The sequence below is a fragment of the Macaca mulatta genome, chromosome 20 (assembly GCF_049350105.2).
Source record: "Macaca mulatta isolate MMU2019108-1 chromosome 20, T2T-MMU8v2.0, whole genome shotgun sequence".
NCBI classification, from domain to species: domain Eukaryota; kingdom Metazoa; phylum Chordata; class Mammalia; order Primates; family Cercopithecidae; genus Macaca; species Macaca mulatta.
The window spans coordinates 72,557,214-72,618,835 of record NC_133425.1 but is presented as its reverse complement, the minus strand read 5'-3'; the positions used below and the strand labels follow the sequence as shown (position 1 = coordinate 72,618,835).

Below are 61,622 nucleotides of genomic sequence, written 5' to 3'. Positions count from 1 at the left end.
CACACATTCAAAAGACAATATGCATTTCCTTTAAAATCAGAAGAAACACAGATTTTTAAAATCAACACCATTATTTAACACTGTTTTATGGGTGGTAATGCGGTGTGAGACTATAAGGAAGGAAATATAAGAACTGGAACAAAAATACTATTGTTTTATAATTAAAATCCTCCCTACTCACCAAGGATCACAAAAAGTTCTATGACCCCATAAATCTTCCCAGAAAATATGACTAATACTGCTCTTTCTCTATTCTTATTAACCCATGTTTAATACATCTGGGCACCTTATAGAATCCTACACAATAGAAGCTGGAAGGGCTAGGCAGGTGAGCTACAAGACAAAAAGAGCAGAATGAGGATGGATTATGGGAATCTAAGTGTGCATGCCCCTCTCCAAAGACATCATTTAGATTATTTTTAAAGTGTTTTGAAAAGCCACTATAGCCAGGCGCATTGGCTTATCCCTGTAATCCCAGCACTTTGGGTGGCCAAGGCAGGCTGATTCCTTGAGCTCAGTTCAAGTCCAGCCTAAGCAACATGGCGAGACCTCCTCTTCACTAAAAATACAAAAAATTAGTAGGGCGTCATGGCACATACCTGTAGTCCCAGCTACTCGGGAGGCTAAGGCAGGCGAATCGGTTGAACCCGGGAGGGGGAGATGGCGGTGAGCGGAGGTCAGGCCACTGCACTCCAGCCTGTGTGACAGAGCGAGACCCTGTCTCAAAATAAATAAATAAATAACAAAATTAAATTAAAATTGAAGGCCACATTTAGTGCTTTTTTTTTTTCTTCCTAGAACAGTAGTTTATGAACACTAACAAAAAACTTCCGCCTCTTTCTACAAGGAGGAAAAAGAAGCCCAGGAAGATGAAGTGATTTACCCACAGATGTAAAGGCAAACACGAGTTAAAAATGAGATGGCCGGGTGCGGTGGCTCACGCCTGCAATCCCAGCACTTTGGGAGGCCGAGACGGGAGGATCACCTGAGGTAGGAGTTCGAGACCAGCCTACCTGACCAACATAGAGAAACCTCGTCTCTACTAAAAATACAAAATTAGCCGGGCGTCGTGGCGCATGCCTGTAATCCCAATTACTCAGGAGGCTGAGGCAGGAGAATCGCTTGAACCCGGGAGGTGGAGGCTGCGGTGAGCCGAGATCACGTTATTGCATTCTAGCCTGGGCAACAAGTGCGAAACTCCATCTCAAAATAATAAAAAAAATAATAATAATAGGAGGCTTGCTTGAGGTGATGGATAGCTCATTTACCCCTTTTGTGATTATTACACAGTGTATGCCTCTATCAAAATATATCATGTACCCCATAACTATATATACTAACAAGGTACCCATAAAAATTTAAAATTTTAAAAAAGAGAAAAATAAGAGGCTTCATTCTCCCTATTGAATATAAGGGAAGATACTCCTACCCTACCCCTTCCCAGTTTTCCCCAACCCTTTCCCCTTTGCCTTTTCTGAGAGCATCTACTTTAAAAACCTTGTTATTTCTCTTTGAAATGCATATAAATCTTTTTAAAAAGCTAATAAACCTCCTACTACCTTTATGACCTATGATTGTCTTTCTAAAGGACCTGAGAACCATCTCTTTGAAATTGAATCAAGGAAGGTAGCATCCCTGTCTCATAGTTTCTGTGAGAAAGTAAAGGTCCAGCTGCAGCATGCAGGTGCCTTGCTCCAGAACTGTGTCCCGTCATTGAATTTTCCTTTGGAGAAAGCCAATTAACTAACACAGAGAGTAACCCCAATTTAGGATGAACTATGAGTGACAAATCGTGCTATTAAGTCTTTATTTGAGAACTAGTTATTGTTCATCACTGAATGAGTTGTATCTGGCTATATTAAAGGGTGAGATTTATTTCTCCGCCTTTGCAATCTCTTTTGTGATTGCCTGTGACATCACCTTCTGGTTTAATGCTTATGCAGTAATGGAACTGTCTTCTTTCTCTTCTACTTTTTATGGAGTTTTCTGGGTTGGCAGATTTTGTTTTAGTTATATGTCCCCAATAAGGTCACACAGTGAACCAGAGCTGAGTCACAAAAGGAACTGTCTGACTCCTGGCGTGGTATTCTTTCCATTGGCTCACTGCCTTTCAGGAGCACACGATTTTAGGTCTGCAATCGTTTACTGTGTACTTTTCTCCCTCCAGTGAGTTTTTAAGCTCCTTGAAGACAGAACCTATGACTGATACATTTTCTGCTTTCTCAGTAGCTAACAAAGTGCCAGGGATATGGCAGATATTCAATAAATGCCAGTTCTTCCACTGAACTTGGAAGAATTAAGGCAAGTCAATTGTGATCTTAACTCTCTGACAGAAATGAACCAAAAAATTTAAAAAAAAATTAAAAAAAAGAAAAAGAACTTCGATGAAATGGAAAAGAGTGCAGTGTGGTGTGGTATGGAGAAGAGGAAGAATTCCGGATGCGGGGTAAGAAGATCTGTCCTTGAATACTAGTTGTTCCCTGGTTTCAGTGAAGTCATCATCAGTTTCCTTAACTGTAAAGTAACAAAAAATATATAATGTTTATTATGTAAGATCCCTACGATCATGACCAAATGAGGATGTGAAAATTCTTTGTAATAATGACAGCTACCACCAACGCAGTACTTATGATGTACCAAGTATGGTTTTTTTTTTTTTTTTTCTGAGACGGAGTCTCGCTCTGTCGGCCAAGCACTTTCCATATATTATCTATTTATTTAACCCTCACAATAACTTTCTACTTTACAGATAAGGAAACTAGCCATACAGAATTTAAGTAACTTCCGCCGGGCGCAGTGTTTCACGCCTGTAATCCCAGCACTTTGGGAGGCCAAGGAGGGTGGATCACTTGAGGTCAGGAGTTTGAGACCAGCCTGGCTAACATGGTGAAACCCCGTCACTACTAAAAATACAAAAATTAGCTGGGCGTGGCGGTGGGCGCCTGTAATCCCAGCTACTCGGGAGACTGAGGCAGGAGAATCATTTGAACTTGGGAGGCGGAGGTTCCAGGGAGCAGTGATCCCGCCATTGCACTCCAGCCTGGGTGACAAGAATAAAACTCCATCTCAAAAAAAAAAAAAAAAAAAAAAACGGGGGGAATTTAAGTAACTTAACTGTATAACCTGAAGTTACACAGCTAGTATGCAGCAGAGCTGGGATTCTTACAAAGACAGTCTGGCCCTGGGTTCTGTTCTGCTAACTCGTGTGCTCTATAAGGCAGTAATATTATTATCCTCTGGGAGATTCCACTGCAGTCACTTTAGCCACTGTCTCTTTCATGCCTTGTCTAGCTTGCTACTCAGGCTGTGCTATGTTTGCCTCTCCTCGGGCCCCTCCTCTGACTCCTCTCCTGTTTTTCAGTGGGTTTCTTTCTGGCTTACTTTTTTCAAGAACGTCCTGGCCGGGCGCAGTGACTCACGCCTGTAATCCCAGCACTTTGGGAGGCCGAGGCGGGGGGATCACGAGGTCAGGAGATTAAGACCATCCTGGCTAACACGGTAAAACCCCGTCTCTACTAAAAATTTAAGGCCGGGCGCGGTGGCTCAAGCCTGTAATCCCAGCACTTTGGGAGGCCGAGACGGGCGGATCACAAGGTCAGGAGATCGAGACCATCCTGGCTGACACGGTGAAACCCCGTCTCTACTAAAAAATACAAAAAACTAGCCGGGCGAGGTGGCGGGTGCCTGTAATCCCAGCTACTCGGGAGGCTGAGGCAGGAGAATGGCGTGAACCCAGGAGGCGGAGCTTGCAGTGAGCTGAGATCCGGCCACTGCACTCCAGCCTGGGCGGCAGAGCGAGACTCCGTCTCAAAAAAAAAAAAAAAAAAATTAGCCAGGCATGGTGGCGGGCGCCTGTAGTCGCAGGTACTCGGGAAGCTAAGGGAGGAGAATGGTGTGAACCCGGGAAGGCGGAGCTTGCAGTGAACCGAGATCGCTCCACTGCACTCCAGCCTGGGCAACAAAGAAAGACTCCGTCTCAAAAAAAAAAAAAAAAAAAAAGAATGTCCTTCAGCCTTTTGACAACACTGAGCTCCCCCTGGCTCATTCACATTTGAACCTGAGACTACAAGCTAAGAAGCTTGAGAATTATGGGATGAATGCAAGTCCTATGGAGAGAGGACGTGGGTGGGGAGAGAAACGCTGTTACAGGAAGTAAGTGAAGACATCCCAGGCAGCTGTCAATCATTTCAATGAAAGGAGAAGTAGCCCTGCCAGGAAGTTCAGTTGAGTCAGGAGAACACAGGGCAAATTAAAAGCCAGAGTCTTGCTCTGTCGCCTAGGCTGGAGCGCAGTGGCACCATCTTGGCTCACTGCAACCTCCACCTTCCGGGTTCAAGCAATTCTCTGCCACAGCCTCCTGAGTAGCTGGGATTCCAGACACTCGCCACCACCAAACCAAGGGGTTTCACCATCTTGGCCAGGCTAGTCTTGAACTCCTGACCTCGTGATCCACCCGCCTCAGCCTCCCAAAGTTCTGGGATTACAGGCCTGAGCCACCGCCCCCAGCTGGTCATTGAGTTTTAGAGACATTAAGCAATTTGCCTGAAGTCATCCAGCCCGTGAACAGGGAAACCAGGACTCGAATCCTAGGTACCCAGTGGTAAGTCGGCAGAATATCCAGGCTGACCCCATTTGTGTGACACAGAGAGGATGACGAAGAGGATACTGAGGTTCCTTAGAGATTCCTGCAGACTGGCCTTAGCAAGCAGGTGGGGTCAGTGGGGCAGGGGATCACAACCTAGGCCTGGAGTCAGTTGTGCCCGGATGCGAGTGATGACTCGGGGACTAAAGCTCCCTGGGCCTCATCTGTGGACTTGGGATAATAATGGCAACAACTGCGATACCCAACGTTTATTGAGGGCTTACTGTACAGATTCACTATCTCAATTTTCCTCATCACTAAATTGGGAATAACAACAAGAATAGTAGTGAGAAAAATTAATGATAGATACCATTTATTGAGCATTTACTGTATAAAAATCTCTGTTCTGAGAGATATACACACCTTGGTGTTCCTCATCTGTAGCCTGAGAATAATAATAATAATAAATCATATGAACCACTTACTGATCACTTAATGGACAGAAGCCCTGATTTAAGTGAGTCACACGTCTCAGTTCCCATTCTCTAGGGACTGGGAATAGTGAATCATCACAACAGTATGTGAGAGTTGACATTCACTGAATACTGTGTACCAGGTCCTCTTCTACACACATTAGATAATGCCCAACTTGACTGGTCCCTGGCAACTCTCCAGTGTCGTCTCCCACCCCACTCTACCTCATTCCACTCCACCACGCAGGCCTCCTCCAGACGGCTCCTCAAACACAGCGAAGTGCAGCCTCACCTCCAGGCCTTGGCATGAGGTATGTCTTCTGCCAGGCGCACCTTTCCCCAAACACCCACAGGGCTCACTCCCTCCTTTGCTACCTCACTTCTCCGCTCAGATACCACTTTCTAGGTGAGGCTTCGCTAACCGCGCTGTTTAAAATCCAGGGCTTACAACAGTGCCTGGTACCCAGCAGGCAATCGGCAAATGCCTGCTTAGTCACTACATGCTCGGTCAATGGCAGCAGCCTGGTGCCGGGTGCCTTTGGAGTTGAGTTCCCAAGGCTGGCCTCCGGAGTGGCGGACACATTTAACAGATCTGAGGTGGCCTAGGGGATGTGACCCCAGACGAGGACCAGCAGGGCAAAGGCCCGGAAGGGACACGTGTTTGGAGTGTTTGAGAAGGGTGGAGAGGCAGCCTTGGCTAGAATCCAATGTGTGAGAGGAGCTCAGATGGGCGGACACGTCCCAGAGCTAGCGCGAGTCTGCGGGTCTTGCAGAGACTCTGGGTTTCCTGAGACCACCGGAGACACACAGACCCTGAGGACCAGAATGGGTTAACACGTGCCCTCTAGCCCCTGTTGACAACACAGATTTGGGAACTCGAGATGAGGCTGTGGGGCGGGGGGTCCTGACACCCACTTTACTCTCTCTGAGCTCAGGAGCATTTACCGAGCCTCTGGCGCCTGGGGCTTGACTGGAGGGCGGGGTCAGGCAGAGGCCCCGCCTCGAGACCCCAGGACGCCCCTCCCCTCTCCACCGTGAAGCACAGACTCCGGGGAGAACGCAGGCACGGTCGGAAATTATCGCCTTTATTTCTTGGCCGGTCTCGAGGGAGGGCGGGGACCGGGCGGGTCCTGCTGGCCTAGGGGGCGTCAGGGGCAGCCACCGGCGGCTCCGGATCCGCCTCGTCGCGGGGGCGGGGGAGCTCAGGTCCGGCCTGCCGGGGGCGGGGTGAGGCTGCAGACCAGGTTCCCGCGCTCCTCGCATCCGCCCGCGTCTGCCCTAGGCCTCCACCCAGGCTTCCTCTACCTCCGGGGCCGCCCTGCTCCGCACAGACCCCACTCTCAGGGGCCACTCCCAGGACCCCTGCCCGCCCCGCCTCCCTTCCCCGGGCTCCCTACCTCTCCCTCGCCGGCCCCGACCTCGGGGGCGCTCTGGACCTGCTCCCCGAATATCTCTAGCTCCGCCTTCAGCCTGCGGAGAAGGGGCCGAGGAGAGAGGAGGAAGAGAGGGAGAGTCTAGGGAACAAGGAGGAAGCCACGGAGACGCGGAGACCCGACGACGCCGAGGGAGGCACAGGCGGGGGAAGGGGCAGTGGGGGGCGGAGCGGGGGACCTGGGCTGGTTCCCCTCCGCCGTGTCCCTGCCCTCCTCGCCCACACCTCCCTTCCCCTCTCACCCGTCATTCACCGCCCTGGCGCCCTCGACCTCAGGCGGCGAGCTCAGCCGCCGCTCCACGTCCCGCAGCTTGGCGCGCACCAGCCTCCCTGCGGGTGGGCGGGCGTCAGGGGCAGGGCCGAGGCCCGGCCACATGCCCCTCCCCCGGCCCACCTGGCGCGGGAGGCTCACTCTCCGAGAGCAGCTGCTCCTTGCTCCTCTCCAGGGCACGGATCTCCCGGGCCAGTCGCTGCTCCAGCATCTGCCAGGACAAAGAGGAGGGCTGCCCGTCTGGATGTCCTCTTGGCTACACGGCCCGCCCCTCCCCTTTTGTGCTTCTCGGGAAGTCTTCACCTACATTAGGTCATTCATTCATTCAACTATTTATTAACTCAATGTGCAGTTTCTGCTGTGGCTGGAGACCCACCCACCTCCCCCCAAACGCTCTGCATGTCTCCAGGCACCTCTCAAACTTGAACTCTTCCCACTCTCCTCATCCTCCACTCCCCAGTCTGCGGCTCCTGAAAGGTTTCAGGCACCGTCCAGTCCCAGGGCCTTCCTTCTGTACCCAGATACCTGCTCCGCTTCTTCCCTCATTTCCTTAACCTCTGTGTTGAGATGTCACTTGCTTAGAGGCCTTCCCACTGACGTTCCACGATCTAGCCACTAACTTTCTTGGTGCCTCCACTGTCCCCAACCAGCTTGAGACAGCCTCTTTGATCTGCTAAAGACTTGGCCTCTTTGATCTGCTACCCTCTCTCACTGCTTCAAATGCAGCCCAGTGCAGCCATTGACATTAGCTGAATGAAGGAACGACCTGACCATGGCTTTCTCTGGGCTGCCATTTGCCACTGCAAGATAAACATACTCTGGGTGAGCAGGGGGAAAGCAGATCACAATGGTACGCACCCGTCTGGGCAGGTGATGCTGGGTGTGGCAGTAAGGCATGGTGAGACTTAAGTTCATTTTAGATAAAAGCTGAGGGACTGAATAGGTGGACAAGAGGAAGCAAAGAATCAAGGATTATCCCCCGGCATTGGGCCTGGGCAGGGGTGGACTCTGGGCCAGTCAGTGGGACACTAAAGCCAAGGGAGGAGTGGCTTTGGTTGTAGGCAATGATAATGGCTCACGTGGAATTCCCAGAGGTCCTTGTGCTGGCCCGTCAGATCCTCCAGCTGTCCTTTGACATCCAACCTGGAGGCCGACACCCAGGAATGAGAGAACACATGCTAGGCCTGACCCCTGATGGGGGCTCCTCATGTGCGAGCCTTCAGATCCTGCCCATGCTCCCTCTGCTGGGAGCCACTTCATGGGTTTTATCCTCTAAGCTTTGGTTCCTGCAGCACCTCTTCCAACAAACTCTCCCTGAGGCAAGCCCTGCTCCCACTTTCTACACTGTGGTCTGCCAGGCCCCAGGCTTGGGAGTTACCCCAGATTCCTCTGTTTGGGACTCTGAAACCTGAGAGTTATGGACAAAAATGTGTTCCATGTACTGTTGCAACGTGTGCTTCCTGGGAAGGGAAAGACAACCCTGAGTGGTGTTCTCTGAATGACCCACCATTCACTCCAGCAGGAGTGGGAGTTGGGATGTCTGTTCACGGCATTCACCTTTCTCATTTCCCCTGTTGAACGAGAACCTTCATGGGCCTCTGTTGAGAACATCACCCTGTCCATCCTGTCCCCCATGGAATGAACTCTGCCTCCCCAAGAAAGCTTTGTGAGGCGTGTGGTAATCTGGCACCATAGATTCTGTAACATCCTGGCTCGAAGCCTGATCTGTTACTTCACTGTGACCCTGGGCAAGTTACTTAACCTCTCTGGGTCTCAGTTTCCTCATATGTAAAATGGTGGTGTGGAGGGTGACATTAGCCTTTAACTCCTATAATTGTCATTATGAGGATTAGGTACATAAATGGGCATAAATGCTCATCAGACAGTGTGAGTAGTGTGGTTAAGTATACACACATTAGCTAACATCAGGTTTCCCCATGCAATTAAAATCACGGTGCACCAGGATGTAAGACCTCTGGTAACATGAATGTGCTAAGTAAAGGTTCAGAGGATGCTGGGCGTGGTAGCTGACGCCTGAAATCCTAGCACTTTGGGAGGCTGAGGCGGGCAGGATCACCTGAGGTCAAGAGTTCGAGACCAGCCTGACCAATGTGGAGAAACCCCATCTCTACTAAAAATACAAAATTAGCCAGACGTGGTAGCACATGCCTATAATTCCAGCTACTTGGGAGGATGAAGACATGGATAGATACACGGTTGGAGAGACAATTGATTGGATGTGTGAGTTGCTGGCTGGAGAAACGATAGCTGATTAGAGAAATGATGAGTAGAGGAATAGCGGCTGGATAGAGAAAGAAAGGATTGCCAGAAGAAAGGATAGATGTCTGGATGGATGGTTGGCTAAGTGAATATATGACGGGAAGGATAGAGAGAGGATGAATGCATGATTGGATGGATGGAAGATTGTTAGGTGGAAGGTTGTAGATAAAATAGCCATCTGGCTGGATGACATGGTTGGATAGTTGGATAGATGGATGTATGAGTGAGTAGGTGAATGGCTAGATATGTAAGTAGATGAATGGGTGGGCAAATGGATGGCTGGGGCTTAGAATAAGCAGACAAATAAGCAAGTGAATGGATATCAAAGGACCTGGATAGCCGATAGCAAAAGACTGAGGCTAACACCAATGGATGGAATATATTTGATAAAGAAATTAGTCATGAATAATTAAATGAGTAAATTGATCTTAACATGACCATTTAATATCAGAGATAACCAAGGAAGTCTTTTGTCTGACTGTTCTATTTATAGAAAGGTAAAATGAGGCTTCCATGTCCGAGACTGATTTCCATAGCTCTTGCTCCCTCCTTTTTCAGCTGGGGAATGAGGTGGGGAAGAGCTGAGGCAGGGCCACTTACCTCCGAGCCTCACTTTCCTTCTCTTGGCAGTGCATCTGGAGGATCCTGAGTGCCTCTGTGGGGAAGGAACCAAGGGGACCCTTTGGGAGCTCTTGGGGAGTCAGGGTTGGCCAGAGGTAATGGGCCCCCACATCATGTCAGGCATTGGAGGGCACCGTGAGGACTTGGGTGTTTACTCCAAGTAAGGTAGCGATCCAGGGAGAGATCTGTGCAGAGAGGGAAGCACCCTGACTTAGGTTTCAGTGGGATTCCTCTGGCTGTTCTGAGGAGTATGGACTTTTGTGGGATGGAAGAGTAGAATAAGGAAGACACAGCAACTGGTAAATACCTTGCTTTTTGCTCAAGACCTCCTCTAGGTGCACTTTCTCTCCATTCACTGGAAAACACAATGACACTTTCAGCCTCCAGGCACCCCATCGCCATCCCCATTGCAACTTCATATAAGGGAAAAGCCACACAGCAGGTGTAGTACAGCCCTAGGAGAGCTGAGAGCTGATGTATCTTCTTGCCACCCTTGCAACCATCTCCCACAAGGACCATCCTGATCCAGCTTCTCCCCCTCTATGCCCACATTCCTTGTAAATGTTGAAGGACTGAAGACCCTGAAGAATGTACAAGGTTTACACTGAGGAGAGAGATGGCTATAAAGAAATACACGCACAATGTCAGGTGGATATAAAGGCTCCTAAGAAACAAATCAGCCAGGGGCGTGAGAATGACCAAGAGAGGGCGGGATTCTATTCTGAGATGAGACTATCAAGATAGGCCTGTCAGGGTGAAATTTGAGCTGAGAGCTGAAAGATGACATGAGACAGTGAGAGGCAATACAGATGATGTGAGCTAAGAGCATTGTAGGCCGGGGAACAGCCTGTGCAAAGGCCCCGAGGTATGCACAGGAGCATCCGCAGTGTTGATGGGTCCCTCTTTTGGCCCCACTTACAGGAGTCTAATTCCCTATGCAGGGCCTCCCAGAGAGTGTGGGTCTCTCTCAGTTCCTCACTGGATTTCTTCTTTGCTGGGCCAAGAAGGGAAGAAGACACTGTGTGAGTGTAGTCTCTAGCCTTGCTGTTCTCTCACAAACGTGACATTGCATATTCATCTTCAAACAACCCTACAGGGGCCTAGATTTTATAGATGAGGAGGTGGATTCATTATAAATCCAGGCTCTTCCTGCTGGCCCCAGCTGGCCAGGCTAGGTTCCCAAGTTTACCTTGCTGAAGCTCGTTAATCCGGTTAATCAGGTCCTCTATCTGTGGCTCCAGACTTCCCTCTGAAGAAAGAAAGGAAGAAAGACTGAGCCAGAGAAGACTGGTGTCTGGCTGTCCAAGGCAGACGGAGAAGCACTGTGTCTGCTGCTATCAATTAACAGGCATATATTGAGTACCTGCTGTGTGCTGAGCTCTGCCAGAGCCCCTTGAAGGGCTTGCATTCTGGGCTGGGGAGATGGACATTGAGCAAAGATAAATAAATCAATTCAGGTGGCAGTAGCTGCTGTGAAGAGAAATAAAGTGAGGCAAAGCGTTGAAGAGCAAAAGGGTAAAAGGCGTGTCTGGAGATATGGAAAGGGCCCAGATGAGGAGAGGGAAGCAGGTCCTGCAGTTCTGTGGGGGTAGAGTGTGGAGGGGGGACCCATTCCAGGCGGAGTGCAACAAGGCAGAGGGAACAAGTGCAAATTCCCCGTAGTGTGGCAGGAGCGGGTGAGGCACGTGTCGAAAGTAACAGTGAGGGGCTGGTGTGGCTCAGGTCTAGTGAGCAAGTGGAGAGTAGCAGAAGGTGAGGTGGGGGAAGTGGGAAGTGGTATCACTCAGGGCCTATTGGGCCATCGTGGAAGCCTTTAGATGTAACTCTGAGTGTGGTGTGAGCCAATGGAGACGTCCCATCTGCCCCGCCCTATCAAAAGCCAGACAGGAAGGGTTGTCAGTCTGCACTCTGGTACTGGCCTCATCTGAGAAATGGGGAAACCCTGCTTTTACGCTGCTGGTGGCAGCTTGCAAGTTTCCCAGTGACAGGGTGATCACTGTCCCTTTAGAGAGTCAGCTCTAACTTCTCATAGTCCCTGTTTCAGTGCTCTGTATGCAGGAGACTTCCTTCTCATGCCTCTTTGGCATCAAGGTTGGCAACAAAGAATGGGGGCAAAAAGCTGCCCAACCCTTGCCAGGTCTCACTGCCGACCCCTCAGACACTCTGGGGTTAATAAACTCAGACCCTGGATTTTCCAAGGTCACTGACTCCAGCTTCTGTGATTTCCAGGAGAGTGGGTGCTCTCCACGGTGCTGATTATGACTGACAGAAATCTCTGGGGGTCTTTGTTTTACTGGAAATGATCAGTTTGGGTCACTGCATTTCTGGCCCTGCAATTTCTCTCCCTAATTTTACCTAGGCAGCAGTCCCAGTGCACTTCTTCTGCAGGCAGCCACAGAGTGGGAGAAGGGGAGGCTGCTGCTTTTGTTTGGAATAGACTGACGTGATAGTATTTTAAGATGAGAATGGACTGGGGGTCTAACCTCTGGCCAGCACTGCCTCAGCTCTGATGTAGATACTGGGTGCACACTGGCTCCCAGATCTCCTGCAAAAAGCAAAGCAAGGTGCAAAACCAACTGCATTGCCATTTGTATGTAAAAGGGAAGACAAAAAAAAAAAAAAAAAACACATCCATGAATGCATTTTTTAAAAACCTCTGGAAAGATACTTAAGAATTGAAAAACAATAGCTGCTTGCCCGTGAGTCAGGGAAATGGATGTCTAGTGTGTGGGGAGAGGGAGGAGGGATGGCAGGGGAACTGGTTTTTCCTTTCCTTTAAACTTCTTGAATTTTAAACTGTGAGGCTGTATTCTTGGTTCAAAGAATTAAATTGTATAAGAGGGAGAAAGTGCAATGGGATAATTTCCTGAGGTTGTGAGTTGAGGTGGCTGAATTTGAACCATGTCTTTCTGACTTGAAACCCCAGGCTGAGGCTCAGAAACAAAGAGACACATGACCTTTCTGCAGCTTTATCACCATTGCCAGCAAGTCTTCAGTCTTCAAAGACTTGGCTTGCCCTGTAGAAACGAAAATCAAAATTACAGGACATAGCGAGAGTGAGAGGGGACAGAGAAGGGAAGTAGGAAGTCCCAGCGGGGTCTGCAGACACCCCTGGGCTGGGGCTAAGGATGGGATGAGAGACAGATTTCCATCCGAAGCAGGGCCCCCGTCTCTTGCCCTTGAGGTTTATGGTGTGTGCTAGATAAATCAGGACCCCGAAGGGTCACCTTCTCCCTGAGGGGTTAAAAGACACCACCACAAACATCCCCTTAATGAAACTCAGGGGTGAAAGAAGGGAATGCATGTTTGCTGATGCTGCTGTTCAAGATCATTATGAAGTTCTAACCAGAGCAATAGGGCAGGAAGATTTCATATGAATTTCTTTAAAATAATTATAGCTCATAATTTATACATTCTTAATGAACTTATAGATCTAGGTAATAGTTACTAATGGCTACTAACATCAGAAAAAGACAACTGGATATTATGAGCCTCTCTTTTTCTTTCTTTACCCTGCAGCTCCAGTTCAATGGATTTTTATTTTTATTTTTGATATAGAGAGTTTATTTCAGCTAAGTTGAGGACTGCAGCTCAGAGTGCACTTACAAGCTGTCTTGGGGAGTGCTCCCTATGAGCCTCTAGATGGAAGAACACAACATGGCTGATGAAGGATTTTTGCCCCAAAAACCCCCACCAAAACCAAAAAAGCCTGATGGAATCCCATCAGGTTTCCACATCTAAATACGAATTCAGAGGAAGTACAAAGGGCAGGAAAACACATTAAATGACACCACTGGGGATGTGCTCAATATCATGTGGACTGTGGGAAACTCCACAGGAAAACCTGTTTCTTCAACAAATAAGTTGCAAAGAAGAAAATGAGGGAGAGGGAAAAATCCTACAGATTAAAAAAGACTTGAGGCATATATCAATCAATTAAATGAACAGACCTTATTTGAACCCTGATTCACCACACTTTTCACCATACATACTTCTATGTATATTTTAACATGAGCCTGTGTTACTTCTAAAATTCAAACAAGAAAAACCACAGGAAAATGTTAACATTAAAAAAAAATCCTTAAGTCTTGAAATCAATGGTAAAGGTCAAATCTCAGTGACCTACACCTCTCTAAGGAAAATTGAACAGAGAAGATGAAAGGCAGCTCGCAAACATGATAGCCAAAAAGTTAATGAAGAAACGCTTACCCACAATAGTATACAGTGAAAATTCCTTCTCCCTCAGTTCTCTAATTCTCCTCAGAGGCCACTAGCATTACAAGTTATGTGTAGGTACTTGGAGATAATTCAATGTATATACAAACATACCTCCCACATTTTCATTTTGCTTTTCATTTTGTTGTTGTTGTTTTTGAGATGGAGTCTGGCTCTGTTGCCCAGGCTGGAGTGCAGTGGCACGATCTCAGCTCACTGCAACCTCTGCCTCCCAAGTTCAAGTGATTCTCCTGCCTCAGCCTCCCGAGTAGTTGGGACTAAAGGCGCATGCCACCACGCCTGGCTAATTTTTTGTATTTTAGTAGAGACGGGGTTTTACTGTTTTGCCCAGGCTGGTCTCGAACTCCTGAGCTCAGGCAACCCACCCGCCTCGGCCTCCTAAAGTGCTAGGATTACAGGCGTGAGCCACCACGGCCAACTACATCCCACGTTTTCTTTTCTTTTCTTTTTTTTTGTTTTTGTTTTGTTATTTGAGACGGAGTCTTGCTCTGTCGCCCAGGCTGGAGTGCAGTGGGGTGATCTCAGCTTACTGCAAGCTCCGCCTCCCGGGTTCACACCATTCTCCTGCCTCAGCCTCCAGAGTAGCTAGGACTACAGGTGCCCGCCACCACACCAGGCTAATTTTTTTTTTTTTTTGTATTTTTAGTAGAGACGGGGTTTCACCATGTTAGCCAGGATGGTCTTGATCTCCTGACCTCGTGATCAGCACGCCTCAGCCTCCCAAAGTGCTGGGATTACAGATGTTTACAGACATGAGCCACTGCGCCTGGCCCACATCCCACATTTTCTACATAAGTGGTAGCATGGTGTACATGATGCACCCCATCTTGTATTTATCATTTGACAATGTACACCAGTGATCTTTTTATTCTTTTTAGTGGCTGCATGGCATTCCACTGTGTGGATATACCATAATTTCAAAACAATATCCTACTGATGGATATTTAAGCTGTTTACCTTATTTTGCTGTTACAAAGAATGCCACAATGATCATCTGCATTTGTGTTGTCAAGCTGCCATAACAAAGTACCACAAACTGGGTCTTCCCTCTGTGTCTGTGTCTTCACCTGCCACTCTCATATCTTTATGTGTCTATATTTCCCTCTACTTATAAGGACACCAGCCATTGAATATGGCCCTCCCTAATCCAGTGTGACCTCCTCTTCACTAACTATATCTGCAAAGACCCTACTTCCAAATAAGTCACATTTCTGAATTTCTGGTGGATATGAATTTTGAAGGGACACAATTTAACCTAGTACATCATCCCTGTACATTATTCTTTGTGCTTGCATTAGAGTGTATCTACTGGGTACACATAGAGTACTACTTAGATGCTACTTGGTGGATCAAAGGTATGTATATTATGGAATTTGGCTGATAGGAAATTGCCTTTCACCTGTCTCAGGCCCAAAAATCATACTCTTACCAGGCAAGTATGTTTTTAATCTTCTTCATTTTTGTTTTGTTTTGTTTTGTTTTTTGCTAACCGGCAAAAACTGTTTCATTTCAAACTTTCTGATAAATAAATACCAAAACTTTATTCACTTCCTCTTGATCAGAAATTCCACTCCTCGGAATGCCTCTTAAAGACATAATTAAGGATGGTGGGCGAGATGTTGTTTCACTGTTTATAATTTTAAACTCAGAAGTAACGGCTGGGCGCGGTGGTTCACGCCTGTAATCCCAGCACTTCGGGAGGCCAAGGCAGGTGGATCACCTGAGGTCAGGAGTTTGAGACCAGCCTGGCCAGTGTGGCAAAACCTCAACTCTACTAAAAATACAAAAATTAGCCGGACGTGTTGGTGTGTGCCTGTAACCCCAACTACTCAGGAGGCTGAGGCAGAAGAATTGCTTGAACCCAGAGGACAGAGGTTGCAGTGAGCCGAGATGGTACCATTGCACTTCAGCCTGGGCAACAAGAACAAAACTCTGTCTCAAAAAAAAAAAAAAAAAAAAGGAAATAACTTGAAGATACCTTAGGGGATTAATTACAGCATGTTTGTAGGATGAAATTCTTTGCAGCCATTAAAATCCATGTTGTAAATCAGGGTTTTTTAACCTGAGCTTATTAGATACTTTTTGAAGTATTTGGTGGTATGTTCACCTTCTTTATGTCTTTTTGTTTGGCCTGAAATCCTTTATAAATTATTATGTATTATTTTAATTTGCATTTTCATGTTTAAATTACATAATAAACACATGTAGAATAACTTACATAATAAACAAATGTGGAAGAAAAAAATTAAAAAGAAAAGTCTCCCCTCACCAGCAGCCCCTTCTCCAAGTCACTCCCCTTCCCAGAAGTAACCACTGCCAGCAGTTTGGTGACAACATTTGGTCTTTTAGTAAAATACATTTCATGTATTGCTCTAAATTTTACTTTCTGACTCAAGTAAAATTCTAAGAAAATTCAAACAAAGAAATATGTGACGTTAAAAATGAAATTTCCTCTTTTCTCCTTAATCCTAAATCTCACTGCTTCCCCTGATACAATCACTTGGAACAAGTTGGCATCCTGAGATATTTTTTAATTTCAAAAATATTCTTAATATTTTGGAAATAAGACAAAGAAGTAAAGCTACTTTAATAACAAGGGAAGGTGTTTGTGATTGTTTTATTTTTAGTACCTTATTATGAGAACTTTCAAATGCACATGAGAGTAGAGAAGATATTATGATTAACTCTCATATGCTCATTGTCCAGATCTGACAATTATTAATATTCACCCTATTTATTTCACCTCTGCTTCTCCTGTGTTGAATTATTTTTAAGCAATGCCCAGGCTTCTTGACATTTTATTCCCAGATACTTCATCAGGAGTCTGAGCTACTTAAGGACATTATCTTAGATGACCCCAATCCTATAATCACAACTGACCAGATTAATACTCATCAGGTAACATCTCCCAATACCCAGGCTATGCATTAATTTCCTGATTGTCTCCACATCTTTTTTATGGCTGGCATTTGCAACCATTTCTGCAAAAGCTCCATCTGTGTTTTTCCTCTCTCTGCTTTCTAGTGCTAGTCATGAAATAAGGCCAAGAGTGGGTAACAAGTAAATCTTTTAAATAATCCAACTAACACTTTGACACACACACACACAAAGTCCATTACAAAAGAAAACGGCCAGCACAGTAAGAGCACCCTTGTAAACATTTTATTTTGAAATAATTTCAGATGTACACAAAAGTTGTAAAAATAGGCCACAGTGCCCCCATTTTGCCCTTATACCAGATTCCCCATTTGTGAGTGATTTTGAATAATAAGTTGCAGACAACTTGACTCATTACACCTTACTATTCCAGTGTCTATTTCCTATATACAAAGGGAATCTACCAGGTAACCACAGTACAACAATCAAAACCTGGATGTTAATACTGATCCAATATGAATATAGGATCCTCAGTTGCCATTCAAAATTTTCCCTCTTCTCCCTTATATTTTAAAATTATATATGACTACTTACATTTTTCTAAAAGAAAAATAAAACAATAAATCACAAAAATGCCTCTACCTCTGCAGTACTCCCAAAATCCAAATCCCTTGTCCAGAGTTATCACTCAGGCCTTTACCATTCAGACACTTTTTCTGTGCAACATACACAGGGCTATACCTTCCTCCATTTTTGTTTCAATCCCAACTGGCTTGTCTCTAATAAAAATAGGGTCTATTTTGGAGCTCCTTGTGTGTCAATAATAATCCTATCAACTTAAAATTTAATTTTTATACATTTAAATTAGAATTTATCTTTTTCTGCCTCTTAAAAAGAAAAATCCACCACAGAGACATTCCACAGCATGCACACATAAACCTAGACTTAGCCATTTATGTGACTGTTCCTTGTGTTGTGCCTGCATCAACACTCCAATGACCATTCCTGGTTCATACACTTATGTATTCTCCTATGATTACATAGCATGGGGACTGCAGAAGTGGAACAGCATTTTAGATGCTAAAAATACTCTGCCAAACTGCCTCTAGCAAAGCCTTTACTTTGAGTCAGCTCTCTTCCCTGAGGTAGGAAAAGGCCTGTTTCTCTACAAGGTCATCAATACCAGATACTATTCTTCCCTTTATAAAGCCAATTTGATGGGCTAGAAATGGCAACTTGATACGTCTTTCAATTTTTCCTTTGCTAGTGAAGTCAGTCATAACTTTAATTTTGAGGAATTTGAAAGGTTGATACTAAAATAGTTTTTTAAAATTGTAGTGGCAGCTGTATTACACAGTTAATACATGAGATCTATTTGCATCTGTCTTACTTCCTTCTGTCCTTTGTTGAATGCTGGCACTTAGTATGTGGCTCTAATCTAAAACACCTCTCTGTGTGGAAGTTATTTCATTAGTCACACATTAAAAAATTACTGAACACCTACTTTACACCAAGCAGGCATTGTTTTAGGTGCAGGGGAGTGAGAGGTAAACAGTCTCTGTTCTCATGGAGCTCACATCCTAGGTCAGGTAATTAACAATAATCATTACTTTGATGTCTATATGGGTAGGTCTGGCAGGATGCAGTCTAGTGTGTTTATTCATACAGTGGTTTAAAGAGTGTGCAGAAAGGGGTGTTAGAGATAGATAAAAGTGGGACAGAAAGGTGACAACAGTTGAAGCATAGTGATGGGTACATGGGCTTTGTTTATGCTATTTTCTCTACGTTGGTACACTTTGAATACTTCCGTAACAACACAAAAAATACTAGTGGCATACAAATGCATTACTGCCTTGGGAATTTTTTTTTCCTTTTTTTTTTTCTCTGTTGTCTGTGCTGGAGTACAGTGGCACAATGTCAGCTCACTGTAACCTCCGCCTCCTGGGTTCAAGCAATTCTCCTGCCTCAGCCTCCCAAGTAGCTGGGGCTACAGGCACCTGCCAACCACACCTGGCCAATTTTTGTTTTTAGTAGAGACGAGGTTTCACCATGTTGGCCAGGCTGGTCTCGAACTCCTGACCTCAGGTAACCCACTCACCTCGGCCTTCCAAAGTGCTGGGATTACAGGCGTGAGCCACCAAGCCGGGCCAAGGAAGATTTTTTTCTTCTTTTTTTCTGAGACTGAGTCTCGCTCTATCACACAGGCTGGAGTGCAGTGACGTGATCTCGGCTCACTGCAACCTCCGCCTCCCAGGTTCAAGAGATTCTCCTGCCTCAACTTCCTGAGTAGCTGGGATTACAGGTCCACGCCACCACATTCGGCTAATTTACATATATATATATATAGTTTTTAGTAGAGAGGGTTTCACCATATTGGTCAGGCTGGTCTCGAACTCCTGACCTCGTCATCTGCCCGCCTCTGCCTCCCAAAGTGCTGGGATTACAGGTGTGAGCCTCCGTGCCCGGTCTGGGATTTTTTTTCTTTTGGATGGAATACAATTTCCAATAGCGTCTAGGCCGACACCCCTCCACCCTCCTTTGCCTGTCATTCAAGTCGATACCCTGGAGAAAAGAGGCTGTGGGGGAGGCCATGTTCGATTAAGAGGTTTAAGAGTCCATCAAAGTGTGGTAGGTGTTAGGTGTGAAATGGCGACATTGGGAATTACTGTTAATAAGGGGTGGCTGCAGCAAGGTGATTTTTATGAGAACATCCCCACCGCCCCACTTTTGTTTGAAGACTTGCGTACTGAACTATGTGTTGTTTACTTTCAACAACGTATTCACTAGAGTTGACAAAAGTTAATCTCGATGGTAAGAATATGCCTGTTAATTTATCTCCACTCTGCTGAACGGTTAAAAAATTGTTTTTCTTCAATAATAAAAGGCTTAACATTTTATTTAAAAAATATTGGAATATCACTATTTCATTATTGTAATGGGATGAATCCTCCCTCCTTTCTGCCCTGGTTGGAGAGAAAGGAGTACAGCCCACTTGCCCTCACTACCTTCAGCCTCCTCAGCGGCTTCTGGCGCCTCCACATTCAGAGGTTTCAGCTTCCCCGCCATTTTCCAACGCGGGGCCTGCGCGCGAGCCTTGCTTGATGACTGGTTGAAAAAGAAACCACGTGAGGGCGAAAGGCTTTTCACCACGCATGCGTGCAGTCCGCGGTTACGCCATCGGTTGACTTAGCAGTCAGCTCTGGGCAAGCGCGGAACACACTGCGCCCCGATTGCATGCTACAACCTTGAGGCTGTAACTCCACAAACAAGGGCAGAGCTAGGGTAATGGCCAGTTGGGGAGTGAGGGTAGTGTGCACACATACAAAACCCTAGGAAGGTCTCTCCTGCTTTAGGCTGCTTGTCTTGTGCAGGTTGTCAAAGTCTGGGACAGACGTGCATGTGCTATGTGGTGGTACACAATAGTTCGAGTCTGTTTTCGTTTACAAATCTTCATCAGAGTTTACGAGAGAGGGTTACTTATCTCTGTTTCACAGATGAGTAAAATGAGGCTTAGAAGCTAAGTGCATCTTCTATGTAAAAATGCTGGATTTCAGCCACTGTGTGCAGTCAGGTGCTTTGTGTCCTGGGTTCCACAGGTGGACACTAGAGGCCACCTTCTCATTAATGTTAGCAGCAGCCGGCATTGAGGGGGTCATTTCTGGCAGGGTAAAGATGAAGAAAACTACAAGAAGGGCAAAGGAATATCCTTGTGGGTCTTACTTTTAGGACTTTTATGTAGTTTTTTTCTTTAATACCCTCAGGCCAGTTCCAAGCATAGCGTGGCCCTGAAGTGCCAATTCCAGCACCCCTGTGGGCCACCCTAGAGACCTTGGCCAGATCTGGACACTCACGGCTGAGATTCAACTGAGGAGGCAGACCCCTGAAGCAAGTTTGGAGGGGACAATCCCTCACAGAGGCTAGAGCATCATTCAAGTGGAGGAGATGAGACAGAGGGAAGGGAGAGGGAGGCCTAAGGATTTCCCCAGAGGTGGAGGTGCATGACCAGGCGAGGAAAGCAGCCTGCTCGCCTGGCTGTTGCCACCATCTCTTTCATAGATGGGCCTTCAGATCTTGCCCCATTGCCTAGGGAGACAATGACTAGCCACGGACACACCCCCACCCACATTTCCAGGGTGGACAGAAGGTAAAAAACAAAGGTGGTTGCTCCCAGCACTGCCTGGTCTGGGAGCTCCATCTATCAGAGTCCAGTGAACAAGCCATTGTGGGCAGCTTGGTCCGTAGAGGGGGCTGGTGGTGTGGAGTACTTGGGTGGGTAGCGAATGAAGAGCCGGTCCTCCTCTTTCTTCACCCAGCGCAGGAGTTTGGTCACTACCAAGATTGCACCTGCCTTGGTCACCAGAGGGCTGAGGCAGGTATAGAGCTCGAATTTGGAAGTCACCTGGGGGTTTGGGAGGAGACAGAGTCAGATGGGCCAGAGCTGGCTATGGACAACCCTGTCTACCCCAATGCAGCTGCATGTCTGCCTCCTGCAACCTGGAACTTGTACCTGGCAGCACCTCCTACCGGGTGCTGCCTAGATACTGGGCTAAGGTAGGTAAGCTGATATTGTGCAACTAATGAGCCAAGGGTCAGCGGGACCTAGTGGCTTCAACTGGGTGATGCTGGTTGTGTTTGTGGGTACTCTCTAGACCTGTCTGCTCATCTGGGGACTGGGGAACACAGTAACAATGTTTAATATTCTGTCAGTAACCTATTGTGTACAAGGTCCTGCTCTAAGCTCATACAACTATGTTTTCCTCATCAACAGCCAGGAATTAATATAAAGAGGAACTCAAGTTATGCCTCATACTAAATGGAGAGGCCTGATCCCACAAGGTCACTAGTGCCTTTCCTGTGCCACCTCCAAGAGCTCTCCCCTTCACTCCCTCTGCTCCGGCCATTCTGCACTTTCCTTGCTATTCCTCAAACATAGCCAGGCTCAGTCCCACCTCACAGCACATCAGTCCCTTCCCTCTGCCAGGTGTACTCTTCCTCCTGATATCCATGTAGCTCAATACCTCCTTACTGCACTCAGATGCCATCTGCTCAGGGAGGCCACTCTGATCACTTGGTTTAAAATTCTGGTCCTAACATATCTTATTTTTTTGTTGTTGTTTGTTTTTTGTTTTTGACACAGAGTCTCACTATTGCCCAGGCTGGAGTGCAGTGGCATGGTCTCAGCTCACTGCAACCTCCGCCTGCCAGGTTCAAGCGATTCTCCTGCCTCAGCCTCCCGAGTAGCTGGGATTACAAGCGCATGCCACCAAGCTCGGCTAATTTTTTGTATTTTTAGTAGAGATGGGGTTTCACCCTGTTGGCCAGGCTGGTCTCAGACTCCTAACCTTGTGACCCGCAGCCCCCTCTCCACCCCTATTTGGCCTGCCAAAGTGCTGGGATTATAGGCGTGAGCCACTGCATCCGGCCCATATCTTGGGTTTTAAATTCCAATCTCTACTAAAAGGTACAAAGGCTCCATGGAGAAATGGCTGAGTTGAGGACTGGAATAGAGAAAGTCAAGTAAGATGTGCTCACATAGTGAAGGGGACGTGTCAGAGACGCAGGGATCAGCCTGGCTGAATCAGGGTACCCACTGGCTAAATCAGAGGCAATTTGAACACCAAAGTAAATGCTAGAGAAAGATTTTAACTCACTGAATTAAAGAAAAATCCATGAGATAATATTGATAGAAAATTAAAAATTCAATAAATAGAAGAAAAAGTTATTCCTTTTTTTTTTTTTTTTTTTTTTTTGAAGTGCAGTGGCACGATGTCGGCTCACTGCAACCTCCGCCTCCCAGGTTCAAGTGATTCTCCTGCCTCAGCCTCATGAATAGCTGAGATTACAGGCACACACCACCACACCCAGCTAACTTTTGTATTTTTAGTAGAAACGGGGTTTCACCATGTTGGCCAGGCTGGTCTCGAACTCCTGACCTCAAGTGATCTGCCCGCCTCAGCCTCCCAAAGTGCTGGGATTACAGGTGTGAGCCATCACATCCGGCCCCATGTTATTCTTTATAGTAAAATCCCAACCAATGAATGTAGAAAGAATGATGGAGTTAGGAAAACCACTGTCTGGCCAGGTGTGGTTTTCACCACACCCTTTATAACTCTTCATGAATATAAATATAAAAACTCTTTATATTGTTTTTGCGACTTCTTTAAAATGAAAGTTAAAAAAATTTAAAAACAAAATCCTTAGCCTAGGACAATGCCTGATCCACAGCAGTCATGCAATAAATTAATAAATATGCATTACATGGCAGGGCCTGGGGGAAGGTGCCATTTCTGATGAGGTCCCCTTCTCTGGCCTCCCTCAGTAGTTGACCTTCAGCAAACCCCTAGGAAGTGAGGGCTGGAGCCCAGAGGAGACCCAAGGGAAGGGTACCCCAGGTGGAGGGCACAGCAAGGGACCAAGCCTACAGTGTCTGAGGACTGCTGGGGACTCATGGAGTCATAATGAGCTGGTGATGAATGGGGTACCTCCAGACACATGGACTGGGCTACTAGGGAATTGGCAGGCACAGCAATGGTGGTTAATGGAGCCTCTGGAAAGTCAAAGACACTGTCCTGGTTGCTAATCGGGGAAAAGCACACAGAAGGGTGAGGCTAATGTCGGATTAGAGTCACGGTCATTAGTTGTCAGGGGCTTCAAAGATGTGTGTGTAAAGGCAGGGACAGTGTCGCAGGCAAGGCACAGCCCAGCCAGAGGCCTGCTGTGTTTGGTGAAGGCACTATGGCTGGAGGGGATACAATATAGGGAAAGGAGGCTTGAAGTGGGGAATCAATTCACTCAGAGCCCTGCCCAACTTACCCAGGCCAGCAGTGTCTCCTTCTCAGCCACGTGGTAAATGAGGCGCAGGGGTCGGGAGGTGTTGTGGAGACGAGCATGCAGGCGGTGGTACAGGTCTGACAGCCGCTGCCGCTCCTCCTCTCTGCTGTAGGGGGCCTCTAGCTCAGGGCTGCCATGATGGAGGGAAAGATTAGTCCAGGGCCTTCTTGGCTGGCCCATTTCCTCCCTCAGTCTAGAGATTTCAATTAAGTTAGGGAGCTGAGCCTCTCCCATGAGACCTGAGGATTCTCAGGGGTTGGAGGCTGACCTTTCCTCATCAAACTAGGGGATTCCCTGAGTACTAGGGCCCTGCTCTCCACCAGAAGAGGGGGATTCCTTTAGGTCCATGACTGATGCTCCATCATCAGAGACTTGTTCTGTTCCCTCTTTCTTAAGCATGGCCGGTTATCTCTCCTGAGTCACATCCCTGAGATGCTGAACTTCCTGGTTTGACAGGCCTTCCCACCCAGCCAGTTGCCTTAGGGTCAGGGCCTACCTGGTAAACTGGGGCAGTTGGCGGTGGTGGTCAGGGATGTCCAGTGGCTTATACAGGAAGTGCCGGAGGCCCGGCGCCCCCACAGCCTGCACGCTGTAGGCAGGAGCACTGGCTGATGAGGCATTAGAGAAGCCGGCAGCCTCCCCAAGAACACGCATGGCACCAAGGGCATGCATCCCGTCTTCTACCAGGCGCCGGCAGGCGGCCATGGCATGGAAGGCTTCACGTTGGGTGCCAAGCAGCAGCAGGCAAACAGGCATAGCATCCAGGCGGGCCACGTAGGCGTAGAAAAAACCATCAGGGTTGAAGCGGGGCAGGCACACTGGTGCCCAAGCCTCACCCGCCGCAAAGGCTGGTGCACCCACCCAGTCGAGCAGCAACTGCAGGTCAGCTGGGTCCAGCCGGCACTCGGCCAGCACATTCCGCTCCTGGGCTGCTGTTATCAGTCGACCGCCTACTGCCAGCACTGACAGCGCCAGGCCAGGCGCTGTGCAACGTCGGAGGAGCGCACCCAGTGCGTCTCGCAGCGGGCGGGCAAGGGGCACACAGCGCACGGCACCCAGGAGCAGGGCTCCTGGGTCCTGCTCCACACTGTCCAGAAGTCGGTCCAGTGTGCGCTCCGAGCCAGCCAGCAGGCGGCGGAGGTCATAGTTCTGCTTGTGTGCGAAGATGCGGGCGACACTTGCACGTGTCAGCGTGCTCACGATCTGTGCGTGCACAGCTAGCAGCTCCCCCCGCAGTTGGGCTGCTGACTGAGAAGTCCGTGACATGGCCACGAGCAACAGTGGGCCCTGTTGTAGGAACACCAGCTTGTGGTCCTCTGGGGAAGGGAGGGGTAAGAAGAGGGGGTAGAGCTGGATCAGGAATGACCAGAGGGAGACAGTGGGGCTCTTCCGCTCTCTCCTACCATACACACACCGGGCCCCAGTCCACACGATCACTCTGTGGGCACCTGGACTGGGGTAAGGATAAGCTGGAGGAATCTGGACATTTGCAGAGACATGATGGGATGGCCAAAGGAACAGGTAGGTTAGATACACAGCATGGAGCAGGGGCAGGTGGGAAGAGATGGTACAAGGGCTGACACAGAGCCGGAAAGACACAGCTTAGCCACACAGCCCCCCCAGTCATGCTCTCAGGCAACACAGAAGTATCCAGCTAGTCACTCAGATCCCAGCAAGTCAATCATTCAGAAACCAGCAGGCCAGACAGAGATGAACCCCCCACCTCCCACCACTGACAGTTAGAGCCCTGGCTGACCATCCACACACATGGACCCAACCCTGGCTGGCTGGATAGTGCCTGAGGCAGGCAGACGGACCTACCCATGCCAGCCATATTCCCGGTCACTGTCCCCCATTCTGCCTCCCACCTGTTTGCTCACCAGCGTAGATGGCGCGGATGGTATCTCCTGCACTCTGCACAAAGGACACCAGGGCGGTCATTACACCCATGGTAGCCGACAGCGCCTCCACACTACCGTACCGCGAGTAGATGGGCTTGCCAGCCTCACTCAGCACAAACACATGCTTCCGCTGGCTGCGCCACTCCTCATCACTGGGGTCCCCGCCCTGGCCTCCAGAGCTACTCTCAGGGCTACGCGTGGGACTATTCTCAGGGGCTGCAGGACTCCAGAGCCGAGAGGTACTTGACGGGGCCTCTGACTGGGGCGGTGGTGATGGGCTGGGTGGCTGGTCCTTGTCCTTGGATCCTGAAAGGGAGCCCCTGGTGGGTCATCTGCATGTGAACCCCTAACCCCACATCCCCAAGGACCCACCAAATATCTACTAGCCCCTCCAGGAGCCCTGCATGCTGACACAGACCTCCAAGTGTCTCCTATGCCCCTCAATGACAAATGACTGCCCTGGGACCCCGCAATGATCTTCCTAAAACCCTAATAAACCAACACATTCTCATTGTCATTCCACTGGACCTGCTATGTTCCTACAGACCAATTACTTCCTTTTCAATAACTGTCATTCCCAAGTCTTCAAAGCACCCCATTGACTCTGGATGATGATTATTCGTCTCCAATAATCCCCCATTAACTCCTCCGACCCCTGTTTTTTCACCTGATATCTGCTCACCCAATGGCCACCCTTAACATATATTAATATCTTAAGTATCTGAATGCCCCTTCCCCCATCACTACCCTATCAGTGATGCCCACTGATAGGTGATGACCCCTACTAACTCTCCTGGTTGCCCATTTATATTCTTGGTAATGTCCAGTATTTCTGCCAGTGACTGTCATTAATATCCACTAACATCCAGATCTTTAGGACTCCCCTAATCCATTATTCACTCCCACTGTGGTTCACAAACACCCCAATGACCCCACTTTAACAATCATTAACACCTGGTTTTTCAGTGATCCTCCATGACTGCCCTGATCCACAATTTATTCTACTCCATGTCCACTCCTCCCGCCCCCAACAATGACCATCATTAACCTCCACTAACACCCAGCACTTCAGAGACCTTCGCTCACTCCCCTGACCACCTTCAATCTCATTGATATCCACTCCCCTCCATACAGTAACCATTATAATATCCACTAACACACAAGACTTTAATGACTTCCACTGCCCCTGCCCATGACCATCATTAACATTCACGAAAACCCACAACTTCAATGGCCTCTACTGACACATCCATTTATTCCCATTCATCCCCCAATGACAGTCATTATTATCCATGTGCAGCTATGTCTCAATAATTTTCCCATGAAATCCCAATAATTGCATATTCTCTCATTGACATTCCCATGACTGACACTCCCATGTCCCCAAATATCATTACTCCCTCCTAATAACTGCTCTTACCTGCTATTAATTCCCAAGTCCTCAACCTCCCCACCCACATTTATTCTCACATCACTGATCCTTCCCAATGATTCCATTTGCATCCACTAGTTCCAAAGTGATCAATGGTACAGACTTCTCAGTGACTTCCATTAAATCCCAAATGAACAACTTTACACATCCACTAATATTTGGTTCCTTAAAGACTTCCCAACAGCCTACCAATGACTTCAATGATGTAAATACTCTGAGTGCCCATGGAACTTCACTGATTCCCCTTCCCACTTCTATTATTTAATAAATAACACCCTACTCCTCAAAAACACTAACTTCTAAACAGTACTCCTTGGAGTCTATTGACTTTCTTCTGCGCATTCTTTGACCTAAACACTCTAAATCCTCAGTGACCCTCTTTGGTTCTAACAGCCCCCTTTCTGATTCTTCAATGACCTAAACTCACACCAAACTCCCAGTGAACACCCGTTGACATCCAATGACTTCCTCAGTGAAGTAAACTACACCATGTGTCCACAATGACCTCCTCCTCACCCGGCTATGGTTTAAGCCACTTCTCTTGAGTCCCAAACGACTCCCTACTCATCACCCACTGACCCTCCCCCCGTCCAACAATGACAACCCCTAAGGATCCATTTTAAGACCCCACTAAGTGGAGTCATACCTGTTTCCTCCAGGCCCTCGCCTTCGGGATCCAGTGGGACCGCGTGAACCCCTCCACCTTCTCTAGTTTCCTCACTGGGGAACTGCGTGTCCTCCAAGTCCTCCGCGCCCCCGGGGACCGGGGCAGCAGTGTCTCCTCCGGCCTCCATCTGCACATCCCTGAAGGGGAGGGGAATCGAGGGTGACGGGCGGTGAAAGAAACTTCTGAAAAGACTTTATAGAGTCAGGCCCCTTTGGACACACTCCTACTGCTTGTTTCCCCACGGATTTCAATAGGACGAGACATTCAAAAACATGCCCAAATACGTGCCCCCTCCAACACTTTCCGAAAAGAGGAGACTCTAATGGGCCTCAGGAAATAGAGATATACAAACACCTGTTTTAACCCCGAATCTCAACTGGCCGGGTACCATTACTTCCCCGTAGCGGCGGTGGCATCACACTTCCGGGTGCGGCCGGGGAGGTGCCACACTTCCGGGTGCGACGCCCCCAGAAGACGCTTCCGGTTGCGGAGCTTTATTGGCTCCCCGCGGCGTCCCTCTCCCGTCGCCTACAGGTGTCCCCTCATAATTGAGATGGTGCGGGCTACTTCCGGATCTACGTCAGGTCTGTTCGGGAGCTGAATGAGACCTCTCTGCCCTCCCTTCAACGCATCCGGCTACGGCTGCTAATCCGGGAGAGCTAGGCCCACTTCGCTTACCGGTGGTTGTTGGCGTGAGGGGGGCGCGGCTCGCTCTAGCCAATCCCGGAGTACAGAGGGCGAGACCCCCTTCTTTCTGGGCCAATCGAGATAAGCCGCCTCATTTCCCCGCTGTCTACGCCCCCCGCCAAACCCTAACCAATACTGTACGTTCTGTTGCGTTTGCACCCGCCCATCCATTGATTGACGTTTCCCTCGACCCAATCGAAGGTTCGAGCCTATTCCTCGTTTCACAAGAGGACTTTTGCAGCCTAAGTCCGCATGGATACCTGTGCCGGACCCACAAACCGGCTCTCCCAGAACTAAGGCAACTCCACTTTCTCTTATCCCTTAACCCTGCCAAGAAAGTCAAGGGAGGGGAGAGACGCGAATGCTTGACGGGCAGTCGCCGCTTCCAATCAGCGTGCTGCGCCGAGTCTGGTCAGTCTATAGGACTCGGATCCTAAAGAGGCAGGTCTCGCAGAAGGAGGAAGTATTCGTTGGTCACTCCGTGTTCACGCAAAGGGCTCGGCGGCCTTTGGAGAAAAGGAAGCGCGAGCCACGTACATCCTCGTGGCGCCTGGCTAGGGGGTATGCGAAGGCAAAGCTCAGGCTGATTTGGATTTGTCCAGACGCGCAAAAAGCCCGGCTGACCTCACTTGCGTGGGCAGCGTCAGCGGGCAGGAATGTGCAAAGGAAAGCCCAGGCCCACCGGAGGTGCGCGTGTGGGCGCGGCCAAGAGGCCGCTGAGTCCTGACTGGCCGAAGGCGAGGCCGCGTCGATCTCCGCACGCCACCCTTGGCTAGCGCGACGGCCCCTGCACCTGGGGCCCGTCCCCTGTAAGGTCTACACTTCCCTGGAAAGTAGAGCGCAGCGGCTGGATAGGATCTTACTCGGGTGTTGCCAGCAGCCGCAGCCTGCAAGCTGCGAGGTGTTAGGGCGGCCAGGGGAAGGAAGGTGGTCCTAGCTGACAATGTTAGCCTGAGGGCGAACGCGGGTGTAGACGCGCCTAGTCTAGACTGCCCATCTCCTTTGCTCTTGGGGTCTCTTGACTGTCTCTTCCTGCGACTCACCGAGCCTGTCTCGGGGTGTCTGCCTGCGCCCCTGTCTCTTCCTGTATTTGTGTCTCTGAATGTGTAAATGAACACCTTTACACATCCACCTGTGCTCTCCTTCCCCATCTCTCTACCTCCGCCTCTTTCTCTGGGTCTTGGTCTCTCGGTAGTTCTTTAGCTTTCTGACGGCATTTCACTTACTTCCCACCCTCTCTCCCATGGCAGAACAGCGGCGCCCCAAGGGTCCTCGAGGTCCTATCGGATCCCGCAGCTCCGTCCCCTGCGGGTTCCCACGTCTACCAGCAGCTGGGGGAAGAACTCCGTCAGCCCAGGGCAGGGGCGGGCACTCACTTGGACCAGGACCTGCCCGACGCCCCCCGGTCCGCCGGGCGAACGGGTCGTCACTTCCTGTGATCAGTTTGGGAAAAGGCCCTGGGGGCCCTGCCACCGGCGAGTGTGGGAACCCAGGGTTCGAATTCCCGCCCCGACGCTGCTTCCGGACCGAAAGCCCCCTGAACGCCTTACCCCATGTGCCCTGGGCCTCGGTTTCTCCACCAGTGAAACAATGATGGGAATCGCTTGACGTGAAGTGAGTGGAGGTGCTGGCACACTTCGAGTGATTGCTAAGTGGAAGCCTTTGGTACTAGTTAGGAGAATTATTTTAATTACAGTATAGTTAGGGTAATGAATTCCAAATACCAATGTAGCATCATGTGCCTTATATACAATAGATAATCGATAAGTAATGAAATATTAAATTTACATAAAGCAATAAATTTATGTGCCTACAAAATATATTTACCTAATACATTTACAAGTACATAATATATAATAAACATGTAAAAAAGTACAATAAAATAATAGCATCTCATAAGCAAACCTATTTATTTCTTAATCTCGCTATGTTACCCAGCCTAGAGTGCAGTGGCGAGATGTTGACTTATTGCAGCCTCCGCCTCCCGGGTTCAAGCAATTCTCCTGCCTCAGCCTCCGGAGTAGCTGGGATTACAGGTGCCCGCTACCACGTCCGGCTAATTTTTGTATTTTTAGTAGAGACGGGGTTTCGCCATGTTGGCCAGGCTGGTCTTGAACTCCCGACCTCAGGTGATCCACCTGCCTCAGCTTCCCAAAGTGCTGGGATTACAGGCGTGAGCCACCATGCCAAGCCTAGTGCTACACACTTTAAACAACCAGATCTCGCAATAACTCCCTCACTCACTATCACCAAGAGGATGGTGCTAAACCATTCATGAAGGATTCACCCCCAAGATCTGATCACCTCCCACCAGACCCCACCTTCAATATTGGGGATTACCATTCGACCTGAGATTTGGGTGGGAACATAGATCCAAAACTTATCAGGGGAGTAGAGGAATAGTCACGCCCTCATCTAGCTTTGTGAATCTGCATTTTTACCTCAGAGGAAGCAATCAGATATGCATTTGTTTCAGGTGAGCAGAGGGAGGACTTGGGGTTCTGTCCTGTGTCTCGCACCTGTGAAGATAAACTATCAATTTACGTTGTCAGGGTAAAATTCAACAGAACCATTTTAGGGTAAAGATCTTGGGGTCCACAAGGAATCCCGAGAGGGCAAATTATGAGGGAAGTATGTAGCTTTCTTTTCTTTGTAGGTATCTTATTTAGGGATAAAATGGGACGCAGGTTTGCCTGATGCAGTTCCCAGCTTAACTTTTCCTTTTGGCTTAGTAATTTTGGGGTCCTGAGATTTATTTTCCTTTTACACCTGCCTTGTATTTCAACAAAACCATATCACAATTAGGCTCCTTTTAAAAATTCTCGCTGATGTGCTCTGTAAACTTTAATGATTGTTTTCCAGGGAAAATGGCAGAACTAAGAACAACTCTCACACAATCTCTTATCTGAAACCCTTAGTGCCAGATGTGTTTTAAATTCACACTTTTTCCTGATTTTAGAAATGAAATTAAGTGCATGTGCCATATATTATATAGAGCCCTGCAAGGGACTGGGAAACGCCTGATAACTAAACTCATTTTTTCTGAGTGAAACTTTTTATTACTCCCACTAAGAGAAACACTAAGCCGTCTTATGTTACTTTAGTTCAGGTTTTACCTCCAAGTGCGTTTTTAAAAATTATTTTTCTGGAGCTTTTTGGATTTCAAAACTGCAGATGTAAGATTATGGAGCTTTATTAGCATTCAATATTTGATGATTTGCCACTCAAAACGATTTCTACAATCAAAGATGAGAGATGGGAACACGTGAAGGAACACAGAGCCATCTCTGGTGTGTCTGCCATTTTTTTTTTTTTAAATCAGAAAAGCAAAAACCAAAAAAATCTCAACAAACCTCTCCAGCAGATTTTAAGTTCTGGCTCATGGCTTGAACTGCAGAGTGTTTACAAATTGTAGACACATACACAGACACAGAGTTTTTTTTTTTTTTTTTAACAGATCAAAGATGTCTTTGTGACATTATATATGTTTATACTTCCTGACTTTATGGACACTGTAAGTCCCAGATAATCCCAAGCTACAGGTGAGTCTAAGCAGGGGATAGAATTGCCTGATCATCTTGGACATACAGTCCATCACTTAGGGCTGTTGACTTGGCGAATGTCTTTTCTCCATACCAGTCTACAAGAATCACAAAAAGCAGTTTTCTTTTATCTTGCAGGGCCAGGACTATACATTCACAGTATTTCCTGAGGCCTATAGTTCACCTGCTATCTGCCATAATATAGTCCTCAAAGATATTGGTCATTTTTTTTGAATTTTGAATATTTATTACCTTTGTAGTTTTAATCTTTATTTATTTTTATGTTTTTTGAGACGGAGTCTCACTCTGTCACCCAGGCTAGAGTGCCGTGGCATGATCTTGGCTCCCTACAACCTCCGCCTCCCAGGTTCAAGCAATTCTCCTGCCTCAGCCTCCCGAGTAGCTGGGATTACAGGCATGTGCTGCCACACCTGGCTAATTTTTGTAGTTTTAGTAGAGACAGGGTTTCACCACGTTGGCCAGGCTGGTCTCAAACTCATGACCTTGTGATTCGCCCTCCTCGGCCTCCCAAAGCGCTGGGATTACAGCCGTGAGCCAGCGCGCCCAGCCCTAATCTTTTATTATTCACAATTTCAAATACACAAAAGTAGAAGGAATAGTATTATAAACCCCTATTACTCATTACCCAGGTTCAACAATTATCAATATATTGCCAATATTGTTGATAATATCTTGACATTCTACAAAACATCACAGGACCTACTACACTGATATTATGTTGAATGGATCCGGTGAGCTTGTACATGAGATGTCTTAGAAAGCCATATGCAAATGAGAGGGTAGGAAACAAATGGCATGTCCCCTCAGTGAAGTTTCTGGGAGTTCAATGACCTTGGCAATGTCAAGTTATTCCTCCAAGAAGAAAGACAAATTACACCTCTCACTATCTACCACACAAAAAAAGAAGAACAATGCTTGTGTCTTAGTCATCTTGGGCTGCTATGAACATAGACGAGGTGCTTAAACAACAACAAAAAAATTATTTCTCACAGTCTGGAGGCTGGGAAATCCAAGATCAAGATGCCGGCAAGATCAGTTTCATTCTGAGGCCTCTTCTTGACTTGGAGTCAACTGCCATTTCCCTGTGTGTTCACATGACTGTTTCTTGTTTTTTTTTTTTTGAGACAGAGTCTGGTACTGTAGTCCTGGCTGGAGTGCAGTAACGCGATCTCCGCTCACTGTAACCTCCACCTCCCAGGTGCAAGCAATTCTCCTGCCTCAGCCTCCCGAGTAGCTGGGATTACAGGTGCCTGCCACCAAGCCCAGCTAATTTTTTGTATTTTTAGTAGAGACGGGGTTTCACCACGTTGGCCAGGCTGATCTCGAACTCCTGACCTTGTGATCTGCCCGCCTCGGCCTCCCAAAGTGCTGGGATTACAGGCATGAGCCACTGCACCCGGCCTGACACTGGACGCTGTATTATCAAACAGAAATGGTATGTAAGAGATCAAGCTCAGGCTCAACTTGAGGGTCTGAGTTCCTGTCCTCAAGTCCTAGGCACTATTTTGTGTTTTCCTTTATGTCCCTTGCTGTCTCATTTTGTCCTTTGTCCATATCACTGTTTCCTGCTCCCTTTCTAGTATCTCTCTCTCTGCCATCAAGGCTCCTTCTTCTTTTGTTTTCTTAAGATGGGCTGGAATTCTGGTGAAATTCCAGTAAGTGATGCTCCGTAATTCCACATATAGATGCATCTTTGCCTCCTTTGATGAACTAAGTAGATTGACTTCCAATGTGCAGACTTTTAGAGAAACCAAACAGTGAAATAACCAGTACATGATAACAGATGTTTTTTTCGTGAACTCCCATGACTCTCTTTGGTGTCTGATCCTTGCTAATGAACCTACTTAAATTCCAGTCTTCCTAGTCTTTATCATCCTTCCAGTCGCCCACAGCCTGCTGAGTAAGCCTTTCCTCAAGCTCAGCAGCTGCTCAAGGTCACCAGCTACATCCTTCCCAGTTTCCTCCATGCCATCAAATTCTGATTATGAATGCTTGTAATGGCCTGTTTCTTGATCTGTGTGTTGATATATAAAATAAAATAATACAGCATCTTCTCAGCTTAATTTTTATAAATTCATAGGCATAAGAAAACCAGGAAAATGAAGTATTTTGTCAAGAAAAAGTAAAATCAACCTACAGCAACCACAAGATGAACCAGATGTTAAAAACACCAGCCAAGAACTGTAAAATAATAATTAAAATAATTCTTAATGAAGCAAGGCAATATGCTTAGCATAGAAATGAAAATTCTAAAAACAAATATACTGAAAGCTCTGGAATTGAAAACTATATTATATGAAATTTAAATATTTACTGGATGGTGGCCAGGCAAGGTGGCTTATGTCTATGATCCCAGCACTTTGGGAGGCCAAGGCAGGCAGATCACCTGAGGCAGGAGTTTGAGACCAGCCTGGTCAACATGCCTAAACCCCATCTCTACTAAAAATACAAAAAGTAACCGGACAGGGTGGGGCCTGTAGTCCCAGCACTTTGTGAGGCTGAGGTCGGGGGATCATCTGAGGTCAGGAGTTCGAGATTATGCCACTGCACTCCAGCCTGGGGGACAGAGTGACCCTCTGTCAAAAATAAATAAATAAATAAATAAATAAATAAATAAATAAGTGACCCTCTGTCAAAAATAATAAATAAAATAAAATACATACATACATAAAAATAAAATTTACTGGACGGATTAACTGGTGAAATGAGATGATGAAAAAGTTAAAAACCTATTCTCCAAAAAAATGGTAAATCAAGTTCCTTTTGCTGCGGGGAAATTGCCTCAGAAACTTAGACCTTCAGAAAACTAAAAGCATCGGGAATACTTGGGGAAGCATTGAAAATACTACATATCTTGGTAAATGCAAGACACACTTTCATTTTTTAAATTCTTTTTTCTCTTAATTTCTACACAAACCATATAAGTGTTTAAATAAAAACAACAACATTGTGCTGTGATGTTTATAATGTATGAATATATACTACGTATAACATCTATTAAATAAAAGTTTACAGTTTTAACTGTAATATAAAAGTTCAAAAGGTTAAAAGTTGTGAAACAACTCTAAGAAGAGGGAGCTCTGCAGAAAAAGGGCTTATATCTACAGAGTGGTCTCCTTGAATATTTGCTGGATATAAAGCTGAATGAGCATATGGGATCAACCATTAACTGGGCAAAGAACAACTAGGGAACTGTAAGATGAACATCTCACACAGTTAACGTGCTCATGCATTTGGTTGAATAGTCAGAATGGAATGTCCTTGTTAATTACCTAGTGCATTGGTGTGAGACTGCATAACTGTCACGCCATAATATAAGTGCTACACTATCCCAAAGTCATAAGAGATGAAGCTGATCTCCAAGTTAGACTGGTTTGCCTGACAACACAAAGCCTTAAAATAAGAAAACCAATTCAAGAAGTATACAACATATTTTTGATGTCAAACATCCAATTAAAATTATTAGTCATGGAAGCATGAAAGTGTGAAAAACAATTAGTCTTTAGAAATGAATACAATTAGCAATTATAAATATGGCCAGTATACCCAAGGATATCCATGAAAACATGAATAAAAATAGAGAAATGGAAGATATTAAATCACCAAATGGAACAAGCTATAAATGGAAAATGCAATATTTAAGAGAAAAGTTCAATGAAGAGGATTAACAGCATATTATACACTGAAAAAGAAAAGACTAGTGATTAATAATACAGAGAAAACTAAAAGGAAAGATAAGTTGTGCCTCAGTGCATTTTTTGACAATACCAAGTGGCAAATATATATGCAATTGAAGTCCCAGGGTAGATGAATTACCCGGTACAGAAACAAATGTTTTTTAAAATAGCAGATAACATTTTCCAATTTGATAAAAATTAATTCGCATATTCAAGCAGCTTAACAAAATTCATGCAGACAAAGAATCTCACCAGGGTATATTCTCAACAAATTGCTGAAAAACAGTGAAAAGCAAAATATTTTAAGTAGTCAGAAAAACTAAGACACATTAGAACCAGAAGAACAAAATAAGAATTAAAGCAGACTTCTTATGAAAAATTATTCAGGCAAGAAACAATGGGTACATTATTTTAAGTGCTGTAAAAAAAAAAATTGAATCTGTTAACCTGCATTTTATAGATATGATAAAAATTTGAAAGTTTTCAAAGGATATGTGAAAGTATTCCTAATTAATTTTCTATTAAAATTCTTCATCTATTTTTCTATGAACAGGTTAGTATTATTCTTATTGGTTTGTTTGAGCTTCAGGTAGTAGGAATTTTAAGGATTTCTTTTTATACCCCGTAATATTTGCTTTCAAAATGAAGGTAAAATAAACACTTCCAAGCAAAAACTGTGAGAATTTTTCACAAGCAGATCTACACAATAAGAAAATAAAAATTTTTGAAAATAAAAGTTAAATAATAGTTGGAAAACTGATGTATGTAAATGAATGAAATATACCAGAAATTGTTAATATGTGGATAAATAGTAAAGTATATTTTCTCATTTAAGAATATAATTGACTATCTAAATGCAAAACCAATGTATTATGGGATTTATAATATTTATAGAAATAAAATGTGTGGCAGCAGTAACACAAATGATTGATGTTAAAAATGATAGCACATTATTCTAAGGCTCTCACATTTTACATGAAGACTTATTATTTGAAGATATATTGTGAGGAATTAAAGAAGCATTTTGTTAACATGGGGGAAAAAAACATACAGAAATGCCAAAGAAATTTAACTAATAGGCCAAGAGTTGAGATAAAGTGGAATACTAAGTGTATGCCATCCAAAAGAAAGATGAAAAAGAGGAACGAAAGAACAAAGAACAGATGGGATAAATTGAGAACAAATGGCAAGAGGCAAGACACTAATTCAATTATGTTAAAAATTGCATTAAATACAAATAAATAGTTTAATTAAAACAGAGATTGTCCAACTGTATATAACGTCAGGGCCTAACTATAGGCTCACTATAAGACCTCAACATAATTATGTGGTCTATAAAAATATAAATGGGCTGGGCATGGTGGCTCATGCCTGCAATCCCAGCACTTTGGGAGGCTGAGGTGGGCAGATCACCTGAGGTCAGGACTTTGAGACCAGCCTGGCCAACATCGTGAAACCCTGTCTCCACTAAAAATATAAAATTAGCTGGGCGTGATGGCATGCGCCTGCAATCCCAGCCACCTGGGAGTCTGAGGCAGAAGAATCAGCTGAACCTGGCAGGCAGAGGATATATACAAAGGCCAAACTTCAAAATACACAAATGTCAAATTGACAGAACTGAAAGGAGAAATAGACAAACGCCTAATTATAGCTGGAGATTTCAGCACTCCATGCTCAGTAACTGACAGAATACTAAGGTAGAAAATAAATAAGGGTATAGCTAATGTGAACAACTATCAGCCAAATCGACTTAACTGACATTTGTAAGAATACTCCTCCCAATTATAGTAAAGTATGCATCCTTTTAAAGCGTACATGGGACACTCACAAGGTAGAGCATACGCTGGAAGATAAAACAAGCTTTAATACATTTTTAATAAGTAAAATTATAAAGAAGGTGTTCTTCGATTACAATAGAATTAAAATATAAATTATTAACAAAAATATCTGTGAAATCTCTAAATATTGCAAATTAAAACAACACACTTCATATTGACACGTGGATCAAATAATAAATCTCATGGAATATTGGGAAATACTTTGAACTGAATGAAAATAAAGACACAACAAATAATTTGGAAGATACAAAGCAGTGCTTATAAGAAAATGTGTAACTACATGCTTATGTACATAGGGAGAAATGCCTATCATCAGTGGTCTACATGTGAACCTTATGAAGCTGGAAAATAAGGAGGAAATTAAACCCAAAGTAACTAAGAAGTAAGGGAATAATAAAGATAAGAGTGAAATTTGGTGAGACAGATAACACACAACCAAAAGAGAAAATCAATGCACCAATATATATATTTTTTGAAAAGGTTCATAAAATTACTGAAACTTTTGCTTAAATGATAAAACAGGAGACAAATTACCAATAGTAAGGTTGAAAGAAGGTAACATGATTAGAGATCCCGTAGACATACATGGGTAGTAAGAAACTACTATAAGCACTTTAATGGCAAAAACTTTGAGAATATAGAGGAAAAATTACTGAAAGACGCCAATCCAAATATTTATTCACAAGGAACTAAAAAAACCTGAGGGCTCAATATCATTAAATAAATTAGATTTATAATTAAAAGTTTTCCCATACAAATTCCAGGCCTAGATGACATCAGTGGTGGATTCAAATATTTAAGTTGTAAGTATTACAAATGTTGTATAATTTTGTTCAGAAAAGCAAAAAAAGGGAAAAACTTTTCAACTTTATAATTGGATAATTACCCTAACAATAAAACTATAACAAACATTATAAAAATGAAAAAGCCAACCAAATTTCTTCAAGAATATGGATTCAAAAATCTGTAGACTATTGAATTCAATATATTGACATATCAAAAGTGATAATTTGATTACTATTCATTAAAGACATTCTTATCAACTAGAAATATAATAAAATGTACTTAAGATGATGAGAATATGGAAGAAAAACCTGCAGTTAACTTTATCCTTTATGGGAAAAGACTGACTACTTTCTCCCTAAGATTAGGAGAAAGTCAAGAATGTCTGTTCTTGTCACTTTTGCTCAAGATTACATTGTATATTTCAATCTAGTGTTAATAGAAAAAAAGAAATAAATAAAAACCCCTAAATATTAGTAATGAAAATATCTTTTTTTCTGAAACAATATGGCATTGTATATAGATTTTAAGTTATATACATGTGACTGTAACAAGGTTAAAGCATACAAAAATCAATTACATATGGAAATACACACAGCCATAATACAGAGAGATACACACATACATACACAGAAAATTAATGAAGGAATGGAATGCAGAATCTTAAAAGATAAATACCATATGCAATAGCATAAAAACTTGAAATACTTAGGAATAATTATAATGATATATAATTAATATGCTTACATAATTATTATGCTTATGATATATATGCATATATAATTATAATAATACATATGCTTTAATTATCCACTGCAAAATCAATTTTTTTTTTTTCTGGAGGAACTTAGAAGATTTAGTAAATTGAGATATTCACTCTGTCCATCAATTGGAAACATCTCATTGTCAAAACACAAATTCCCCCTAAAATTATCTACTGAATTTTACATAATTCTAATATAAAACCTGGAATGGTTTTTAAAGAAAAATTACAAAATTATTTTGATATGAAAATGCCAGTATTTTAGAATAGCCAAGATGTTTCTGAAGAACAAAGACAGATAGACTTAAACTACATTATTTTAATACTTACTGTAAAGCTAAAATAACAAAGATCACATATTGATGTAAATATAAACATATAGATCAATGTATCAAATCACACAGTCCTGATTTCTCCACACCTATATGATTCAACAAAGACACCAATCTAATTAATTGAAGAGATGCTAATCTTCCCAACAAATAGAACTGGAACAGTGGACAGTCACATAGAGAAAATGAACATCAATCCTTAGATAACACCATACAAAAATTTAATTTACAGTATATTACACAGCTTAACAGAAAAGCTAATGGTATTTCTTAGGGAAAACATGGAAGAAAAATTCTACACTCTTGTGGTATATATAATGATTTATTAGTTTTGTCACAAAAGCATGAATCATCAACCAAAACAAGGAGAAACTGCAGTTGAAAAATATTCAAGGCCGGGCGCGGTGGCTCAAGCCTGTAATCCCAGCACTTTGGGAGGCTGAGACGGGTGGATCACGAGGTCAGGAGATCGAGACCATCCTGGCTAACACGGTGAAACCCCGTCTCTACTAAGAAATACAAAAAAAAAAACTAGCCGGGCGAAGTGGCGGGCGCCTGTAGTCCCAGCTACTCTGGAGGCTGAGGCCGGAGAATGGCGTGAACCCGGGAGGCGGAGCTTGCAGTGAGCTGAGATCCGGCCACTGCACTCCAGCCTGGGCTACAGAGCGAGACTCCGTCTCAAAAAAAAAAAAAGAAAAATATTCAAATCTGCTCAAGACAGTGTTAGCAAATGAAAATGCAAGCAACAGACTGAAAAAATACCTGCGGGCATCAAATAACTTGTACCCATAATACAAAAATTTTAAAAGGACACATTAAACTCAATAATATGAAAACAAACAACCCAATAAAAACAATCTAAACCAACACTTGATCAAATAAGACACAAATGGCCAATAAGTACATGAAAAAATGCTTACCATCATAATCAGTCCTAAAAAGGCACATTGTATCTAGAGTGAGAAATGACTACATGCTAGCTAGAATTTCCAATATTTAAGAAAAACTTACAATACAAATTGCTCGGGGAAATTTGCAGAAACAAAATCTTCCCCATTGCTGGTAGGAATGCAAGATGGTGCAACTTTGAAAAATGCTTTGGTAGATTCTTATGAGGTATAAATACACACTCTTATGGCATGACCCACCCATTTTATTCTCAGTATTTACCATGAAAACATGTCCACCAAATTATTTCTGCATACATGCTAACAGCAACTTTCTTTATAGTAAATAGAAACTGGAGAAAAGCTCCAAATATCCAACAAGAAGATAATGAACAATGAATTGTGGCATATTCATACTACTCAGCAATAAAAACAAATGAACTATTGATACGTATAACAAGAGCATGAATCTCTAAAGTATTTTGCTAAGCAAAACAGCCAGATACAAAAAAGTACACACTTTATGATTCCATTTGTAAGAAATGCTAGAAAAAAAATCAAATCTATTTTGATAGAAAGCAATGCAGGGGCTAGGGAGGACTCAGCAAAGAGTCACCAGGGAGTTTTTCTATTTTTAATTTTTTAATTTTTTTAAATTTTTTTTCTCAGATGGAGTCTGGCTGTTTCGCCAGATTGGAGTGCAGCGGCGAGCTCTTGGCTCACTGCAACCTCCGACTCCCTGGTTCAAGTGATTCTCCTGCTGCAGCCTCCCGAGTAGCTGGGATTACAGGCGCGTGCCACCATGCCCAGCTAACTTTTGTATTTTTAGTAGAGACGGGGTTTCACCATGTTGTGCAGGATGGCCTCTATCTCTTGATCTCATCACCTGCCTGCCTCGGCCTCCCAAAGTGCTGGGATTATAGGCGTGAGCCACCGCATCGGCTGGGGAAATCTTTTTATAACCGAAAGTGTCTATCTTGGTTTTGGGAGTAGTTACGGTTGTGAACTCATTTGTCAGAACCACCATCCATGCTTTTCAATGGGGGCATTTTATAGTATGTAAGTTACATTTCAACAGAATTCATTACAATGAATAGGCTTGCCTCACATCCTTGCAGGTCCCAGGTTCCCCATGGACATTACCCATAACCTCAGCAGCAGGTTAACAAATGGAATAAGATTCTTGGGAAAAGTCCTCAGCCTCACATATTTCTATAAGGCCCTTCATGTCACTGTGTGACAATTACCCCATGTGGACGCACTCAATTTGCATAATCATGATCACAGGTACATTCAACGTCCTACAACTTTTTATCTCCTTGGGACTGCATCACACTGACCAGTTGACAGAGTGAGTCAAAAGGAAGTTTTCAGTTTAGAATTACCTAGTGAATATGCAAGTCCTCTCGGTGTCATCACAGTTCTCAGGGTCAAATACATTCCCCTTTATTTTCAATCCCCATGGGCAATTCTCCCACATCTCTATTTGCACTGGGGAATCTTAGGAAAAATAAACTCTGGGCTGGGCACAGTGGCTTACACTTGTAATTCCAGCACTCTGGGAGGCCGAGGTGGGCGGATAACTTGAGGTCAGGAGTTTGAGACCAGCCTGGGCAACATGGTGAAACTCCGTCTCCACAAAAAAAAAATACAAAAATTAGCCAGGTTTGGTGGTGCACGCCTTTAGTCCCCAAGTACTCAGGAGGCTGAGGCAGGAGAATCGCTTGAACCTGGGAGGCGGAGGTTGCAGTGAGCCGAGATGGCGCCATTGCACTTCAGCCTGGGTGACAGAACGAGACCCTGTCTTCCAAAAAAAGGAAAGGAAAAATAGACTGAATGCTTTTCTGGACACTGAGGGGTAAAGCCTTGCATTTCTTCACAACAAGGGGTTCTCTGAATTGTGACACTTTCCCCCTCAGCATGCTGTGCTAAATTCCATGGTCATCATCATGTCAGCAAGAATGTGCTTTTTCATGAAATCAGCATCACCAGAGAAACAAACCAACTCTTCCAGCATCCTCAATCTCACCAAAATACAGGGCATTAAAAAACAGCTCTGACCGAAGAAGGGCATGAGTTTCCAGAGTCCAGTGAATCCTGGTGAATTACTAGGTTGGTGCAAAAGTAATTGCTATTTTTGCCATTAAAGCATTGTAAAACCGCAATTACTTTTGCACCAACCTAATACTAAGGCTCTGGGATCACAAAAGCGTTCTTCTTTCCTCATTACAGATGATTATGGCAACCTAAGGGTATTTGAGTTCATTTATATGGCTTTTAAGAAGAGTAATTGTGCTAACATCAAAAAGTGAGCAACCCCAGTAAGAAAATTACTCATCTGGATGAGTTGCCAAGTCTCTATATCCTTTGCCCTTTCAGCCTCTGCATGGATCCTTTCATCCTGGGCCCCACTCACAAGCCCAGGAAACAGTCCCTTTCCATGCACATTTTCCTGCATGAGGTCCCCAGTACTCTATACACTCAGACCTGGCCAACCATGTCTAGTTCTATACTTGCCTCAGAGTGTCTTCAGCCTGTGTAACTGACTATTCATAAGTCACAACGGGAATTTCTCTGTGCCCATCTGGATACATTGTGATGACCCTCAGGCATGGGTTCTTCTCCTTTTAGACTCCACGAATGCTGGGAAATTGAACTTGAATACATACAGCAGGAATTGGAAACTTGAATACATATAACAGCGTGAGAAGAGGAACTCAGCTATGAGCAGAAAGCAGGTAACTTGTAGTGTCGTTGTGCAGTTGTGACTGGCTCCCTCAGATGTACCTGCAGTCCAAGAACATTTGCTGTGTTTCCTTCCCCATTATCTGCCCCTTCTTACTGTTCCTTGCTGCTTCTCTCTTTTCTTTGCCCCCTCACCTTATTCTGTGCTTTGTTCTTTGATGTGTCATTGCTATCTGCTCCTGCTTCTTTTTTTTTCTTTTTTTGAGACAGGGTCTTACCCTGTTGCCCAGGCTGGAGTGCAGTGGCACGGTCTCAGCTCACTGCAACCTCTGCCTTCCAGGCTCAAGCAATTCTCCTGCCTCAACCTCCTGAGTAGCTGGGATTACAGGCACCTGCCACCACACCTGGCTAATTTTTATAATTTTTTTGTAGAGATGAGGTTTCACCATGTTGGTCAGGCTGGTCTCGAACTCCTGACCCCAAGTGATCCACACACCTCGGCCTCCCAAAGTTCTGGGATTACAGGCATGAGCCACCACACCCAGCCTCTGCTCCTACTTTTGTTTCCTTGCCCATCATGCTGTTCTCTCTTCTATCTCCTTGGTCTGTGCTACTTCATACTGTTCTTTGCTTCTTCTGTCTCTACCTTACCATGTTTCTTGTCTTTGATTCTCTGCTCTTAGTATCTTTTTCAAACTGGGCTAAAAACAGAAACTGAGAGAAGAGGAATGATGATCTTGGCTGCATATATTGCACTCTTCAAATAGGCTTCACAGTGAAAGGGTTGGATCCTTTCCTAGATACATAGTTTTGAATGGGGCATACCTTGACTTGAATTCAAGTGCAAAAACTGGACAAAATCAGCATCTGCCTCCATGTGAGACTAATCAATAACAACAGAAGTACAAATAAATAGCCTTCTGTATTTCACTCTAATTTTACTCCACAGGGAATGGCTCCATTCCTAAGCCTACCACCCCCATAAGCCAATCAGCTTCTCTAAATTTTAAAAATCCTCATGTCTGCTGGTGGATACTGGGTTTCTTTTTAGGGAGATGAAGTTATTAAATTAGACAGGTATGGTAGTTGCACATTTTGTGAGTCTACTAAGCACCATTTAATGTTATACTTTACAAGGATGCATCTTATGATATCTGAGTTATATTTTAATTTTAAATAGCATTTGTAAGAGCTTGAGCCAGTGCTGTGATAAAGAACAATTCAGGTTGAAATAAATATCAACAATTGAATAAGTTACATTGTATTATTGGTGTGATTAAAGCCTTTCTAGCATACATTAAGGACTATTGAAGTATCAGAAGAAGCAGCTTGTTCACTGCTCTTTGCATTGTATCTGTGGACTTTAGAGTAAGTGAATTAATGATTCAGACAATCTTTGCAAGACAATTAAAAAGGAAGAGCGTCCCCAAGAGAAAGATGATGCCAGAAACATTATATTCAACTACTTTATCACTGGGTTGTCCTAGAAAATAGTAAATTAGTTAATTGTTTAAATATTATAAATTGTCCTCGAATTTTTGTTATTTAGCTTCTATTTCATAATCATAAACTTCACTCTGCAATCCAGCCAGGCATGGAAGGGAACAAGAAAAACATGGAACCCAAAGGGAACTGCAGCGAGAGCACAAAGATGATAGGATATGGGGAGCAAATGGGGTGGAGGGTGCTCTCCTGAGCTACAGAAGGAATGGTCTGGTGGTTAAGATAAAACACAAGTCAAACTTATTAGACCTGTCCAGTCAGCAATGGTGACCTTCTTGCCGGTCTTGCCATTCCTGGACCCAAAGCACTCCATGGCCTCCACAATCTTCATGCCTTCTTTCACCTTGCCAAAGACAACATGCTTGCGTCCAACCACTCAGTCTTGGCAGTGCACATGAAAAACTGGGAACCGTTTGTGTTGGGTCCAGCATTTCCTATGGATAAGATGCCAGGGCCTTTATGCTTCAGGATGAAGTTCTCATCATCAAATTTCTCCCTGTAGATGGACTGGCCAACAGTGCCATTATGATATGTGAAGTTACCACTCTGATATACAAACCCTGGAATAATTCTGTGAAAGCAGGAACCCTTACAACCAAATTCTTTCTCTCTAGTGCTCAGAACATGAAAGTTTTCTGCTGTCTTTGGAACCTTGTCTTCAAACAGCTCAAAGGAGTCATAGCCCAGCCACTCACCACTGATGGTAATGTTGAAAAACACAGTGGGGTTGACCATGACTGTTAATACGGGGCTCCCAGTGCCAGTGGCATCTGCAAAGTGGATTTTTTTTTTTAATAAACTATAGATATGGTTGTTTAACCTGAGGGGTTTTAAACCTCAGATTCCTAGAGCTAGCATCAAGCTACCAATGGGATTCATTTTATAGACTGGAAAACAGGTTAGAAGAGAGATGTAACAGACATGAGGTGACCCAGATAATCAGTTATTAAGCTAATGATCTGCAAGAGCCAGTCCTGGGCTTGTGTCTCCCTGGAGATCCAGGCGTTTTTGTTTGTTTGTTGTTTGAGATGGAGTTTCTCTTTTGTTGCCTAGGCTGGAGTGCAACGGTACGATCTCAGCTCTGCAACCACCACCTCCCGGGTTCAACCAATTCTCCTGCCTCAGCCTCCCAAGTAGCTGGGATTACAGGCATGCGCCACCACACCTGCCTAATTTTGTATTTTTAGTAGAGACAGGGTTTCACCATGTTGGCCAGGCTGATCTCGAACTCCTGACCTAAAGTGATCCACCCGTCTTGGCCTCCCAAACTGCTGGGATTACAGGTGTGAGCATCGTCCCTGGCCTCAGGCCTTTGTTTTTATTCCCATATCAAAGGAGATTTTAGGGGTACCCTGCAGAAAGTGTAAACTGAAGAAGACATTTGGGAGCCAGCGATATCCTTATACAGGGCTCAGGGGTGGGACAACACTTTCTTTGCTCATATAAAGATGGTTGTCCTTTTCAAAAATGTCTAGTATTGGCAGGAAAATTTATGTTTTTATTTTATTAGAGACACATCCTTCAATGATTTAGGAGACCTTAGAATCTAGAGTCTTTCCGAGACCAACTCATCTGCCTGGTGAATACCAAGAATTAGGCATCATGTGACATCAGCAGATTCTCCATCAAGACTTTTTCTTCTCAGCCCACCTCACCTCAATGCCACCCATCCAAATCTGTAACACACTCAAGAGTCTTGTGGTTTATTTCACCCTTCTCTTCATTAAAACCCATTAGAAGAAAATAAGTTACTTTGAAAACTATTTTATAAAAGGTTTACATGTGATATTTCATGTTTTCTACTAGAATTTTCTGCATTACAGTAGAGATTACTTGACAACCCCAAATCATGAATCTCCATTGGCTAAAGTGGTGTATTAAATAATTTAGTACAATAGACAGTTATCTGCCTCTGAAATTAAGTCAGTGGAGGCAGTGCTATACTTTTAGTAGTAGTAATAAGTGATACTGAAGCTGTGTCTCAAAGAGTTAAAAAAAAAAAAAAAAAAAAACAACAACAACAAAAACCCACTGACTAAATTCTTGGGCTTACAGAATAGCAGATAAGAAAAGCTGAAAAGCTGAAACTGAAACTGTGTCCCAGAAAGTAAGAAACCAGTAAGTAATAGAAATTCTTGTGTTACCAGGATCGCTGATAAGAAAAGAAACAACTTTCTGCAAGACTGAAACTCCCTTCACTTGTGAGATCAAGAAAAAACTGGCTGAAATTGGTTGGAAACAAGTTGACTGACTGGAGTCTGCAGAACGAGCTTGCTGATGTCACAGCCTGAATTTTCACTGCAGTTTCATACTGACTTCTTCTGAATTTGCACATGCAACCGACGAGGTAGTATGATGAGATAAGTGCACATGCCCGAGGACTTTGCTGACCTCCTTTTTCTTCCACCGATTGCCTACTAATTTCAGAATCGACGCCTGAACTTTTTCTATTAAAAATACTGCCTTGAAGCTTGCACAGGGAGATAGATTTGATCTTGATTTCTGTATCCTTGTGAGTCAACCTGCGACATTAAGTTTTTCTCTTCAAAAACACGGTGTCATAGTATTGACTTCTAGTACATTGGACAGTGTATTAGTCCATTTTCACCATCTGATAAGGACATACCCGAGACTGGGTAATTTATAAAGAAAAAGAGGATTAATGGACTCACAGTTCCACGTGGCTAGGGAGGCCTCACAATCATGGTGGAAGGAAAGAAGCAGGTCTTCCACAGTAGCAGGCAAGCGAGAAAAATGAGGACCAAGTGAAAGGGGTTTCCCCTTATAAAACCATCAGATCTCGTGAGACTCATTCACTACCGCGAGAAAAGAATGGGGGAAACCACTCCCACGATTCCGTGATCGTCCATCGGGTCCCTCCCACAACACATGGGAATTATGGGAGCTACAATGCAAGATGGGATTTGGGCAGGGACACAGCCAAACTGTATCAGGAAGTATTCCGCTTTTGTCAGTAATGACATTCAGCATGAACAATGTGTCAGGCATCGTACTAAGCACCTCATATTGGTAAATTTAATTGTCTTAGTCTTTTGTGCTCCTATAACAAAATATCACAGACTGGGCAATTTATAGTGAAGAGAAGTTTCTTTTCTCATAGTTCTGGAGGCTGGGAAGTGCAAGATCAAGGGGCTGGCATCTGGTGAAGGCTGTCTTGCTGGATCATCCCATGGTAGAAGGTGGAAGGGCTAGAGAGAAGGAGAGACAGAAGCTGAACCTTCTCTTTTATAATGAACCCACTCTCTCCATAATGGCATTAATCCATCCATGAGGACAAAGCCTACGTGATGTAACCACTTTTTAAAGGTCCAAATTTTTAATACCATTACAATGGTAATTAAATTTCAACATAAGTTTTGGAGGGACAAACATTCAAACGATAGCATTAGTTTTTACAATAACCCTATAAAGTGATATATATTGAACATTTCCTTTTTTTTTTTTTTTTTTTTTTTGAGACAAAGTCTTGCTCTGTAGCCCAGGCTGGAGTGCAATGGCGTGATCTCGGTTCGCCACAACCTCTGCCTCCCGGGTTCAAGCGATTCTCCTGCCTCAGCCTCCAGAGTAGCTGCGATTACAGGTGCATGCCACCGCACCCAGTTAATTCTTCGTATTTTTTTTTTTTTTTTGCAGAGACGGGGTTTCCCCATGTTGGCCAGGCTGGTCTTGAACTCCTGACCTTGGGTAATCCACCCACTTCAGCCTCCCAAAGTGTTAGGATTACAGGCGTGAACCACCGTGCCCGGCACATATTGAACATTTTCTGCTAAGAAGTACATGAATGCCCAGAGAGTTCAAGTAGCTTTCTCAAGGTCATATAATTCGAAAAATGTGCAGGACTATTTCTGTTTATATATTCATACTACATGGAATTAACAATATGGTGCTTGATGTTAGCAATGTTGGGGCTTTATGAATTTTGATGAAAAGTAATTGTTCTCTTGACCCTGTGACACATGTGTTAACATCTTCTCATTATTAAACCACTGGAAAGAGTGGATGTGGGAAACAGTTTTAGCTGTGTTATGCTGAGTAAGTGTGACCATAAGTTAATTCTTAAGGTAGTGGTATGTCAATAGCTTAGCTGACGTTCCCAGAATCTTTTAAACCAGGACTGTCCTGCTGGCTCCAGGTTACATGACGCTCTGTAGTGCCATGGGGTGGCTAAACATATGTCCTAAGGGCTTCAAGGGATCCAAGGCTATCTTCCATCCGCTCCACAGGCACAACATCCCCCAAATTCTTCCAATCTGATGTCTTTTTCTGCTGGCATAACTTGATGTTCAAGAGCTTCCCGCAGCAGCTCAGCATCCCTGGGAGGAGTGAGCTTTGTCAGTGCTGAGATGTGTGTGTCAGGGTCCTGTGCCCAGAGAACAGCCTCCCCACTCACTGGCCCATTTCCTAAAACTCACTATGGTGGTTAAAATTCTTAGTTGAAAGTAGGAGAGACCAACTCGGGCCGGCTCGTTGAAAAGGTGCCTATGAAATCAGTTACAATTACTTCACGGCAGGCAGGATGGAAAGCGACTGAACTCCAGGAGGAATGGAAGCAGAAATTGGAAAGCAAGATCCCAAGAACCCTTTCTCCATCCTCTGCCTATACTTCTCTGTGAACATCTTCGTTACGTATAATCTCTGAATCTTTGTGTATATCTCTCTCCGTATCTTTGTTACTTGTTTCTCAGCTTCTAGCTTTTCCTGTTTCTATATAAACACCCTGGCCACACAAAGCTCTCAAATTCCCATCTTTATTGTTCAGCCACACAGAGAAATCTGACCCATTGGCCCCAATTTCAAGTTCTTCAGTAAATACCTGATGCACTTAGTTCTGGGACTCACCTCCTACCCAACGTCTATGAGCAGGGTGGGATCACACCATAGAAACACGGCCCATGGGAACCTGCTCCTCCTGTGTGTGGGAGAGCTGTTTTAGGAAAGGGGCACCAAATTGAGGGCCTAGGTGAACAAAGCTACATCACCCAGAGAGAAGGTTCTCTTTCTCGTGTGGCTTGGAGCAGACTTTGCTGAGGACAGTAAGGGTAGGGGGTGGTGTTTGAGGCCCCAGTTGGGTAGCACTGCCAGGCTCCCGTAGATGATCTCCATACGATCATTCTCTCTGGGTCGGGGAGCACTATAGCTGGAGGGGTCATGTGAGCTGTGATTTCCTTTCATGTCTTTCTCCTCTTCCTCTTTCAGGAAAGCGTTTTCTCTTCCTCTTTCAGGAAAGGCTCCTCCCTCACTCATATGGCCCTTTTGGCGAATGAATCTCCTGGACTCACACTTCCCTGGACATGTGCATAGAAGGCCTGAACCCCCAGTGCAATCAAAGTACCCCAGCTAGACCATAGTGTTTGGTCCAGGAAAGGGCATGTGGCCCAAGGCAGACCAACGAAAATCCTCCTTGGGACTTTTTATACCTGAGCAGCAAAAGGCTACCTCTTTTCAGTGGGGTTGCTGGGCGGTTAGATGCAAGCCTGAGGCTCTAAAAGTCCCATGACCTGCCAAAGAGAGGGAGCCTTTTGTAGGAATGATGTCAGAAGAGAGTCAAGGAGAGCTGTGAGATGGAGACACAGACCAGGAGCCCTAAAGACAGAGTCTTTGCGTCAAGCCAGCTCTGAAGCCAGAAGCAATTCTGTATTCTCCAATTACGAGAGTTCATAAATCCTTTCTCTTTTGCTTCAGCTACATTGAGCTAGTTTTTTTGTCACTTATGACTTAATATGCTGGCACATATGCCTCAACTCACAACAGGCTCTGAGGGTTCCCACGAGCTCCATTTAATCATTTCCTTAATGATGGATTTTTTTTTTTTTTTTGGTAAAATCTTCAAAGGAAGATATCTAACTAATCAGCAACAGAGCTCCAGAATATCACAATTCATCACAGCCTTGATAGCTGTTTCTATGATTAGTAACATTTGGTGTTGCATCATGAAATAATTCATAGATTTAGGAATATTATCTTGTTATTATGTTTTCCTTTAGGTGAAAATTTTAGGGAAAGACTATGAAATAATTTTTACAAGGGCAAATTGCCTAACTTAAAAAGAAAGTCCATTAAAATTTTTTCAAGGCTAATATTAGGCATTCCTGCAGAGCTAGAGAAAATATATTTAGCTACAATGACTTCATTGCACAGTGTATTATACTAGTTTTCAGTCAATAGTTTGCTCTGTAATTGCACTGTATTCCGTATATATTTAAATTCCCTGTTACGCGTCTAACATTGGCGCTTGTATATGAATTTAACTACTAGAGCAGTATCAAAGCAGTTGCTAACTTTGCAATATTATGCAAATACCTTAATTTTTCATTGTCTCAGGCTTTAGACATTTTTGTTTTGCTTTTCTAGTCAGAATGGGGCAGCTCTTGCTTACGTAGATAAGGCTGCATCAGCATTTTTAATATAACCTGTTAATTTCAAGGGAATTTATAAGCTGCCTGTAATCCACAGCCTCAGAATTGAAAAACATCTGTGTCTTTTGAGATAGAAATGTTCTTTTTCCTTTTTTTTTCTCTTCTTACTTTTATTTTCCTCCTAAAAACATGGAATGCTATGTTTTCAGGTACCATGTGTGACTTTAACAACACACAGTCTGCTTTAGTTGCATTTAATGATCACTATTTCCAGTTGCTCAGCTGTGACGAAGTTTTATTTTCTTATTTTTAGCAGTGACTGAGAGCCCCTCATAAGACGTGCACCTGAATGTCAGACTGAATCACCTGAATCCCATGAACTCTGTACTGCAGCGGGCACTAGCACTCTTCATTTCTCTAAGCCCGTGAGCACGTAAAGCCTCAGGTAACATTTGACAAGTGAACTCCGTGTAAGTTTGGACCCCGGCTCCCTGTTGTTATTGCCTTTTCTCCCCACATGCCCACCTCAGCATGGTGGGGGGGTGGTGACCTTGCTTGGTTGTCTGGGAATTGATAAATGGAACCCAAAACTGAGGAGAAAGAGGCATCATAGATTAAAAATAAAAATAAAAAAACCCCCGAAAACCCAAAACTAAAAAAACTGAGGTTATATGCCCAGAAAGTCTGCAAATTGTTTCTTCTGCCTCAGTCATCATCCCATTCTCAGTCCCTGCCAAGCCTATATAAATGGAAGATGAGAAAGAAAACTCAGGGTGCCCTGTGGCTTCTCCCACTGTGATTCCCACCTATGCATTGACAGTTTAGAGAGTCTCCAAGAGCTTTATAAAGACTGAGAGGCTTGCAGAGGGTAGGATGCTTCCAAAATATAAATAGGAAATTTCGTGTGCTAGAAAGACGTGTACTTTTCCAGGGAACTAGCTTGAAGAGTGGGAAAGAGGACTTGAGACAGGAAGCGGAAAGGAAGGAAGATGGACTGCGGTGGTACCCCATCATTTTGAGGGTATGCATGAATCAAGAGAAGTTGCTGAAGAGGAGGAGGTCTTAATTCTTCTTTCAGGCTTCATCAAATAAATATCAGTTGTTCTTATAAAGCCTCATAAACAACATTAATTCCAGGTAGTTTCTAGGTCTATATATGAAAAATAATACAAAAAATGATCTGAAAATAATTAAGGAGAATATGATACTCTGCTTGATAATTTTTTCAACAGGACACATGCACACACTCACACATGCTTTATATACCAACATTATACAGTGACAGGTGTTTTTACATAATTTAACTCTGTTCACACAATTTTGTGTTTAAGAATAACACCCCACTTCTGAGTCTTGGAAAATTAAATTTCAACATATCACTGACCACTGACTTTGCAAACCCAGTGGGTACAAGACAAAGATGACTTTTTTTTTTTTTTTTTTGATAGAGTCTTGCACTGTCACCCAGGCTGCAGTGCAGTGGCGTGATCTTGGCTCACTGCAACGTCCGCCTCCCGGGTTCACGCCATTCTCCTGCCTCAGCCTTCCGAGTAAATGGGACTACAGGCACCTGCCACCACGCCCGGCTAATTTTTTTGTATTTTTAGTAGAGACAGGGTTTCACCGTGTTAGCCAGGATGGTCTTGATCTCCTGACCTCGTGATCTGCCTGCCTTGGTCTCCTAAAGTGCTGGGATTAGAGGCGTGAGCCACTGCGCCTGGCCTAAAAGATGACTTTTTAAAGGGGAAATAAGAAGCTAATTAGAGCTTTCATGTGGATCAAAGATCAACTCATGTTGACCTTCAGGTGGGCCACAAGAATATTTATAGTTAAAAATCCAGGCTCCTTTTAAAGAGGAGCATTAGATATACTGAAATTAATAAAAAAGCCAACCCTAATATTTTTTAAGTATATACCACAGCAGGAAATGAGTTAGCTGAGCTATATGTACTGCTTTTGTTAACCCATACAATAGTCCTACAAGGCAAATATAATCATGCTCATTTTATAGTTGCTGAAGCTGACTGACAGAGGGGTTAAGCAACCTATTTCACATTACACAGCTAGGTCACAGAGGAGCCAGGATTGGGATCTAGACAGTCATCTTCTCCTACTATCCATAGATGTCTATCAAGGGTAGAAGTTACTTGACTTGGAAATTTTTCATAGCATGCGCTATGTACTAGTGGCCTCCACTATAGGAAAATCTTGGTTTTCCTTCCATGGAACCACAGGACTTTCATGTGCCTTCTTTTTAACATCCCTTCTGTGAGACATTTTTAAATTAAACTGAGAGATACTTAGAATTGGATTCTTATGGCTTTTGGAAATATTTTGCTGAATGATTTCCAATAGCAGATCTAACTCTGGGACTACAGAGCTTTTCCATGTTTCATGGAAAGGAGTAGGGGCACCTCTTTGTCACTGAAGATTAGAAATGGAAGTCAGGGCCGGGCGTGGTGGCTCAAGCCTGTAATCCCAGCACTTTGGGAGGCCGAGACGGGCGGATCACGAGGTCAGGAGATCGAGACCATCCTGGCTAACACGGTGAAACCCCGTCTCTACTAAAAAATACAAAAAACTAGCCGGGCGTGGTGGCGGGCGCCTGTAGTCCCAGCTACTCAGGAGGCTGAGGCAGGAGAATGGCGTGAACCCGGGAGGCGGAGCTTGCAGTGAGCTGAGATCCGGCCACTGCACTCCAGCCTGGGCGACAGAGCCAGACTCTGTCTCAACAAAAAAAAAAAAAAAAAAAAAAGAAATGGAAGTCAGAACTCCACTCACAGAGCTGTATTGGTCCACCCAGAGCTGTATTGGTCAGGGTTGTCTAGCCAAACAGAACCAGTAGAGAAGCAGGACCAGCAGAACTAACAGAACCAATATTCTATTCTAACCAAGAGAACAGGGTATATCCTATCATACATATGTATATATACAGATATGTATATAGAGAGATATCATATATAGAGACACTTTATATAGAGATATTTTTACATATACAGATATTTTATATATAGACACAGAGAGAGAGAGAAAGTGGGAAAGAAAGAGAGAGAGAGAGAGAGAGACAGAGAGAGATTTACTTTAAGCAATTGGCTCACACAATTTTGGGGACTGGCAGGTTGGAATTTGCAGGGCAGCCCTGCCTAGGAGAGCTGAGGTTGTAGTCTCCATTCTGAAGGCAGAAGTACTTTTTCCTTGGGGAACCTCAACAGATTGGGTGAGGCCCATTCACGTTCTGAAGGATGATCTGCTTTACTCAGCCTACTGGTTTAAATGTTAGTCACATTTAAAAAGTACCTTCACAGCAACATCTGGACTGGTGTTTGATCAAACATTGGGCACCGTAACCTAGCCCAATTTACACATAAAATTAATCATCACAATGGCCCCTCAGAAAGAGGAGGTTGTTTCTTGTCACCTTGTTACTCAAGGTTAAGGATGGAATTCCGACTCTGCCCATAGTCTCAAGGTTACCCACCAGATGGGGAGGCAGGGAAGTGGTGGAGGTCAAAGCTTGCCCACAATCTTAGCAGACATCACTTCAGTGGGAAAGGATGATATGTCCCCTTGTTACTACAAGAGAAATGCAATGTAGGGCTCTGTCCACAGTTCCCATGCTGATCACAACAGCTGGAAGGAAAAAAAGGTGGTGTGATTTTATTCATGGTGATAAGCTGAGTAGGGTACTTGTGAAAGTGTTCTCATTGACAACTTGACACTTTCCTGTTCCTTTTACTAGAGGAAGCAGGCTTTTCCGGGACCTTTTTGTCTGTGTGCGTTGTGGTTGTGGGTTTCTCCAATGCCCAGTCCAGGTTACATAGGAGTAGGGTGGTGGGGGAAGAAAATGGAAATAACCTCCATGCCATTTCTTGAGTTCCAAGGTCTGTAGTCACGGCAATTTATTTTTTCTACTTCTCCAAGTGTTTATATTTGTTTTGTTTTTTTTTCAAGGGTTTTGGCTGTAATTAGTGGTACAATTATACTGAAATGCATTTACTCTGTCTTGTTTGAAAACATAAATTAGCACTAGGTGCTTTGAAGATATCTTTTATTAAGTTGAGGAAGTTCCCTTTTGTTATTAGTTTTATGACTTTTTAAAAGAAATCGTAAATGGATGTCCATCTTCAAATACTTTTATCTTTGCTTATAAATTTGTTCTTATTCTGAATACATCTATACTTCCTAGTGGGTAAGATATAATCTTCACTCTTGGCTGGTAAGAATTATTTTTCTTATGTGAAGCCCCTCCCATAACTCTGATGGGATAAAATTTACACTTCTTTGGTACCTCGCTTCCAGTGATGATTTGCTTGAGTCAATCTCATTGGCCTTAACAAGACTTTTTTAGAATCACGAGTGGACCTGTATTGATCCGTAACTTGTGTTCACTTTTTTAAGATAGTAATGGAATGCCCTTCATAGAGCCCTCACACTCCCCATTACTGACCAAATGTCATCTATATTACTGACACAATACAATGCATATCATCATAGACCCCATTGGTAGTATTAGAGAATCCAAATCGTGGACTACATGAAAACCAACATCAATGAGATTACTAATTCCACATCAATAATACTTCAAAATCCACATCACTAAGGCCATAGCTCCTCTACTCCACAATTCATTCCATAAACTCCTCACTGAGCCTATAGATGTCATGTTGTTACATCTTTAGATGCCTTTTAATGGAATCACAGACTTCTGTGTCTAAGCTTATGGATCCCTTTCTTTTGACTGATACATGCATGCCCTTCTACAGATGTAGCAGACCACCTTCCATAGTGACTGTGCCATTCATGTGTTCAACCTCATAGACTCTGTCCTTTACACCTCCATGGGTGTAGGGACATTGTAACCTAAAGCCTAAATTCAGATCTATGTGTGCAATTATATATGGAAACAAGGGATAGTTATAACAAGGCAGAAATGTTGTGGTGTCAAATACATGAATTAAGCACACCCAGATCACCTAAAATGGTACACATAGTCTGATTCCTATCATTTGTTTTCCATGTTCACCTTCCTAACAAGGTATAGAAACTAAATGTTGTAGAAACCCCTAAATTCCCCTCTGCCTGCAAAACCGTAAACTGAGCTCAGAGTATGTGAAAGAGAAGAGTTTGAAACATACTTAGAAGAAAATATGAAAATTGCCAATTACATGATATTTTGACATATATATGCCAAGCATCACGAAGGCCAAGACATCTTTATCTTCTGTCATTAACAATATGAATTGGTATCCCAAAAGGAAATACGTAATATGAGTCACATTTTTAGTAAACACCCCAAAAAACCTAAAGGCAAGTCCCCTAAAGGACACTCTCTTAGTCACATTTTGAGGTGAATTGTTGCACTGAGTTAGTGGTTTCTAAATAAGAAAATCTATCCCAAAATGAGGATAAATATGTAATTGTCATCATTTAAGTTAGTGGTTATAGTCATATAAATTTGTATATTATAACAGGCTTACAAAGGAGTTGCAATTTAAATATAATGCATTATATTACATATTTAAGTAAATTTCACTTTTCAAAGAGAAAAAGTTGATATATTTCTAAAATATACTTTGTATATTACTGAAAAGAAAAAGAACCAGAGTACTAATCAGCTGAATGTTAATAAAGGAAAGAAATGATAATACATAAATAAATGTGGGAGTGAGACAGGACATCCAGGTTGGCAGTGTGAGGAGGCTGACAAATAATCTTCCCCAAATCCATGATAAAGCTGGGCAACGTTGACAAAATAAATCACTTAAAGTCTGTGGAAACTGATCAAATGCACACAGCAGAGAAGTACTTATCCAGACAATCTAATGCATCTTCGTTAGAGTAGTGAGTTTTGAGGCATTTTACTTTTGGCTTGCTACAATTTTCTCCCAGCTCTGTGGCATAGAATTTCTACAGGAGTGTGCTGGGCAGGCTGCGGACACTATGCTTTGCTGCTCTGCTGGAGAGGCTGATTTCCCACAGAGTGTAGAGAAATCTATGCCGGGGCAATTTTTTAAAGCCATAGTGATCTCGGTGGGAGGCTAACATTGCAGCTAGCCTGAGGTTGCAATGCTAATTGGATTAATAAGCAAAATGACAGAGCAAGCACACACTGCAGAGGAAACAGACTTTACAGAATTCATCCAGAACAATCACTAAACAAACAAAAAGACAAACCAAACAAACAAAAATAGCAACAAGGCCAGACACGGTGGCTCACACCTATAATCTCAGCACTTTGGGAGACACAAGTGGATCACCTGAGGTCAGGAGTTTGAGACCAGCCTGGCCAACATGGTGAAACCCTGTCTTTTCCAAAAATACAATGAGCCGGGCATGGTGGCGGGCGCCTGTAATCCCAGCTAGTCAGGAGGCTGAGGCAGGAGAATCACTTGAACCTGGGAGGGTGAGGTTGCAGTGAGCGGAGATTGTGCCATTGAACTCCAGCCTGGCCCAACAAGAGCGAAACTCCATCTCAAGAAAAAAAAAAAAAAAGAATAAAGAAGGAAAGACAGAGAGGAAGGAAGGAAAGAAAGAAAGCAAAGCAACAAAACCACCTGGGTTGGGGTAACAGGGTCCAAAGTTACTAGAGCATATAATATAAAATAGCAAACTTGTCACAATACATACAAAGAAATAGGAAAGTGTGACTCATACGGAAGGTAAAAAAAATCTATCAATAGAGACTCTTTCAGGGCAGGGAGTTAAGGCATTGTTACTAGCAAGAATGGACTTCAAAATAGCTATTATAAATATCTTCGAAGAACTAATAGAAATAATGTTTAAAGAATTAAAGAAAGCACCATGACAATGACACATAAGGTGGATAATATCAATAAGGAGGTTGAAAGTATAAGCATGAATCAAATGTAAATTCTGCAGATGAAAAATACAATAACTAAAATGATCAGTTTACTAGAGGGACCTGACAGTAGATTTGAGCTGGTGGAAGAAAGAACCAAGAAACCTGAAGATAGATCAATAGAGATGAGCCAACTGGAGAATGGAAAGAAAAAGTAACGTAGATAAATAAAGATAACTTCAGAGACCAATTAGAAACTATTAAGCCCATCAACATGAATTTAAGTCTATACCCAGAAGAGGAGGGGAGAAAAAAAGGAGCAAAATAATATTAAAGAAATGATGGCTAAAAGTTTATTGAACTTCCAAGAAGTTTAACAAATCCAAAGTAGTTACAACAAGAGATCCACACCTAGACACATTAGGCAGGCTGTTGCAAATCAAATGCAGAAACAAAACCTTAAAAGCAGCAAAAAGGAAAATGTCTCATCATCTACAAGTAAGCCACAGTCAATTAATTAGCTCACTTACCACTAGAAACAATGGAGGGCAGAAGTCAACATAATGATATATCCAAAATGATGAAAGAAGAAAAGCAAAAATCACGCTGTCAGCCAATAATTAGTTTTCTAGAATTGCAAAGGCAATGTTATTGTGGGAGGATAATCTTTTCAACAAATGGAGAAGTGTTACCTGGCTCATAAAAAGGTACTGGCTTATAAAAAGCAACAAAAGAAAAATAATAAACTGGACTTCATCAGAATTCAAACTTGCACTTCAGTAGACATCATCAAAAAATTTAAAAAAACACAATATGAGAAGATGCTTCAAATCTCATGCCTAATAAAAAATTTCTATCTAAAATATAACAGACGCTTTAAATTCAGTAAAGACAACCAAATTTAACATGGGCAAAACATTTCAGTAGATATTTCTCCAGAGATAATATACTTATGATCAATAAGCAAATAAAAAGATGTTGAACATCATTTGTCATTAGGGAAATAGAAATTAAATCCATAATGGGATACCACTTTAGACCCACTAGAATGGATATAATAAAAAAATATTAATGACACGTGGTGGTGAGGAGGTGGTGTACCTGAGAGCCTTATAACTACTGGAGGGAAAGTAAAACAGTACAGCCATCTTGCAATATTAGTTTGGCAGTTTATCCAAAGAGTTAACATAAATTTGAGCATATCACCCAGCAATTTCATGTCTAGATATTCACCCAAGATAAATTACAATAGACATCTATACAAATATTCATATGCCAATGTATATAGTTACATTACTCATAATAGCCAAAATATATTTATCGACTAATTAATGAATAAGCAAATGTTGTATATTCATGCAGTGGAATGCTATTAGCCAACAAAAAAGGAATTAAGTGCTCAAAAACGCTACAACATAGAATAATATGCTCAGAAATAGTGCACTAAGTGAAAATAGCTAAACACATTATACCACCTACTTTGTGATTCCATTTATATAAAATGTTAGAGGTGGAGTGATGAGGACTTGTGGGGAAATTGCTGGAATATATGGGTTCATTGATGATGGTCTGTGAGTTCAGTGATCAGGGTTCCTTGTGCCAGTGTTATTGAACTGTGGGGCCAATAATATTGTTATGTGGGGTTCGTTATACTTCAGAATCAATGATATTGATAATCAGAATATGTAAGCTCAAAGAGAAGGATCATATTACAAGGGATAGCAGATTACTGGGTCAGTAATAGTCAGGGTATAGATTAAATTGTGTTGGTATGCAGGCCAGTGAGGAGGAGACTCTATTGTCAGTGATGTGGGTTCTATGTTATGGGAGCCATTGTGTTAAAGGTGTAGAGCTTTGGATTCAGGGAGGTGTTAACTATTGGATTAGTGAGGTGGAGTCTATAGTTTCAATGACAGGATTCCAGAGATAAGAGGCTAATGTTGCCAAGTGGTATTTTAGGCTGCATGGTATGAAATTTGTGGAAAAGTAAAGTGGATGTGAAGTCAAGTGATCAGTGATGTGGTATTTATAAGTTTAGATATGGGAGGCCAGTGATGGAGAATATTCTAAATGTAGGATCAGTGATGGTTGAACAGTGAACTATGTAGTCATTTATTGCTGCAGAACCAATTACCACAAACTTAGCGGCTAAAAACAACACTTATTTATTATCTTAGAATTTTTGTGGCTCATAAATCAGAGTTTTGTTTATAGGTCTCTCTACTTAGGGTTTCACAGGCTGCTATTAAGGTGTCACAGAGAGACTGCACTCTCATCTGGAGGCTTGATTAGGAAAGGATCTACTTCCATGTTCACTGAGGATTTTTGTTGCATTGATTTCTTTGCTGCTGTAGGACTGAAGACCCTGGCTTCTTTTTGGCCATCAGCTGGAGGCCCCATCAGCTGTAAGGTCACAGGGTGTCTGGAATATAGGGCCAGCATGAAGCCACAGGAAACCCATCTGTGCCGATTCACGTTTCCAAGTCTGTGTTCGTTATACCATCTCTCCCAGTTGTGTTCCTATCTGAGAAGACACACCTTGATTCTCAGATGTATGGTTGGAATTCTGGGAATGGGAGGAACTGGAAAACTTCCTCTATGTCTATAGAACACAGCATAGAATCTGTTCCCTCAGATTCTGGAGTCTGTGAAAGGAAACTTATCTTCCTTTCAGTCAGCTATGAGGGCCTTTCTTAGTTGAGGGGAGAAATCTGGGGTCTGAACATGGAGATGTGGTGAATATGTCAATATTTGGAAGTGCATATATTCCCGTCAGTGCACCTCGGCTCACTCAGATTTCCAATGTGTGCCAGGAGCACTGTGTCATCAGCACAGTTCCCCGCCCACAGCCAGCCCAAGTGCTCCTGGGAAATGTTTGTGACTTCAGCATAGGATCCTGTGCAGTAGCTGTTGATTGTATTGTATAGGTTACTTTACAAACCTAAAAACAGAGGACACATTCATGGTTGCTCTTTGGAAAATGTTGTAAATCAGTAAGTTAGGTCCGAAGACATTAACCAATTTCCAAAACGTGATAGGCAGATCCCATCTTTATCACAAAGCTATAAATCATATACAACTCCAGTTGTCTCCTATCTTTTTCATCGTGTTATGTTTTCTTTGTCTTTTTTTTTTTTTTCTGAGATAGAGTCTCACTCTGTCGCCCGGGCTGGAGTGCAGTGGCTCATGGCAACCTCCACCTCCCGAGTTCAAGCAATTCTCCTGCCTCAGTCTCCTGAGTAGCTGGGATTACAGGCGCCTGCCACCACCACACCAGCTAATTTTTATATTTTTAGTAGAGATGGGGTTTCACCATGTTGGCCAGGCTGGTCTTGAACTCCTGTCCTCAAGTGATCCACCCACCTCAGCCTCCCAAAGTGATGGGATTACAGGCATGAGCCACCATGCCCGGCTCCATTGTGTTCTGTTGTGATGTTGTGGGGCCAGGGAAACCTTCCTTTTTCCTCAACCTAAGCAAATCCTAGTTCAGAAAAGCTTTGGTGTTGCCAGGTGGAGTGTTTTACCCAGGCACTCTGGATTCAGCCTTTTTCCAGAGCCTTGGGCTCCTGCTTTGTGTAGGGTGGGGAGCTAGGAGGACCTTTGTGGTAAGAAGGATAAAGGTCCCAGGAGCATTTGCTGGATGCTTAAGAGATTGAAAGGCAATTAGAGAATTAATTCATGTATTAACCATGGCAGAAAGTGCACAATACCTAATTGGACAGCTAATGAAGTTTCAAAAAACAAAACCAACTTTGTCACCAGAATCCAGTTGGATGGAAGGGTTTGGAAAAGCTTTGGGACATTGGGAAATGGCAAGAGGCACGTGCCTAGATAGTTGTGCCAAGTGAAAGCCAAGGCTTCCTTCTTTGTGGGCCCTTTCTGGAGTCGTCTAAACTCACCAATATCTGATACGTAGTGAATGATCTAGGTAACAGTACTTTACAATCACAAGAATGATAAGTTGTGCCTGACTATAACCAGAGCAAAGCAAAGATCAGAAAGAATGCAGAGTCTATTGTGGTCACTGAAGGATACTTGAAGTAATTTGAATCATGACTATTTCCCAGTTCAGGTGGCCCCATATCTTTAACCAGAAAGAAGGCTGGATTTGGGGGAGCTGCATTT

General features: G+C 43.8%; 2 protein-coding genes and 1 pseudogene across 10 annotated transcripts; all 3 read right to left on the bottom strand.

The window, feature by feature from the left end:
• Nucleotides 1-6,119: 6,119 nt before the first annotated feature.
• Nucleotides 6,120-19,882, bottom strand: SYCE1L (synaptonemal complex central element protein 1 like). 3 transcript variants are annotated; one of them, XM_015126665.3, is made up of 11 exons: nucleotides 19,778-19,882; nucleotides 12,617-12,676; nucleotides 10,849-10,908; nucleotides 10,579-10,653; nucleotides 9,967-10,014; nucleotides 9,639-9,693; nucleotides 7,838-7,901; nucleotides 6,900-6,969; nucleotides 6,730-6,817; nucleotides 6,453-6,525; nucleotides 6,120-6,268 (listed from the first exon to the last, which is right to left on the bottom strand). In XM_015126665.3, exons 1-11 carry the CDS (start codon nucleotides 19,836-19,838, stop codon nucleotides 6,194-6,196), a joined length of 729 nt encoding a protein of 242 aa, XP_014982151.2. In that variant the 5' UTR covers nucleotides 19,839-19,882; the 3' UTR covers nucleotides 6,120-6,193. The 3 variants fall into 3 exon arrangements, with proteins under 3 accessions (XP_014982151.2, XP_028697271.1, XP_077843054.1); XM_028841438.2 differs by lacking the exon at nucleotides 19,778-19,882 and adding an exon at nucleotides 11,023-11,126; XM_077986928.1 differs by lacking the exons at nucleotides 9,967-10,014; nucleotides 10,579-10,653.
• On the bottom strand, nucleotides 19,637-28,970 carry MON1B (MON1 homolog B, secretory trafficking associated). 7 transcript variants are annotated; one of them, XM_077986923.1, is made up of 6 exons: nucleotides 28,282-28,970; nucleotides 27,583-27,740; nucleotides 25,484-25,810; nucleotides 24,100-24,919; nucleotides 23,586-23,733; nucleotides 19,637-21,171 (listed from the first exon to the last, which is right to left on the bottom strand). In XM_077986923.1, the coding sequence occupies exons 2-6, from the start codon at nucleotides 27,728-27,730 to the stop codon at nucleotides 20,971-20,973; spliced, it is 1,644 nt and encodes a 547-aa protein (XP_077843049.1). In that variant the 5' UTR covers nucleotides 27,731-27,740; nucleotides 28,282-28,970; the 3' UTR covers nucleotides 19,637-20,970. The 7 variants fall into 7 exon arrangements, with proteins under 7 accessions (XP_077843049.1, XP_002802610.4, XP_014982148.3 ...); XM_002802564.4 differs by lacking the exon at nucleotides 28,282-28,970 and adding an exon at nucleotides 27,958-28,026; XM_015126662.3 differs by lacking the exon at nucleotides 28,282-28,970 and adding an exon at nucleotides 27,992-28,026.
• A 15,568-nt stretch (nucleotides 28,971-44,538) lies between these two features.
• LOC144337768 (peptidyl-prolyl cis-trans isomerase A pseudogene) lies at nucleotides 44,539-45,056 on the bottom strand (annotated as a pseudogene).
• Between the last annotated feature and the right edge of the window lie 16,566 nt (nucleotides 45,057-61,622).

What these genes read in the sequence shown, in the direction of transcription:
- SYCE1L (XM_015126665.3), bottom strand. Translation starts at nt 19,838, where the DNA reads ATGGCGGGGAAGCTGAAACCTCTGAATGTGGAGGCGCCAGAAGCCGCT. An exon ending in GGTGATAAAGCTGCAGAAAG is followed by an intron (nt 10,909 to 12,616) that starts GTCATGTGTCTC and finishes TTCTTTCTTCAG; the next exon opens with AGGGAAGTCTGGAGCCACAG. An exon ending in TCGGGGCCGGCGAGGGAGAG is followed by an intron (nt 6,269 to 6,452) that starts GTAGGGAGCCCG and finishes CGCCCCCGGCAG; the next exon opens with GCCGGACCTGAGCTCCCCCG.
- MON1B (XM_077986923.1), bottom strand. Translation starts at nt 27,730, where the DNA reads ATGGAGGCCGGAGGAGACACTGCTGCCCCGGTCCCCGGGGGCGCGGAG. An exon ending in CGAGGGCCTGGAGGAAACAG is followed by an intron (nt 25,811 to 27,582) that starts GTATGACTCCAC and finishes GCTCCCTTTCAG; the next exon opens with GATCCAAGGACAAGGACCAG. An exon ending in CAACTGCCCCAGTTTACCAG is followed by an intron (nt 23,734 to 24,099) that starts GTAGGCCCTGAC and finishes CCATCATGGCAG; the next exon opens with CCCTGAGCTAGAGGCCCCCT.